The 72,089-nt window shown below is 37.8% G+C and overlaps 3 protein-coding genes, 1 long non-coding RNA gene and 2 pseudogenes across 10 annotated transcripts; 4 read left to right on the top strand and 2 right to left on the bottom strand.

Annotated features, from left to right (window-relative positions):
• The first annotated feature begins 23,516 nt into the window (after nucleotides 1–23,516).
• On the top strand, nucleotides 23,517–26,245 carry LOC142634569 (putative inactive disease susceptibility protein LOV1; annotated as a pseudogene).
• Nucleotides 26,246–26,770: 525 nt separating this feature from the next.
• LOC142635943 (putative inactive disease susceptibility protein LOV1) lies at nucleotides 26,771–34,934 on the top strand (annotated as a pseudogene).
• A 7,805-nt stretch (nucleotides 34,935–42,739) lies between these two features.
• LOC142637088 (uncharacterized) lies at nucleotides 42,740–45,863 on the top strand. 7 transcript variants are annotated; one of them, XR_012844533.1, is made up of 6 exons: nucleotides 42,740–42,924; nucleotides 43,284–43,381; nucleotides 43,598–43,720; nucleotides 44,055–44,386; nucleotides 44,824–44,914; nucleotides 44,998–45,863. It is a non-coding gene; the product is annotated as an uncharacterized LOC142637088 (long non-coding RNA). The 7 variants fall into 7 exon arrangements; XR_012844529.1 differs by having other exon boundaries at nucleotides 44,055–44,914; XR_012844534.1 differs by lacking the exon at nucleotides 44,998–45,863 and having other exon boundaries at nucleotides 44,170–44,221; nucleotides 44,327–44,961.
• Nucleotides 45,864–48,827: 2,964 nt separating this feature from the next.
• LOC142634568 (uncharacterized) lies at nucleotides 48,828–50,569 on the top strand. The gene is made up of 4 exons (XM_075808868.1): nucleotides 48,828–48,933; nucleotides 49,259–49,447; nucleotides 49,537–49,934; nucleotides 50,010–50,569. Exons 1-4 carry the CDS (start codon nucleotides 48,828–48,830, stop codon nucleotides 50,292–50,294), a joined length of 978 nt encoding a protein of 325 aa, XP_075664983.1. The 3' UTR covers nucleotides 50,295–50,569.
• A 1,042-nt stretch (nucleotides 50,570–51,611) lies between these two features.
• Nucleotides 51,612–52,103, bottom strand: LOC142634566 (uncharacterized). Its single transcript, XM_075808867.1, has one exon. The coding sequence runs from the start codon at nucleotides 52,101–52,103 to the stop codon at nucleotides 51,612–51,614; it is 492 nt and encodes a 163-aa protein (XP_075664982.1).
• Nucleotides 52,104–55,309: 3,206 nt separating this feature from the next.
• LOC142634565 (uncharacterized) lies at nucleotides 55,310–56,513 on the bottom strand. Its single transcript, XM_075808866.1, has 2 exons — nucleotides 56,438–56,513; nucleotides 55,310–56,118 (listed from the first exon to the last, which is right to left on the bottom strand). Exons 1-2 carry the CDS (start codon nucleotides 56,511–56,513, stop codon nucleotides 55,310–55,312), a joined length of 885 nt encoding a protein of 294 aa, XP_075664981.1.
• Between the last annotated feature and the right edge of the window lie 15,576 nt (nucleotides 56,514–72,089).

Raw genomic sequence — 72,089 nt, 5'->3', positions numbered from 1 at the left:
TAAGAACCTCTCAAGAATTTGTAATTGGAGATGTAAGAGTAAAGGAAAACTAAGAGAAATTGTGTAGAAGATTGTGGGTTTACAATCTCTAACTCTCAAGTGTATTGCTATGGTTTTCTCTCTAAATGTCTCCTTACAATTTCATGGATAATGTGGGCTTATATAGTGTGTGTAAAGAAATAAGGAGAGCACTCTTTAAAAACATCCAAGCAGAGAGATTCACGAGCCACTCGTGAGTTTTTCACATGGCCTTTCGTGAATTTCACTGTTTTCACAATTCTTCACCAAACTCTCACACTCAACCCTTACATTAAATCCCACAAATTAACATATAGGGAAATGATTGAACAGAATACAATCAAATTTGAAATGGAATTAAAGCCAACAAAAACATAGTTGTAAATCACAACTTTACAATATTTTAAAATCTTTACATGATAATTCATTATGAGTTGTCATTATCTATTGTCAACGTAGGTATGTGTAACCATTTTATTTTGTGAAGTTCGCATAAATTTTTTTATTTTTAGGAAAAATTACACTTTATTACCCTAAACTATGCATTAGAATACACTTTGCATCCTAAACTATTCGACTGCACACTTTGCACCCTAAACTATCACACTTTGAACCCTAGTGTTATTTTTGTGGTTATATTTAACAGAATCTTGCTACATGTGACAAACACATGCTTCTTACTTAGGTGAAATAAAGTTAAAAGATTGAAACACCCTTCTTCAAAATTAATTAAAACAAAACCCAAAATTTTCCACTTCTCTCTCTGTCTCGTGTGGTGCCATCCTCTTCCCTGGATTCAATTTTAAATATTTAAATTTACCTCTCTAATTCCATAGCAGAATTCATTCACAGTACCCCATCCAGTTTCCCCAACTAATTTTTTCTTCTTCTTTATCATTATCTCCTTTGAACGAATTCACAGACAAATGTAAACTTAAAATAAGACTGTACAACTATTAAAACCAAAAGTAACCAAACAAGCCCATTAATTTATATTATCCATAACAAAAAAATAAAAAATCAAACAAAGAGGTAAGAACTAACAAAAACACTTAAACCATTTTATTATAGATTTAAAAAAATTAGAATTTTTAAGCACAAAATTAATCAGAGAAAAATAGAAAAGATTAAAAAAACCTTAAACACAGATCTCCTAGTGGACAAATCACTTCCAACAGGAATGATAACAGCAACTTGAAAACAAACCCCCGTACCAAAAACATTAGTAAAACAAAAGTCAAAAGTTTAAACCAAAAAGTACCCAAAAGACAAAGACCCATGTTTTTGTTTTGAGTAATGAGAGAGAGAGAGAGAGAGAGAAAAAAAAAAAGAGATAGAATGAAAGAAATGGGTAGTGAACTTGAGATGCGGCCAATTGAGCCATTGATGAGATCAATTAGAGAGGTTTGAGAGAAAGCTGAGAACACTTTGAGAAGAGAAGTGTTGTCAATAGTATTATAAGCTAACAACACTTTGAGGTATGACTCTCTGAATGATCCTTTCGATAGTGCTATGAATTCTGCTATGGAATTAGAGAGGCAATTTTAAATATTTTGAAACTAAATCTGGGGAAGAGGATAGCACCATGCGAGAGAGAGGTAGATGTGAAAAATTTTGGGTTTTGTTTTAATTGATTTTGAAGAAATGTGTCTCAATTTTTTAACTTTGTTCCGCTTGAGCAAGAAGAGTGTGCTTGTCACATGCAGCAAGATTCTATTTAATATAATAGCAAAAATAACACCGAGGTGCAAAATATGATAAGTGTAATAGTTTAGGGTGCAAAATGTGCAATCAGATAGTTTAGGATGCAAAGTGTAATCTAATGCATAGTTTAGGGTGGTAAGTGTAATTTCCCCTTATTTTTATACAATTGTCATTTTTTTTATAAATATATTTTAAACTGAATAACAAAACTCAACCCACATACATTGTATTAACTAATAACCCAACCAAAGAGCCACACTTATTCATACATATATAAATAATACACTGTGTCTACTTAACCAATCAAATACTTGAATAATATTTTTAAAAAAAAAAAAAGCTTGAACAATCACTAACTTTACTTTTTTTTTTTTTTTAATTGCTAACTTTTCAACAAAATGTTATTATGACATGATAACACCACACACATGTAACAAACCATTTATACTTCCTAATTATTAAATTATATAAAAGGTATATTATATTTTATACTATATATGCACACATTCACAGAAATAACATTATAACAAAAAATAAATATAAATTACAAACACAATTAGTATCAAACATACAGTCACACAAATAATATATAAATTTATAATGAAAAGAGAACTCAAAAACACTCACTCTTTACTCTTAGAGTTGGAGATACTAATAGTCAGATAGAAAAATGAAATTCATAAGAGAGAGAGAGAGAGAGAGAGAGAGAGAGATTTGTGATCTATATTTTGGTTGGTTTTGGGAAGGGTTGATATGTATTATTGTTTGGTTTTTGGTTAGACAGATTTGTGCTAGAGTGTGCATAATTTTAAGTCTACAAAAACATTTTTAAACATAAATTAAGCTACTAAAAATATATTTTATATATATACATCTATATATATAATTGAAGTCTCTGAAACTCTCACAATTTTCCACATTAGCACAAATTTTTTTTTAAAGTAATTAAAAAACCTTCCTTTCTTCCCCAAAAGTAAGTGCAAACGCAATAAAACTCTTAAAGTTAATTTATATTATTTTTAAACCAAATTTCATTTAAAAATTCCAAAAAAAAACCCTACGTGAACCACACAACCAGCGGCTATATCTCCATCTAAAGCAGCATTATCGCTAAAAGTTTGTCCTCTGATGATCGCTCCACTCATGCGCTTGCACAGACATACAACCTAATTTCTGATATATGAGAGCTTCTTTAAACGCACTCATAGACCAAACTAGATGTGGTAACTCATGATATTGACAGTTATCTTTATATATATCCTTTTGGAGCAACATTATTGACATTATTGGAAACTCATAATACTGATAGTTCTCTTCAAGAAGATAATGGTTTTGATCATAGGGATTTGTTATTAGTGCAGTGAAAGTTGATTTCTATTGAGTAGTCACATATATTTTTTTTTTTGTTTTGTTTTGTTTCAATAAATTCTAGGATTATCATCTTCTGATTCTTTATGCCTATTGGAACTTTCAACGGTCATGGATTATTCTTTTGAGGGTATCTTCACCTACAACCATTGGCTTCACAAATTTACACCTCATTATATATATTTTTTAATTTCTTTAATTAGACTGCGATATTAGGAGTTATTAGAGAGACTCATGTTAGGATTAGGATTTATTAGAGAGACTCAAGTTAGAATTACGATTTATGTTATTTCTGTTACGATTTCTTTTTTTTTTTTTTGGTTTAATAAATTTGAATTTAGGATCTAGATGATGATGATGATGATGATATATACATATATATATATATATATATGTGTGTGTGTGTGTGTGTGTGTGTGTGTGTGTGTGTGTGTGTATTGGTTAGTGTAGCGTTTGGTTTGAATTCAAGGTTTTTTGCTACTGCAATTCACTCGAAATTTTTACTATATTTGAAAAAACAAAGTTTTTTTTAGGGTTTAATCTAATGTAGAATTATAGATTCTCACATTGTTTGGTTAGGGTTACATTGCAGTTGATGATAAGTACATCTGAAATGTATGTATGTATGCTTTGGGCTCCACTATTGCTATGGCTATTTTCCCTAGGGGTAACCAATCTTTTTTGTTATACTTCTCTATTGTGAAGTTATATATTCTTTTTTTTTTTCAACGATTTTTAGGCTTTGAATCATCTAATTTATTATTATTATTTTTAGACTTTTGGAAATTTTAACATCTGATTCTTTGACTTCTCACTTTTTTTTTTTTGCAAGATCTAAAATTGTCTAACAGATTTCAACAACTATATGCACAAATTATTCTTTTGGAGGTAACCCATCTTTCTCTATATTTCTTTGTTGTGTAATTACATAGACATATATATTTTGTTTTGTTTCATTAATTTTTTGGCTAAGAATTTTCAGATTCTTTAATTTTTTTGGCCTTTTGAAAGTTTTAACATTTGAATTTTTGGGTTCATTTTTTGCAATAATTGAATTTGTCAACTATATAGCCATAGATTAGTCTTTTGAGTGCAGCCACATCTTTCTCTTATATTTCTTTGTTGTGTGATCAAATATTTTCATTATGCTTTAATAATTTTAGCTTTGAATCTTATACATGATACATTATACATTTATGCAAAGTTTTCCCATGTATTGCACGGGTTAGTGTGTGTATATGTATATAATTATTCCAGGTAACAAGTACAAGTATAAGTATAAACCTCATTGTTTATACCATAAGTAATAGTTGTTGGTACTACATCTGATAACTTATAAGACTCTGAATTAATTATTCCTAGATCTGTTGGTATCTCTAGGAGGGATGATGGTTGGGAACTTCTACTGCTGGTAGAAGAGTAACTTCTAAACAACCTATTCATAGTTCTGATTTATAAGCTTAAATAAATAATTACAACATAATCACCTTTAACCTCAAACTTCTGGATCTAACCTTTAGATTTGAAACAGGGAATACAACAATGAGATAAACACCTTATCTATGCACCTGATTACCTGGCCACTCTCTTCCAAATGAGGACCACCCTTCAACGCCTTCCCCGGCTTACACGGGCTGACCAAACCAAATCCAGGAAGATTACGAGACTTACAGTCAAAGACAACACAGAGCTCGGTTAACAAGTCTCACAAGTATACTTCTGCAACAAACTCTAGGGCTAAACACAAAAACAAGAAGAAGTAGATAAGTGGGATGCAAAGGCTAATCTGGGCAAATAATCACAGAATATTAAACAAAAAAGTTAAGAAGGAGGCTTAGCCTACCATTTACAGATGTAAAAGAAGATGACGAAATAGTAGCAGACGAAGAAATAAATGAATGGGAATGGAAGAGTTATCATGAAATAGATGTAAAACAATATATGAGGTATGGGAGATATATCCATGAAAATAATTCCAAATAATATAATGCTTAAGTAACTTGGATAACTATGGCGGCAGTGCCGACCAACTTGATTGAATATACAAGTAACTTACAACTTCGATCGGGCCAACTTGGCTCTGATACCAAAAGGGGGTAAGTTACAGGCTAAGGCCGACTGAGGCCATGTGCTGAAAATACAAATAAAGGCCGACTAAGGCCATGGGGTTACAATTGTGAAAACTGGCTAAGGTATTACAAAAGTAAAGGGGAGCCATCTGATTACAAGTATTGGGTTGTAAAAATGATGCAAAGCTAAGTGAGGTATTTTGGAGTTCTTCCTAAAATTAGACCTCTGAGGTGATTGTTGTTATAATTGGACCTGCTTCAGAATGGAGTCTTGGCTGCCTTATATAGACTGGAGGGAGCCTTGGAGTCCTCTGAAGATTACTGGAATCACGGAAGGTGAAATACTTTTACAGGGGTCAAAACCTTTTCCACCGAAAGCAAACAGTGCTTCTAAATGATTGTGTCAGGGAACAGTAACTGTTACTGTTCGTGAATAATGACTTGTCCCCTTGCTTTTCCTGAGTACTGTTCATCTGTAGTGGCTGGTACTGTTGGGTGAATAGTAGTCTGTCGGGGAATTTGTTGAGTGCGGGTACTGTTCATATCAGTGATTAGTACTGATTTTGAATAGTAACCGGATAGGAATCTTATCCTGAAGAGTGACAAGTGCTGGTCAGGATGTTGCTTATCTGAATGCTTTAATCGCTATCCAAATTATAACCACTGTAAGGATCTTGTGAATCCTGGAAGGGATCGATTGGAAAACGATTTACTGAAGCTTCAGAAGAGGCAGGAGAAACCTTTTCTTCTAGATTTTCTGCTGGGCAAGATCTTTTAATTCTTTGCTAGATTCTTCGGCGATCTGGATGTAGTCTAGGCTAGACTGGGATCTTGTTCTATGAGCAAAGGGTTTCTGGACTGGAGGAGGGTAGTCCTTGTAGACTTGGTTGATAATTTGTTCAATCTTAAGATTGTCCCACCATTTTACTGAAAATTCTCTATCCAACAGATTGGTATTAATCTTATAATCCCATTTGCTAATCCAGTGGATCCTGAATCTCTGGGTGAAAAGTAGAATTACTGGAAACTGGGAGTGATGGCTTGAAGTCTTATATCTTGAATCAAAGTATCTTAGGGCATCTTGTAATGGTTCTAGGAAGATCTAAGGGATTAATCCAAACATTTCCCACCACTTGAGGAACCATGAGGGAAGTTGACCAAAGAAATCTTTGTTGAACATTAGAAACTATGATGGTTGTAATTCTGGTTATGGAAGAAAAGGACTTTCTCAAAGGCGTCCATGTAGTCATAATAATTATAATGGAGTTCTGAGCCTGAGGGAGACCTGTAATTCTTGAGAGTTCTTAACAAAGAAGGATGTTGACCCCAATCTTGGTAGCTGACGAAGCCTGTGATGATGAGCTTATGATAGAGGACTACTAAGGGGGTCCTTTTTGTTAAAGATGTTTTCTATTTGAGCAGACTTTTCCTGGCTGAGGATGCTCTTATAGAACTTGATATTTTTCTCTAGGTGTTTGGGTAAGAAATGCCATCCTAGTGGCAGGACTTCCATGGCTAGGGCAAGAGGATATGTTACATGAACTAGGTGGGGTTCAATATAAGAGATATGCTGAATGAAAGATTTCTTAACATAAGAAGATCTTCCTTGCTTGGCTAGATAAGAAGAAGGCTTTTGGGTCTAGATAGTGCCAAAAGGTTCCTCTACAACGTAAGGGTTGATTGCCTTTGGTGCTGGGGTGGCTAAGGCTGAACTGTAACTAGGTTGACCATAAAGTGGCCTTTCATAATTTGGTTTTGGAATTGTCAAAACCAAATAATGAATGGCAATGACTGATGGGGAGGCTGAAGAATGCTAGCTAGGGTTCTTTGTTTGACTAGGGGAGAATGGGACAATTTGGCTGGGAGTGATTGGTACAAGCTTGCCAGGGCTTTGGTTGGTACCAACAAGGTTTTGCTGTCTAGGCAACTTTGGGGGTTGGGGTTGTACGAGTTTCTTCCTGGACATCTTGGTTGTGACTCTGCAAAAATTCACGGGTTAGGAAATCGGGGATACTGTTCTGGCTTCTTTCAATGAATTCTAAATCAAAGTCAAAAACTGAAAGGATGGCTTGCCATCGCGCAAAAATTTGTTTTGATGCAATGTTTTGAACATCTTTTTCTAAAACATGTTTTGTAAATTTACAATCAATCCTGATTAAAAACTTTTGATTCAAAAGATCACTTTGAAATTTTGAAATGCATAGTACTATAGATAATATTTCTTTCTTAATAATGCTGTAATTGATCTGAGTGGGAGTCTATATTCCTGAATGGAAACAGACATAGGAGATTGGAATATCCCTAAAGTAGCCACCAGCCAGATCTATAAGTTCTCATGATCTTGGAAGAAAGCCTTCAAGACAGATTACCATGTCAAGACTATAGAACAAGTTTATGGTATAAACAAGGAGCATGAGATGTGCTACTTGTTATCCCCATCAGCCATTCAAGCACATAGGAAGCAAGGTCATAACTTCCTACATATAGGTTTAGTCCAGGTCGGAGTTAAACCACTCATCAGAAAAGGTTTGAATAACTCAATCCTTATGGCCCTCAGTGATGCCTGTCACATCAGGTTTCATGACAGCCTCTAAGGAGCCATAGAAACCAACCTTAGCAACAGACCAGTACATTTTGACTATTTCCCTAATTTTGCTATCCACATCCATGATATACAGAGTTTACTACAAGTGCATAAGAACGGACATGAACGTCGGAGCACTTGTCAAGAGAAAGAAGGGTGAGACAACCCTCATTCAAACCACTGACCCTAGTACCAAGGTTCAGGTTCCAAGAACCCTGAAATGGACAGAGGTCACTTTCCCAGCCAATTGGATTTTAGAGAATTAGAACCATACTCTACAGATCCAAAACCCAGCCCAGAATCCAGATCTAGATTTTGTCCAACAACTAGCCGACGGCACGGTTAGATTGAGTTTCGATAGATCTTGGCTTAGCACTCCTTTAGATTATGAGTGTAAAACACCTCTGGATGAATCCCGATTTAGATCCCCAATAGATTTACACCAACCCCTTAGGTAGTCACCTATCTACCTTAGAAATAGACCTACATCCCAGTGTAGCTCAACCAGACCTTTAGGATCACCATTCCCAAAGTCTAGAAGAGATCTAGGTGTACAACTCCAGGGAGTTAGAACAAATTCCCAGCTTACTACACCTTGCTACACAGCCAAACAGGATTCGGTTGCCAATGAGGAAGACGACCGAGAGCAATCCCCAACATCCCCATCTGGGACTGATATGGAACAACCATTTTAGCAAGAACCCCAAGATCCCCCCATAGATCACCAGCTCCTGGTTTTAAACAGAGACTTCGTTCCCGACCTTGAAAAATTAGGAAAGGAATTTGATTCTGAGCAAAACAAAGTCAAAAGAGAAGCCTACAGAGCCAATTACAGCAGAGAATAAAAGGTAAAAGTATTAGAAAAATGGAAGGCATTCATAAAGGAGATATCCCGTAATGTCCACTTTTTCATATACTTCGAAAGATATTTTGGCCAACAGAAGCAGTTTTGTGTTCTCACCAAAGTCTGGACCATAGAAGGACCCAATGCATCTAAGGAAATTGTCTGGTCTAGCCATCCACCCCTAGAAAAGCCTCTAGTCAAGTTACCCACAACTAGGCACACAAGCCTTGGTTACCCTAAGGAGAAAATAGCCTTAGAGATAGTCACCCAAAAACTAAGAGAACTAGTGAAGAAGGAACCAACCACCCCTTCATCAGTTTCAACTAGTCAGAATCCCCAGCTTAAGGTCTTAAACATCCGAACAGCCTCTAGTAGTTCCTCCTCTTACACTGAAAAAGAGAAAGAACCTCTAGAAGCCAAATGGAAACGTCTGAAAATGAAAAGACTTGAAACCGTGATAGCAGAGCCCCAAGGTTAAGGATAGCCTCCAAAGCTTATAGTAAGGCTAAGAAACTAGAAAATCATGTTCCACAAAAATTTGGAAAGTGCTTGAAGTGTTGCAAGCGTGACCATCTTAGAAAAGAATGTGGAACCAATTACAAAAGTAAAGGGGAGCCATCTGATTACAAGTATTGGGTTGTAAAAAGGAGGCAAAGCTGAGTGAGGTATTTTGGAGTTCTTCCTAAAATTAGACCTCCGAGGTGATTGTGGTTACAATTGGACCTGCTTCAGAATAGAGACTTGGCTGCCTTATATAGACTGGAGGGAGCCTTGGATTCTTCTGAAGATTGCTGAAATCACGGAAGGTGAAATGCTTTTACTGAGGTGAAAACATTTTCCACCGAAAGCAAATAGTGCTTCTGAATGTGAACAGTAATTGTTACTGTTCATGAATAATGACTTGTCCCCTTTCTTTTCTGGAGTACTGTTCATCTGTAGTGGCTGGTACTGTTGGATAAATAGTAATCTATCAGGGAATCTACTGAGTTCGGGTACTATTCATATCAGTGGCTGATGTTGATTTTTGAATAGTAACTGGATTGGAATCTTATCCTGAGGAGTGGCTGGTGCTAGTCAGGATGCTGCTTATCTGGATGCCTTAATCCATGGAGGCTGCATCAGATGGATATCCATCATAAAAGTCCATGGAGGATCATCACTTTGGTCATGCTCATGGTGGATGGCATAGTGGTTGCATAATCCACAATATATCAATGGCTCATAATCTGGTTCCATTGTGATGAATTGACCGGGATTGATATAACCATTCCTCCTGTGGAGATCTGGGATTGCTGTGGAGTAAGGCTTAGTAGTGAATACATAAATTCTTCCTGTATTTCCTACATGATGATAGTCTTTCCAGAGGCTTTGGACGATATTAAGGATGTCATTGGTGAAGTAATCTCTCTAACAATTTGCAAAAGCCTGTGGATCATCATAGGATAGGTAAGAGTTTCCTTCATACCAAGGACCTTGGTACCCATTGATGAGTACTAGGTGGGTGGAAGGTTGGACTATCATCCAATTGTTTCTGTCCCATTGTGGGATTGTGCTCCAGCATCTGATAGAAACAAAAGGACTTTTGACCTGTTTGACAACCTGTTGGATGATCTGTGGGAATTGGCTAACTTGGTTATGGTCTGATATCTTGACCATTCTGATAAAGCCATATTTGAACATTTTTGACAACTAGGTTGGATCCATTTCTGTCTCATCGGGTTCAACTTCATAGTTGATGAGAAGTCCTGGAAAAGGGTGTCTTTGCTCATGTACTCTAAGACTGCTCCCAAAGTAATCTTCCCATTCTGCTTGGGCGAAGATGTCATCCGTATCACTGGATCTATCACCATAGACTGGGAATGTAGTGGTAACCAATGTTTTGAAATGCTCAAACAATTTGTCAGATGATTCGAACATTGCATTGGATCCTAAAATACTGTTTTGTATTTCAAGAAGCAAGTTGACAACAACACTTCTTAAGGTAGACTGAGTCTTAAGACTAAGTCTAACATAATCAGTACCCATAATAGTCATATTATCCATGAAATGGATATCCTCTTTGCCAAAGAGTTGACTAGGGATGGATTGATTTCCTGCCTCAAGGTTAACTAGGTGAATTTCTAGTGCTTTGAGGGTTTTTTTTGGAAAAGCTTGTTGTAGTTTTGGGTAAGGCCATTTGAAGGTTATCAAGGATGAATTTAATGGAGGTTGATAAATCTGTGTAGGCTCCATTTTTGAATTGATATCTCTTGGGTAAAACTTCCTGTAAAATAATAGCCATATTACTACTGGAATATGTCACCTCTGTTGGGACAAATTCCTGAAGGGATGTTGATCCTCTATGGTTGGTAGAGGCTGTGCCTTCATGCATTACAAAAGCCTGTCCCGCTGGTAGTCTTTTGTCTTGAGGATAGCCCCTTGCTGGTGCTTTCCCCTTGTTCCTCTTCTCTACCGAAGAAGTCATTATCCACTTATTAGTGGTATTAAATATTGCTCTCTCTCTCTATCCTGCCAAGAAAGGTTTGGATCATTTGAGATTTTCAAATAATTATTAAAAAACCTTTTTCCTTTTAAATCGATGGATGCAGAGATGCAATTGCTTTCATGATGAATGCATGATGATAACTGGGACCAATTGGGGTCAAATGAATTATCAGCTGGAATGAATAAATCAAGGTTCTCAGCTTGACTTATACTGGATGGAGTTGTTGGTACAAAAAGATCAAGGTTCAGGGCTTGATTGGTATCATGAGATGGAAAGGTTTGGGTGGTGACAATACTAAGAGTTTTGGAGACAAAAGTTCTCTAGAGGGTGCTGACCTCCTAAGGTTCGGGGCTCCTGATGAACTCAAACTTAACTGACTGACCAAAGGGATAAGTGGTGATTCCTTCACTGTCTGTGGTGAAAGGGTACAACAAACATAAGAAAGGGTTTCCTAGGATGACCCTCTATGTCATGTTTTTAACAAGGACAAATTTTGTCTTGAAGGATATGTCGTCTTGGCAAACCTCGGCTTGAGGGAGATTGAATTCAATTTGCATTCTTCCGCCACTTGCGGATGTCAATCGCTCCGTAGGCTTCTTGAAGTACTTGGAGGGAATGATTCCTTCTTGAATGCAGTTAAGATCAGCATCTGAATCAATTAAGGCTATGACCTCGAATTCAAAATCTTTGCTAATGACAATCCTGACTTTGGAATGCCATTTGTGGAAGTTAATCCTACTAATGGTGTCTAAGAACTTCTCACCGGATGGTTCTTGGATTAGATTAGGTGTAGGGTTAACTGTTTCATTAGCTTCATCATTAGAAGGGTTCTGGAATGAGGGACCTTCCTCATTGCCTTGATGAGAAATATTTTCCAAATGTTGGACTCTTCGATTAAGGAGATCATAATCAACCCTGAGAATGGTTAATTCTTGCTTTAGGGTTCTGACTTCAGACTTGGTCTCCTTAGCTTCTTTTTGAAGGTCGTTGACTGTAACTTCCTTCTTGGACTGGGTAAACCTATTGTAAATTTTTTCTAAATCTACCTTGGGTTGTTGGATCCTTAGTTCAGGTTTACTAGCTTCCTTTACTAAGGTTTGATGGAATTGGGTAAGCTTTTGAGCTTTAATGATTGGATCTTTTATTGCCTCAATAAGGTCTAGAAGGAGCTCGTCTTGCTTGTTGAGGACATTGATGGTTTTTTTCCTACAACAACCATCTTTGCATGGTATGGGTTCATCCGGGCCACTAGAAGTACTAGTTCTAGAGGGTTCAGAGGATGACTGGTATATCTGACGGAGTTCTCTGTCACTAGCACTGCTGAATGACTCACTATCAGAGTGGTCAAGTTCCAGTAACTTAAAGATCTCATTTTTGCTAGGTTGGTCACTAGTGAGGGTATTAATAAGGGATTTGGCCTTAGCTCTACACTCGCTCTTAATATGACCTTTCTTTCCACAATTGAAGCATTTTCCTGATGCTTGTGGAATAGATTCCTTGGATTTTCCTCTCTTATAGAAATCATCAGTCTTGTACTTCTGTTTTCTATAATACTTGGTTGCTGTCTTCTTCCTATGGGATTTCTCAGAGGATTCCTTTCCTTTGTGCTTAGATTTCCTCTTGGAAGGTTTGATTGAGGGTAAGCCATACTGTGTACAAAAATGTCCCATTTCGTACTTGGCTTTGTTCTTGTTGACTTGGCTTTGGATTTTGAGATCTCTACACACCTTCATTCCTTCACTTCGAATGGTGCTAGAGATGTCTTCATAGGTTAGGTTATCATAGTCTATGACACCTAAGGGGCTGGAAAAGGGTTTCCTTGACTTTCTGGCCAAAGAGTGTGGGTAATCCATCAATGAACTTCTCCTTCCAAAACGGAGAGTTACAATCACTCCTATGCATGACTCGGGTAGTAAAGACATCTTCATACCACCGGTAGTCTCCTAGGGTTTTACATCTAAGGTTACTTAGCTACTCGTAAATCATAGATGTGATGTTGCTAGGTTTTCCTCTGAAGTGTTTCATGATCGTATAGATCAAGGTGTTGACTCCATCAAGAACTCCTCTTTCAACATTGTCAAAGATGGGGGTTCCTTCCTCATCTTTTTATACTGCATGCTTGATGTCTTCTTTAGACATGTCAGTTAGGCAGTTGTTCCACCACTGCAGGAGTTTTCCTGTAAATCCTAAAACCATCATTTCTATGACTTCCTTGTGAGGACAGCCTTCGTCTAGGTAGTTATTGGCTGCCATAGTCATATGTTGGATTTTGTTTAGGATTTCTTGTTCTGATAAACCATCTATGTTCCATTCATAGAGTCTGTATGTAGAAATCTAGGGAGAGCATCATAGGTGGAAATACAACTCATTCATAGGTAACAAAGTCATCCAATTTCAAGATGATCGTCCATGACCCAAGGGCATGGACAACCAAAGGACACTTAGTGAATTCTACGAGAAATTTCTCAAAAGGCATCATATAATCAGACCATAATGCACTACTCCTAAAACATGGAGGGGATTTCCCATAATCCACTTCGTGTACCCCATTTTCTCCATTAACCGGACACATCATCCATAATGGTGGTGGATCCGAACAAGTAGATCCACTTCTAACTCTCTATAAAGGGATCAAGTTTCATTAACCTAAGGTAAGTTCTACTATTCAAAGTTTCCCATTCTTGTGTTCTAGAGAGAAAACTAACTTCAACGTCGGAGGGCTCTTGGCCGGGTTACACCGGTCACCCTTGATAGTTCTTTATTTTCTTTTCAGGACCAAAAAGCTATCACCATAGCCCGAAGTACTCTAGCCTACTAATTTTCGTGCATCATCAGTTACAAAACCACAAAAGAGAGAATCCATGGAACAAGTGGTGTGCCTAAAAAAAAAGTTGTTTGGGAACTTATTCAAATTACACAATAGCATGAATGAAATTAACTATCCATTACTTAATTCTTATGTGATCATTTACTAACTCAACAAGTATAGATTAGGTAGGAAAAAAAAAAGTACGACACTAACGAAAGCCACTTGGAACTTATTCAAAGTAAAAATTTTCTTTAGTGAAAAAATAGCATTACTTAGCTCAAAAGCAATCCATTACTAAATCAAGAAGAAAAGAATATATGAATTCATAAAAATTACACTGTTGCTTTAATAGAAAGAAAATTATCATTACATCCTTCAAAAGTGATGATTTTTTAATAAAAAAGAACAAAGTCCTTGAAAAATTGGGACGCCTAACAAAACTATACAAGAATAGAATGTGGTTTTCAAAAATTTTGGGGCCAATATTCAAAACACATTTTTTCAAGAAAGGATTTTGGGGGCTCTAGAGCCCACAAAAAACTTGGGCGTTAGGGTGAAGAGCCATTCATCCACTTGAAGGATTAGCTATTGGGCCTATTTATTTCTTCAAAAACTCTTTGTCTCATCTATTAATTGTGTAACTCCAGCCTAGAATTATGGATCTAATTAATCAGATTAATTTGGGTAATAATTTCGTGAGATCCATTGGGCCTATGAATAGACTCATTCAGACCCAACACAAGTAATAGCGTTACTACACCCAAAAGTTCAGCAATTACAAGTATTTTTATACATTAAAAAATAAAGAGACTCTTGGCAAAGAAGAGTGTTCTAGCCATACGACATTTGTTAGGCTGTTGTATCATGGGAAGACAAGTCAGAAAAGGTTTACACCAGTTACAAAATTTAGCCAACCAAGGACTTAAATCTCTTTAAAGAAAGCGAGTATCGTGCCTCAATCCAAATAGTATTGTGCCTTATTCAGAAGTATTATTCAAAAAAAAAAATTATTATTTCCATTATTATTGTCTTTGCATTAATAAAAAGTGATCTTTACTAAATCCCAAAAGAGAGAATCCATGGAACAAGTGGTGTACCCAAAAAAAGCTGTTTGGGAACTTATTCAAATTACACAATAGCATAAATCAAATTAAATGTCCATTACATAATTCCCAATTGATCATTTACTAACTCAACAAGTACAGAATAGATAGAAAGTACGACAGTAAGGAAAGCCACTTGGAACTTACTGAAAGTAAAAATTTTATTTATTGAAAATGAGCATTACATAGCTCAAAAGCAATCCATTACTGAATCAAGAAGAATAGAATATATGTATTCATTAAAATCACATTGTTGCTTTAATAGAAAGAAAATTATCATTACAAGCTTCAAAAGTGATCATTTTTTAATAAGAAAGGACAAAATCCATGAAAAATTGGTACACCTAACAAAACTATACAAGAATAGAATGTTCTTTTAAAAAAAATTTGCCCAATATTTAAAATACATTTTTTCAAGGAGGGATTTTTGGTGCTCTAGAGCCCACAAAAAAACTTGGACCTTTGGGCAGAATAACTCGGGGATGTTGCTGATTTTTAAAGGACTGGATGGGCTTTGGGCCCATTTTTTAAAAATTTCCTCTGACTGTATCCTCTAGGAACGGTGAGTTGGACACGTGGAATCCATGTTGGAGATTTCTAGCTCAACTTTATCCTATGACATTAAACTCAACTTTATCCTATGACTTTCTGTTCTAGATTTCTAACTTTTCTCAAAGCTCTTCTTTGACTGCATCTTCGTTTTCTTCATTTCACTATGTTTATGTTTTCAATCAAAGGAACACCATTCTAAAGGAAGAATGTCCCTCCTCATTTGGGAGAGAAGTATGGATTGTAGCAAGATACCATATGATGTTACCGTCACCTGATGGATAGATAATGGTAACTTGTCAAATGGAGTTCATAAGCTCTATGTCATCATAGTAACCTTGGTTTCATTGATTACTATGTCAGTATATTCTATTCATGAGATGATGATAATGATGTTTTTGAAACTTTTTAAATGATAAGGACGATTTTGAAACAATGGTCAAAGGTTTTGGATATAATACGCAATTTAATCTCATCTTTTTATTTTTTAACATTTCCTGTAAAAAAACATTTAGACAAAAAAGTATAAATTTACATACTACTTAAGGTATAAATTACAAGCTTTTATATTGCTTGGGACTTTCTCCCAACCAAAGACAAACTCAACAGAAGGTAGCCTTAAGCAGACATGTCCTGTGTCCTATGTAATCAAGCAATGAAATTAGTCAACTACGTCTTTGTCTCATGCCCATATAGAACCATCATTTGGTCTCTCTCTCCATGGCCAATCCTCACTAATTCACTTGTTATGGTGACTGCAAGTGATCTAGTAAAATATGTCATCTTTCCACAATGATATTTGAAGATTCCTACTACTGGAGGTCACAAATTCAATATTTTTGCAACTATTTTGGTTTGACATTATTTGGAGATTCCGTATCCAAACCATCTTTGTTGAGCACATCCCAAATCCTACAAAAGTTGCTAAAAAGATTATTAAAAAAAAAGGATTATCCTGACCCTTATCAGCTTCATCCTTAGTGGTATCATGTATCAACCTTAAATATATGTTGGTGTCATCCACAATCAGGTTGAGTGAAGGTCAATTTTAATGTTACCATCCGACCCCATGCTTCTTTCACTGCTACTGGGCTTCCTTCAATGCTGCTGGGTGCTCGAATAATTTTGACGATATTGTGTTTGCCCACTCAAATCTCTTCCCTGGTTCCCCCTATATATTCGATTAAAGGTGAAGCCCATGTAGCTAGTTTTTCAAACAATAACACTCGTTGTCCACAACCAATTCCAAAATGTTCGAAGGAGATTTAAAAGGATTCATTGAAGTTTTTTTGCAACTGCATTCCTCTCCCCCATGGTTTTTAGTTCCTGTCTTCTCTGATAAAAAAACGGTTTTGGGCTACTTGCCTTACTGGGATTTTATTTTTCTCTAGAAATAATAATTACTTTTTTGTCATATAATGTGTCTCATCAGGCTGTCTCTTGTAATTAGGAAGGGCCATCTCCATCTGCTCTCTTCTTCTTGGATTCTTGCCCCAAATTTAAAGACGGGTTAGGGGCCTCTCGTGTTTCTCTTTAAAATAATATTATTCTTAAAAAAGTTACGAGATTTTATGGTCAAGTGAGCAATTTAAAAATGAACCCAAATTTAAAAAGTGTAAAGTGTATTTAACTTTTATATTTTTTGCTATTATATATGAACGGTAATTTCATGGATATAAGAATCACCATACTTGCTTAAATATATTAAATTGGCTTTAATATATGTCTAACATGAAAATCACCGCTCGTTGGTGTACTCCAAATCCATATACATAAATATTTGCAATAGGGATCCATTCCCTTGTTTAAGGATTTGAAAGTCATTGTACTTGTTTGCTCTTCTTTAACATATTTCATTCTTCCTTATGTTGTAAATAAGAAAATCAATTTAGTACTACACTGACCAATATGGCTGGAATTTGTTGTGCCAGTAGCTAGGCCAATATAGAAATGCTGCTATATCGTGCCGGTTATATGCTAGTTGTACCGAGGTTAATTTGATCATACCAAGATATTTATTGAATTTTGGCCAGAAAGGAAAAAATAACCAAAAAAAATTTTAATTAAAAAAAAAAATCTGCAAAGAATCCCAGAATTAGGCCTTTTAATTATTATTTTTGGGTAAAATACAGTTTACATCCATGAGGTTTGGGCTAATGTTAACCAGGTCCAAGATTTTTAAAACTGACCAGCTTAGTCCTTAAAATGGGTAAACTCAACTTGGACCCTAAACCGTTACTCATTTTTCTCCTATCTCTCACGGTAATTAGGGACCAAGTTGGTCAGTTTTGAAAAGTTTTAAACCTAACTGATATTAGCCAAAACTTTAGGGATGTTAACTGCATTTTACGCTTATTTTTTTTTCCTATAAAGTTTGTTAGGAATCTTGGGAATTGAGTGGGTCAGGATCATTGTAAAGCTTTTAGATCTTCAATTAGGTGCCCCCAAGTTAAAAAGGATGAAGAGAGCAACCACTAATGGTTTGAACTCTCAAGAACAATATCATGAAGTCCCAATTCTTCAAGCACCTGTTGGAAAAGTACTAAAGAAGCAATTCCCCTAGACCTAGTTCATAGCTGTGGAGAGGATAAGATTAAGGTAGACGAGCTCGTTCAATAAAACATGCCGTAGGCGACGATACTGGGATAATGGATGATCAAAACATAAGGAGAAGGTGACGGATTAATGCGCCTGATGGAGAATATATAAGACGGATTAATCCTCCATAATGGACGGATTCTAGCTAAACTGACACAAGGGGGATAGATATCAAGGCCACGTGGCATCTATAGGGCTTAAGTGGTCTCCAAGGAACCCTAAATTGAAATTTCTTGCACCTTATGATTAACCCTAGTCAATGGAATCCCAAATATGGGAAGAATCCCTCAAAATACGTACATTTATAAGGATTTTCCCCACAAGGAAACATCTTCTTCACCAAGAAACAAATGTTGGTTTTACACTACTACAAAAACCCAAAACCCTTAGGAATCAAGGTACGCATAATTCCCCCCCAGCTCTGGCACTCTAGAGTTTTGAAAGTTCTCTAACTTAATCTTCAGAGGGTATTTGGCCGGTATCACACCGGTACTCTCTGTAGGGTCTTCTTCTTCTTCTTCTTCTTCTTCTTTTTTGTTGTGCAGGTCTTGCCTAAGAGCATGAGAGGATTATGTAGCTTACTGACAATTTTTGGCGTCATCATATGTGTTTATTTCCAAGGAAATCAAACTAGAAAAATGAGAAAGTGCAAAGAGAAAAATGAGATAAAAGGAATTTGTTTTCACATGAATATGTTTTTATTTTATTTTTATATATTACTTTTATTATTATTATTTTAGTTTAGGCCACATGGCAGTTAACATTGCATTCTGGGTGGAATAATATTTTATTTTAGCTTTTAGTCACATTAGAAAATTTCATTTATCACTATTTTGACACAATATTAATTTTTTTTTAGGGAAAAGACATGGAACTTTTATTAAGAAATAGCAACTAAATCAACCTGAAATACAGTGTTTAATTGTTGAGGAACAAACTCCGTCCACACAGCATAGTGAGAGACATTTATTGTATGTCTAGCTGAATTATGGGCTAACTTATAACCTTCTCTCCTAGTATGAGAGTAAAGTAATTTGAGAAAGGACCTAGAATAGAACTTAGCTTCTTCAATGAGTAAACTATGGGAAGCCAAAAACGAACTCTCATCCCCAATACGCCATCTTGCCCCCCTTTGGATAACATCTTGGCCATGTAAAATACTCCTCTATGCATAAGATCCAGATCTAGAATCCTTTTCTTCCATTATAGTGCAATAAGGGAAAAGGGATGTATCATTGTGCAAAATCCTGGAAGAGAATCATTAAACAAAGCCAAGTCCTGAAAGTCTATTCCACCTACCATCTTGGACTTGGTCATCTTATCCCATTTAAGTGAATGAATTTTCCGACCATCTCCCTATTGTCCCCACCAAAACTTTTCAATTAGGCCCTCAATGTCCTGGCATAACCCTAGAGCAATTATAAAATATCCTATAGCAAATGTAGGGATAGCTTGAAGTACAGATTTGATCAAAACCTCACATCCTACTTGAGAAAGTAACTTTCTTTTCCAATCCTGTAATTTTTGCCATACTCTTGCCTTGATATAGTTGAAACTAGCATTTTCCCCCTCCCTGCCAATGAAGGGAGACCCATATATTTTTCATACTGATGAACCTCTTGTACCCCCAAGATACTTTTGATGAGATCTCTAGTATCTCTTGGAGTATATTTGCTAAAGAAGAGGGTTATTTTATATTTATTCACTTTTTGGCTCGAGGCATATTTATAGATAGCCAACAAACTCATCAATTTATTACATTCATCTAAGGTAGCCCTGTAAAAAAAGAAAGCTATCATCTACAAACAACAAATGAGTTAGTTTTGGTCCTCGTTTGCACAAGGAAAAAACTCTAATCTCCCCCACACTGGATGCATGTCTAATGAGATCCTGTAGCCCTTCCATAAACAATAAGAATAGAAAAGGTGATAGAGGATCTCCTTGCCATATGCCTATGGTAGGCTGAATCGTACCCTTAGAATCCCCATTAACTAGAATTGAGTAGGTGACTGATTTAACACAGATCATGATAAGAGAAATCCTCCTTTCAATAAAGCCCATTTGTCTCATCAATGATTCTAGAAAAAATCACTCAACATAATTGTACGCCTTGCTCATGTCCAATTTGAGAGCCATAAAATTCGACTTACTGGACTTATTATTCTTCATGCAATGCAAGGTCTCAAAAGCCACCAAAATATTATCAGAAATAAGGTAATCCTCGGGAAAAGCTGATTGGTGTTTAGTGATATTATTGGAAGAAATTTCTTCAATCTATTAACAAAAACTTTGGAAAAAAATCTTTTACAATACATTGCATAAACTAATGGGGCGATATTCTTGGACATGTTTTGGGTTTTTTATTTTGGGAACGAGGGTGATAAAAGTATGGTTAACTGGAGAAGAAAGAGTACCTATATTCAACCAGGACAGGACTAAGCTAGTAACATCATGATCTACCGTATTCCAAAAATGTTGGTGGAAGACTGGTAGCAAACCATCTTGGCTAGGAGCTTTAAGGGAAGTGATCTACTTTAGAGCCTTAGTGATCTCACATTCATGGAATTCCCTAGAAAGCTTATCGTTCATATCATGGGTAATAACCTGAGTTATATGTGTCAGAGCATTAGAAATAGAAATCGAATTGGAGGAGGAAAACAAATCCCGATAATAGTTGGTTAGAATAGCAGCTATTTCCTCCGAATTTTCATGCCACTAATTGAAATCATCCCAAATGCCCCTGATTGAATTCTTCCTCTGTATTTTCATGGCCCTACTATGATAAAACAAAGTATTCCTATCACCCATTCTCAACCACAAAACACGTGACCGTTGATTCCACATGTGAGCTTCCCTATCTAGGAGTACGTTCACTTTGACCTTCAATTCTATAACCAATCATTGTACCCACTATGGATAGCCTCCCCCTTAGCCTAAATCAAGGACCTTTTCTTTTTTTCCAGCTCCTTTTAGACACTACCGAAGCAATTCAGATTACACCACGCAAGGTCCTTGTCACATTTATCAATCTTCTTTCAAATTGTGTTATTAGGTTCATGGCTACCTAATGACCTCGAAGATGTCTCCACCGTTTCCCCACATCAACTATCAAATAGCCACATCTCCTTAAAACGAAGAAAAAAAAAATCCATGGAGGGAGGGCTCTAGGCCTGAGAGATTAGGTAAAAGAGGTGCATGGTCCGAGGAATCATAGTGGAGATGATTAATTCTAAGGACTGGGAATTTCATATTGAACTCAGTGGTAGTAAGTCCCCTATCAATTCTTTCCCAAATTGAACACTTGTCCGCAAAGTGCCTACTCCAAGTCAAACGAGGGCCAACAAACCCCATGTCCATAAACCCACATTCATTTATCACTTCTCAAAATAGCTGCATTTGCTTGTTATTCCATGGGGCTCCCCCTAATTTCTAGTTATGTTTTGTAATCTCATTAAAATCTCGTATATAGATCCAAGGGTGATTAGGGTGGTGATTAAGATTAGGAAGCTTTTTCCAAGCCTTGAACCTCCGTGTTGCTTCTGGTTGGCCATATAAACCAGTAAAACACCATGCATGTTCAGTGTTCTTGTCAATGCAAGTGTCTATGGAATGCTTTGATGAATCTTCCACAGTGAGATTGACTTTTTCCTTCCAAAAAAGAACCAATCCACCCCCTCTATTACCATTGGAAACCACCCATCTATGCTCAAAATCAATGTTTCGTTGTACAAGGTCTAGCCTAGCTTCATCTGTCCATGTTTTAGCTATAAACACAATAGAGGGATCTTTCGCCCATATAATTTCTACAAGCTCCTTCCCCGTACGTGGGTTTCCAAGTGTTGAGTTAAGATAGCTTGACTCTAGTTGATTAATTCAATTACCCAAGTTGATTAATTAAATTCAATTTCATGCAAATCATGGAGGCACCCAAAAATACTAAATGCAGCAAAAAATAAATTAGACACAGTGATTTGTTGACAAATGGGGAAAACCTCGTAAGGAAAAAGCCTCATTAGGTGATTTTAAAGTTATCACTCTCAAGAATCCACTAATCAACAATCAAGTGGTTACAAGTATAAGGAATCTTACCAACTACCCTTGACCTAACTCGAAATACCAACTTACAGTTGAACCTTTACTCCAATACCCAATTGGGTTTGATCTTATAGTAGTCTTCTTTCTCTTGATGCGCAAACCTCCAATTTGTGACTAATCCTTTTGCACGAATCCCAAGTACATGATTAACTCCAACAACTTGAATAGATGTTGTTGGCTGCAAAGTTCTTCACTTTATCAACAATGAAGGTCTGGAAGCACTTGGTTTCAAAACCCTATGACACACAAATGCGGTAACTTCACATAGAAAAATAAGTCTCTTGGATTTTGTATCTGTATGTGACGGCCTTTAAAATAAGTCTTATATGTGTCTAGGGTTGTGAGAAAAGAAACCCCAAACAAATATGCAAGACTAGGCCGAATTTCAGATTTGGAAATTCTAAAATCTTATTTCTTGATATATCGAGCCACTGTCGAGCTATCTATTGAGCTTTACATTAAGTCTCGATAGCAGGCATCTGTGAGCTATCTGTTGAGACTTAATGAACAGCTTTTCTTCACTTGTTTCTTGAACCAAATTTCATGTCTTTAATACATGACTTGGACAACATGTTTCTTGAAATACTAAACCCATCTTAGATCTACCCAATTACAAGTAAAGTGCATTTTGTCAAAGGATTAGTCAATTACACAAAATATGAACCTAATACCAAGCTCCCAATAGTTCCATGCTAAGCAATTCATTGTTGTTAGCGGGGCCGATGATCAGCCTCCACCAATACAAGGGTTGTTACTTCTTCACTCATCAAAATCTGTTGTCATTTCTGAGATAATTCTAAGTGATCTACATCCTGTTCCAGTCTTCGTTTCAAACTACCCCGAGTAGCTTTAGTGTTTGGGGTGTTTTTGGCAATGTTGGACTTAGTCTTACGTGTCCAATTAGGCATAACTTGTAGTTAACTTGGAAAGTCGGAAGCCCTTGCTGTCTCACTAATAGCATGTGCATTCATCTTTTCGGCTGGTTGGAGCTGAATAAAAGTGTCAGACTTATTTTGCAGAGCGGGGCCAAATCAAGGAGGATTCTGGGGGTCGTATTGAGTGAGATATTAATCAATATCTCTGAGTTGTGTTTCGAAATTGAATAGAGAAAAATCAAGGCCACTATTTTTGGGATTAATTCCTTCCACAGATTCTGGAGAAGTAACTGCATAGTGTGATTTGTCATTCCAAGATTCATGCAAATTATTAGATTTTGCCAAATTTGTCACCTCTTCCCTAAGTTGGCTTGTACTCCCTAATGACACTTCTTGGACTAATTCCGAGAAGTACATGATTGATTTTAGCTTTATCAAAAGAGTTCCATCAAAATCTGTCGGTCCGTCCCCAGAAAAGAAAACCCAGGCCACAACTGATGACAAGGAAATTTTAGATCTTCTAGATGAGTTTCACAAGCAGCTCAATCTTGAGCAATCCAAGGTGTCTTCTCGGCTCAAACAGTTACTGGATGATTTCAAGCAAGTGCACCGACTTCTCAAAGATGCAAAAGCAGTTGAAGGCTTAAACAATTCAAGGATGGCTTGGAAGGATCAAATAAAGATCAATGTTAAAGATGCAATTAGTTCTTTGTCATCCTCCCAACCCCAAAGGAGCCACACCAGTACTCAAAAGGAGATAGATCCTTGGCCAAAGTCCTCTACAGAAATTGAGCGATTCGAGCAAGCTATGGAATTTCTTGCCATGAGCATGGAAGTTTGCCGCACTAAACTAAGGGAAGAGACAAACTCGGTGGTCGGCTTGGAAGATAACATACATGAAGTGGTCTCACTACTGACCACCAACGTCACTACTGAGAATTGCTCCACACTTTCCATTGTGGGGATGATGGAAATAGGGAAGACAACTCTAGCAAAGATGGTTTTTAACCATGCAGCTATTCAGAAACATTTTGAATTCAGATACTGGGTGTCTCTATCTGATATGGTGGACGATAAGCATGAAATCCTGAAAACAGTGGGCAAAAATGTCCTGGCAAATCATGGGGAACGAACAGAAAAAGGTTACTCATTCAAAGAGGTGAATGATTTCTTGAAGGGTAGGAAGTACCTTGTAGTTCTGGACAAAATCTCAAGTAAGGAAACTTGGGATACTCTGAAAGAAGCATTCCGAGATAAGATAAGCGAGAGCAGAATTTTGATCACCACACGAGACGAGAGTGTAGCTTCACATGTTGACCTAACAAGCATCATGTACCCACTTAAACTACGAACACAAGAAGAGAGCTGGGATTTGTTTAAACAGATGGTGCGCTTTCAGGCTGAACCTTCTAAGCCTGATCATGGACTCTCACCAGAATTAAAAAAAACTTGCAGAAAAGGTTGTAGGCAGATGTGGAGGCTTGCCATCTTCCATCTTAAATCATGGGTATCTATTGTCCGGGAAGGAAGTGACGTCTAAGGACTTGTCAAGGGTACTTGAGCATGTCACTCCTAACCAAACACCCTGGTCGGAAAACTTGGAAACAAATGCAAAAGACTTCCCTCCGCATCTAAGTCAATGCCTTTCTTACTTTGGACAATTCCCCAGAGACACTAAAATTTCTTCAAGAAGATTAGTCGTTTTGTGGGTTGCTGAAGGGCTTGTAAAATAAAGTGGTGAAAAGCAAGAGCCTCTTAAATCTGTTGCGGAGAAATATTTGTCACTTGTCAGAGTTGATAATACGCAACTTGGTACAAGAAGTGGAAAGAAAGCTTAATGGGAGGGTCAAGACATGCAGCTTCCCCAGTGTTCTGCGAGAACTCTGGTTGCGAGAAAATCCAAGTTCAGGCTTTGATCAGCACGTACTTTATTATTCCATTGAAAAAGATTCCAGTTTTGGTGGCAACATAAATTCATCAACACCAAATATATTGCAAAGCTATAGAAATCCCCTCTCCTTGCTCTGCTTTGATACTCGTGAAGGAGATAAACCTGGAGTAGCTTTTGGTCACTACCTTAAGAAGGGCATTGCAAGTGGGCATCTGTTATATTTAAAGGTGCTTGATCTTGAACACGTATTCAGACCTCATTTGCCTAAAAGTATAGGAAAATTAATCCAGTTAACGTATCTGGGATTAAGGTGGACATATCTAGAGACTATTCCATCATCAATTGGCAACTTAGTGAACCTCGAAACATTGGATGTGAAGCGTACTTATATCCGCACTTTCCCTAGTTCAATATGGAAACTGAAGAAACTTCAAAACCTATACATGAGTGAGATTTCTCGAAGCAAAATTGAGCATCAACCTGAAAGTCAATGTAAAGGTAATCAGCGTAACAAGAAATTTTTACAAAATCGCCAAATACTGCGTGGTGCATTTGTGGATAAGGAAAGTCCTCTGAAGGATGCATTTAACATGATGAAAAATCTTCAAATATTGGATTTGTCATTCCAGTTGGCGTGGTCACAGCAAAAAGCATTGGCAGAGAGTCTTGTGGAATTGAAGCGCCTTCAAAAATTGACATTGAAATCATTTGATGAAACGGGTCAACCCCAAGATCTTCATGTGACTCAATTGTCTGGCCTCGTAGATCTCTACTACCTATCTTTGTATGGAAAATTGAAGAATCCATCCATCTTCATAAATATTAATGGACTTCCTCAAAGCCTGACTGATCTTACCTTATCAGCCTCTAGACTTTCAAATGATCCAATGCCAGAGTTAGAGAAGCTTCACAACCTTAAATCCCTCTGTTTGTACTCAGCTTCTTATACTGGGAAACACATGGTTTGCTCCACTGGAGGCTTTCCCCAGCTTAAAATTCTGAAACTCTGGATGCTTCAGGAATTGAAAGAATGGAAGATGAAGGAACAAGCAATGCCGAGCCTCAAGCAGGTGGAGATTCGGTCATGCAAGAAATTGAAGGTCCCTAACACCACAGAGTTGAGGCATCTAAAGACTCTTCGTGAATTGAAGTTGAAAGATATGCCAGTGGATTTCACAAAAACAATTGAGAACAACAAGGACCGAATTTGGGGCCATATTGCTGTCTTTCCAGTCATAATTATTGATCGGTAGTGGTCAATGAAGAATGGAATTCAAGCTTCCACCTATGTGAGGTTTTCTTTTGTTTTCTTTCTATGTTCCTTTTTTATTTTTCCTCAAAAAAAAAAAAATTACTGACTTATGATTATGACACTGCAACTTGTAATTACAGACTTGTGCTTCCTTAGGAATGACGCGAGCGTTGGATAAAGAAGAGTTGGCCAAATTTTTTTGTATTATAAACTAATAATTGCCCAGATGTATATAGTGAAATCCGTGAAGGGTGGTTGTTCCTCAAGCCAAATTTGCCTTGCCTCCTAGTTTTGGGATTGGTCATGGTTCACGTATTCTATTATGAATCTAGGACTTGGTAATTCCTCAAACCATATCTGCCTTCCCTAGTTTTGGGATTGTTTATGGTTCACGAATTCTATTATTCCAAGTCATTAATGATCACTTTTGGACCATGTAATGGGGCCTTTCTTTTTATTACAGGAAGTGTGTAATTTCATTAAGCTTTGTTTGTTATAAAAAACAAGAACAGAGCACCCAGCACCCATGGAAACTTCACCTGTAATATCCATAATTTCTAATGCCTATGTTCTTGATTTGTTCATTTTCCTCATAATCATCGGGTGTGGGTACATTCTCATCATTTTTCTTAGTTATTTATTTCTTCGATGGGTGGAAAATCGTTACCGGCGTCGTAGAAAGAATCTCAATCTCTTGGAAGCTATCATAAAAGATGTAGAAGAGGTTTTGGAATCCGGGAGAAAAATAGATGAGAAACCCAATCAACTTCGGGATTCTCAACTGAAACCAGGAACCATTGTACAACTAAGTGATGCTGATAGAGATTGGGTGGAAGAAACCAAAGCCGTGGTTCACAAGGTACAGGGTTACGAGGAATCCTACCGAACACTGACTGAAACAAGAGAATCGCAGAAATCGATTTACTCTGTTGTCAGGAATTTCATAAGCACTTGCGCCCACCAGGCTGAGTTGGGTTCGTGCAACGCTGAAATAAATGATCAAATTCGTAAGACACGACCCTGAATTTGTAAATCATTAGAGCGGTCAAGGTTTATTGTTAGAAGCTTGCAGGACAGACCAATAGAGGAAGACAACTCTTCTCTTTATCTTCCGGGGCCAAAACCAGGTGTCTCTATTGCAAGGAAATTAAAATTTCTGATGGCTAAGAATCCAAACTTAGTGACTGACAAGCGAAAGGAAATAGACTACTCCAGCAAGTTGCCACAGCAGCTACTGCATGCTTTCCTGCAAGATTTAGCAGGGATTCCAAAGGAAAGTGAAACGGCAAAGGCTTGGGTGGATGAAGCCGTGGATATCATCAGCGACCTGCATAACGCAATTGATAGCACACAGAAAACAGCAGATCGAATGAGATGGTTTTCGTATATTGGTAATTGGTGGGCGAGGCGTCAGTTCAAGAAGAGCTTTAGCAACATCAAGAAACGGCTCTGGGACCTCTTTTATAAAAAGGTTCTATTTGATTTCACATTCATCAGAAGAGTTGCACAGAAATCTGTCGATCGCTCCCCAAAACAGAAAACTCAGGCCACAACCGATGACAAGGAAATTTTAAATCTTCTGGACAAGTTTCGCAAGCAGATCAATCAGGAACAACTCATGGTAGCTTCTCAATTAGAAGAGCTACCTGATTATTTTGATGATGTGGACCAAGTTCTCATAGATGCAAAAGCAGTCCAAGAAGGCATGCCCAATTCAATAAAGGGATGGAATAATCAAATGAAGATCATTGTGAAAGATGCAATGAGTTGTGTCTCTTTATCAGCCTCACAAAGGAGAAACCGTAGTTCTCAAAAGGAGACAGATCTTTGGCGAAACTTCACCGCAGAAAATGACCTATTCGTGGAAGCTCTTAGACTTCTTTCCATACGCATAAGGGTATGTCGCATTGAATTGAGGGTGGACACAATCTCGGTGGTCGGCTTGGAAGATGATGTACACGAAATGGTCTCGCAGCTAACCACTGAAACTGAGCCATTCTCCACACTTCCCATTGTGGGGATGGAAGGCATAGGTAAGACAACTCTGGCAAAGGTGGTTTATAACCATAAAGCTATTCAGAAACATTTTCCTTTCAGAAATGGGGTAGCTCTACCTGATACGGTGGACTGTAATAAGGATGTACTCCTAAAAAGATTAGGAAAAAATGTCCTGCCGAATCATAGGACAGGGAAGGAAAAAGAGTACTCATTCAAGGAGGTGAATGATTTCTTGAAGCCCAAAAGGTACCTTCTAGTTCTAGACAAAGTCTCTAACAAGGAAATTTGGGATACTCTAAAAGAAGCATTCCAGGATTGTGGAAATGGGAGAAGAATTTTGCTCATCACAAGAGACAATAGTGTAGCTTCAAATGCTGACCGAAGCAGCACCCCATACCGACTTCAACTACGAACCAATGATGAGAGCTGGGATTTGTTTACCCAGATGGTGCGCTTTCAACCTGAACCTTCTCTGCCTGATCAAATCTTATCAAAATGGAAAAAACAGGCAAATGAAGTTGTAAAAAGATGTGGAGGCTTGCCACTTACCATCTTAAGCTATGGGTATCTATTGTCTGGGAAAAAAGTGATGATTAAGGACTTGACAAGGGTGTTGGACCATGTCAGTGCTTACCAAACACCATGGTTGGAAAACTTTGAAAGACATGAAAAAGACTTGTTTTTGGATCCACGACTACCTAAATGTTATTCTTACTTGGCACAGTTCCCAAGAGACTCTGAAATTGCTTCGAGGAGATTAGTCGCCTTCTGGGTTGCAGAAGGGTTGGTACAACAAAAGGATGATAAGCAAGAGCCTCTTGAATCTGTTGCCATTGCAAAGAAGTTTCTGCAAGAGTTGATAAGGCGTAACTTGGTTCAAGCAGGGCAAAGAAAGCAGAATGGGAAGGTCAAGACATGTATCTTCCCTGATACTCTACGGGAACTCTGGTTGCGAGAGAAAAAAATTTTGGACTTTGATGTGTATGTAATTGATTCAATGAATTCTAGAATGCAAGCCTACAAAAATCCCAGGTCCATCCTCTGCTTTGATACTCAAGAAGGAACTGGAGAAGATGTAGGTACTATTAAGGATCCTCTGCCATAATCTAAGGCTTAATTATAGGAGCTTGTTTATAGGAGCTTGTTTAGCCAATTATTTCCATTTATTTTGTCATCAACATTTATGTGTAATTATGCTGTACAATCTGTAAATGACTATATATATGCACAGCCCTCACCACTCTCAGTGTGTGGTGATTTTCTTAAATATTCTCATGGTATCAGAGCCTTACCTGGATTATCATCCCACGATCCACAATGGCCTCTGATTCTTCTTCCACCCTTCTTCCCTTCAACACCATGATTCACATGGTTACCATCAAGCTCTCCTCCTCCAACTATCTTCTATGGAAGAGTCAACTTCTTCCCCTCCTTGAGAGTCAAGGTTTGCTGGGTCATGTGGATGGAACCTTTGTGCTGCCACCCCTATTCGACCCCCTACCTCTCAGACACCAAACAACAAACACCTGGCGTGGAAAGCAGTTGACCAACACCTTCTTAGCCTTCTCCTCTCCTCCCTCACAGAAGAAGCAATGGCTGAAGCCGTTGGCCTCTCCACATCTAGTGAGGTATGGACCGCCCTCGAAAAAACCTTCAGCCACCGCTCCAAGGCTCATGAAATCCGTCTCAAAGATGACCTCCAATTGATGAAACGTGGGACCCGTCCAGTCACTACCTATGTCCGTGCTTTCAAGGCCTTATGTGATCAGCTTCACGCCATTGGTCACCTTGTTGATGGAACCGACAAAGTCCATTGGTTTCTCCGTGGTCTTGGGCCTGATTTCTCCAGTTTCTCTACTGCTCAAATGGCTCAAACCCCCCTCCCTTCCTTCTCTGACCTTGTGTCTAAAGCTGAGAGTTTTGAACTCTTTCAAAAATCTCTAGAGCCTCCGGCGCACTCAGCTGCAGCATTCACTGCTACCCGGAACTCTTCTCATCGTGGAGGTGGCTTCTCTCGCCACAAACAAGGCCGCGGAAATGGTTTCGGCGGTGACTCTTCCAGTCACGAACAGGGCCGTGCCAACACCAACCCAGGTCGCCATCCGCCTCGCTGTCAGATTTGTCGCTTGGAAGGACATTATGCAGACCCGTGCAGGCAGCGCTATGACAAGCATGAACCCACGGCGCACCTAGCAGAAGCCTTCACCTCTTCATGCTCTCTGTCTGGGAATGACGCCTCTGATTTGTGTTTGGACACGGGGCCTTCGGCCCACATGACTCCAGCCCACTCCAATTTGGATCACTCCACCACCTACACGGGTAAGGATTGTGTAATTGTAGGGAATGGTGCGTCTCTACCCATAACCCACACTGGTAAACATTCCCCTTCCCCAAATCTTCAATTGCTAGATGTCTTGGTTGTTCCCCACCTCACTAAAAATCTTTTGTCCATTAGCAAATTAACAAATGATTTTCCTTTATCCGTTACCTTTACTAATAATTTTTTCACTATTCAGAATCATCAAACGGGAAAGGTGGTGGAAACCGGTCAACGTGATGGAGGCTTATATGTGCTAGAGTGCGGAAATTCCGCCTTTATTTCTGTCCTTAAAAATAAATCTCTTCATGCTTCGTATGATTTATGGCATGCTCGCCTTGGCCATGTAAATCATTCTGTTATTTCTTTATTAAATAAAAAAGGACAGCTTTTTCTTACCTCCTTATTGCTATCTCCTACATTATGTGATACATGTCAACTTGCGAAAAGTCATCGTTTGCCTTATTCTCTCAATGAACATAGGCCATCTAATGTTTTAGATCTTATTCATTGCGATATATGGGGTCCCTCACCTGTAAAATCAAATTTGGGTTTTGCCTACTATGTTTTGTTTATTGATGATTATTCTCGCTTTAGTTGGCTTTATCCCTTAAAATTGAAATCTGACTTCTATGATATCTTTGTTCAATTTCAAAAATGTGTAGAAAATCAATTTTCTTCTCATATCAAAATTTTTCAAAGTGATGGTGGTGCAGAATTTACTAGCAATAGCTTTAAAACTCATCTTCGTACCTCTGGCATTCATCATCAACTGTCTTGTCCATATACTCCCGCCCAAAATGGTCGTGTTGAAAGAAAACATCTTCATGTGACTAAGACTGGTTTGGCCTTGCTTTTCCATTCACACACTTCTCCTCGTTTTTGGGTTGACGCCTTTAGCACTACAGCTTACATCATCAACCGCTTGCCCACACCACTTCTCGGAGGTAAGTCCCCTTTTGAGCTTCTCTATGGTTCTCCTCCAAATTATGAAAATTTTCATCCTTTTGGTTGTCGTGTTTATCCTTGTTTACGTGACTATATGCTTAATAAATTTTCCCCCTGTAGTATTCCTTGCATTTTTATGGGATACAGCCCCTCTTATAAAGGGTTCCATTGTCTTGACCCCACTACCTCTAGGCTATATATCACCCGACATGCTCAATTTGATGAAAATTATTTTCCCTCCCTCGATACCTCCCACGCTCAACCCATATCCTCCCTCCACTTTTCAAATTTTTTGGAACCAAGTCTTCCCCATTCAGACATGCCCCCATCCTCTCCTGTGCCCCATTCCCCGCACATTACTCAATCTGAATCTAGCCCTTGTGTTCTTTGTACTGATCCCGTGGATGAGTCTTTGCAAGTCGATGATTCTCTTGCAGGTCCCTCTTTGTCACACTCGGATCCTAGCCCAGCTTCTCTTGTACCCACTGAGCTGCCCCCTGCTGCTCTTGCTGCTGCCCTTCCAGTGAGTTCTAATCCTATGCTCACACGAGCCAAAGCTGGTATTTTCAAAACTCGACACCCGGTAAATCTTGCTTTCTTGGGATCCTCTGGTCTTCTCTCTGCTCTCTTGGCTTCCACTGAGCCCAAAGGGTTTAAAACTACTAAGAATCCTGCTTGGCTTGTTGCCATGGATGAAGAGGTTCAAGCCTTGCAAAATAATCATACCTGGATTTTGGTTCCTCGACCGGCCAACACCAACATTGTGGGTTCTAAATGGGTGTTTCGGACCAAGTATTTGCCCGATGGATCTATCGAGCGTCTCAAAGCCCGCCTTGTTGCCAAAGGCTATACACAGGTACCTGGACTTGACTACACTGACACTTTCAGCCCTATCATCAAGGCTACCACTATCCGTGTTGTCCTTTCACTTGCTGTGACCAACCACTGGCCTCTCCGCCAACTTGACGTCAAAAATGCATTCCTCAATGGCCATCTTACTGAACAAGTCTATATGGAACAGCCTCCTGGGTATATTGATCCTCGCTTTCCTAATCATGTTTGTCTGTTGAAGAAAGCTCTTTATGGCCTCAAACAAGCACCTCGTGCCTGGTTTCAGCGATTCAGCTCTTTCCTCATTCACCTTGGTTTTTATTGCAGTCGTGCAGACACATCACTTTTTGTCTTTCACAGGCAGTCTGACATTATTTATTTGCTTCTTTATGTTGATGACATCATTCTTACAGGAAACAACTCCTCTCTTCTTGACCGCTTCACTTGTAAGCTTCATTCTGAGTTTGCTACTAAGGATTTGGGTTCTCTCAGTTACTTCCTTGGTCTTGAAGCTACACCAACCACTGATGGTCTTTTTCTCAATCAGCTGAAATATGCGCGTGACATTCTCACTCACGCTCAGTTACTTGATAGCAAGCCTGTTCACACCCCTATGGTTGTTTCTCAGCACCTGTCTTCTGATGGTCCTCTGTTTTCGGATCCCACTCTTTACAGATCTCTTGTAGGTGCCCTTCAGTATTTGACTATCACGCGTCCCGATATTGCTCATGCAGTCAACTCTGTCAATCAGTTCCTCCACTCTCCGACTGAAGACCACTTTCTTGTTGTAAAGCGCATTCTTCGCTATGTCAAAGGTACACTGCATTTTGGCCTCACTTTTCGTTCATCCATTGCTCCTGGTGCTTTAGTTGCTTACTCAGATGCCGACTGGGCCGGATGTCCAGACACTCGTCGCTCCACCTCTGGTTATTCCATTTACCTTGGCAACAATTTGGTTTCTTGGAGTGCCAACAAGCAACCTACAGTTTCTCGTTCAAGCTGTGAGTCTGAGTATCGTGCCCTTGCTCTCACTGCTGCTGAACTTCTTTGGCTCATGCATCTCCTTTGTGATCTCAAAGTTTCTCTTTCACAACAGCCTCTTCTATTATGCGACAACAAAAGTGCCATTTTTTTGAGCTCCAACCCTGTTTCTCACAAGTGGGCCAAGCATGTTGAGTTAGACTACGACTTTCTTCGCGAACTTGTTGTCGTTGGCAAACTTCGCACCCAATATGTGCCTTCTCACTTACAAGTTGCCGATCTTTTCACTAAAAGTTTGCCTCGGCCTCTCTTTCAATTTCTTCGCTCCAAGCTTCACGTTTGTCCTAATCCAACGCTTAGCTTGCGGGGGGGGTGTTGAGGATCCTCTGCCATAATCTAAGGCTTACCATATGTGCAACCTTTGACCCTCAATTATAGGAGCTTGTTTAGCCAATTATTTCCATTTATTTTGTCATCAAAATTTATGTGTAATTATGCTGTACAATCTGTAAATGACTATATAGGCACAGCCCTCACCACTCTCAGTGTGGTGATTTTTTTAAATATTCTCAGGTACCACCCTTCGTAACGGCATTGCAAGTGGGCATTTCTTACAATTAAAGGTACTTGATCTTGAACAAGTATGTAGACATCAATTGCCTGACACTATAGGGAAATTAATTCAGTTAACATATCTAGGGTTAAGGTGGACTTACCTAGAGAACATTCCATCATCAATTGGCAACTTAGTGAACCTTGAAACTTTGGATGTCAATCATACTTATATCCGCAATCTCCCCAGTACAATAGGGAAATTGCAGAAGCTTCAAAACTTGTACATGAGTGAGATTTGTCGAGGCAAAATTGGGCAAGGACGAAATGAGAAATTTCCGCCAAATCTCCAAATACTGCGGGGTGCATTTGTAGATAAGGAGTCCTTCGGGTCGGGCGGGTATATGCTCACTCCTCATAAGGACAGCCCTATGAAGCATTTCCTCATCGGGTTGAAAAACCTTAGGAGATTGGAATTGGCGTTCCAGTTAGACTTGTCACAGCAAAAACAATTGACAGATAGTTTTGCTGTGGAACTGAAGGGCCTTCGAACATTGATGTTGAAATCAATTGATTAAATGGGCCGACCTCAAGATCTACATGTGAATCACTTGTCAGGACTCGTCAATCTCTCAAGTATTTACTTATTTGGTAAATTAAAAAATCCATCCATCATCATAAACGTTGCCGGACTCCCTCAAAGCTTGACTGAACTTACCTTATCAGCCTCTGGAATTTCAGATGATCCAATGCCAGAGTTAGAGAAGCTTTCCAAGCTTAAATCCCTCTATTTCTACTCAGGTTCTTATACTGGGAAAACCATGGTTTGCTCTATAGGAGGCTTTACCAGGCTTGAAGTTCTGAAATTCTGGATGCTTCATGAACTGGAAGAATGGATTGTGGAGGGACAAGCAATGCGGAGACTCAAGAAGTTGGAGATTCGGTCCTGCAAGAATTTGAAGGTCTCCACTGGGTTAAAGCATCTAAAGACTATTCGTGAATTGAAGGTAAAAGATATGCCAGTGGAATTCACAAAAGGTATAATGAAATCATCCCATTTTAATTGTGGATAATCACAAGTCAATGCTTCATGGAACTCAAGATTTACCGACCTGAGGTTGTCTTTCTTAATCTTTCTCTGTTCGACTGTTCCTTTTGGTTTTTTAGTTCTTCAAACTAATCAATGAATCATCAAGATCTTGACACTGCAACTTGCAACTACAGATTTATCATTCCTTTCATAACTCATCTGTTTGGAGATGATGTCTTAATCAACTCTTTGGGTCACCATCCATAAGGTACTCTTTACTATTATTTTTTATGTTTCTCTTGTTTCTAAGGTATTTGATCAATAAAGTCATATACTTGCCATGCAAATGACTCAAATAAATCGTACACTTTGTTACAAACAAAGTGCTACTATCTCTTTGCTAGAAAAAAAGAAAAAAGAAAAAAAAAAAAGTGCTACTATCTCTGTTGTTTCTATGGTATCTGATCAATAATATGTAATAGTCATATGCTTGCCATGCAAATGACTAAGAATAACATTTTATCCTTTGTCGCAAACGAAATGCTACTGTCTGTCTGTATATTCTTTTATTGGGTGTGGGGTTATTATATGTTCTTTCTGGACAGATATATCTGTTTGTGACTAATGTACTTCGATGATTCTTCTTGTATAATTATTCGGTTTGTTGTGCTAATTGTCCCTTTCCCTAAACAAGACAAGTAGTTAGGTTATTCATTTGTTATTTCCAATCACAAAACGGCTTTTGATTTACAAACTGAGATGAAACAACAATTATTCTTGTTCTTCTTGTGCTCCAATTTACAAATTAAAAGATGAAATTTTTTTTTTTGAATTGGATCATCATATTGTAATGTTAACATTGTGTAGTAGATTGAGATTGGAATCATATGATGAGGTGAGCAATTCAAATAGACAAGACTTTAAAACAGACCTTGAAGTTCATGACAAAGATAGCATGGCTGATAGTGCATTTTGAAAGTTTAAGGAGTTACAAGGGTAATTGAGGTGATAATTAAGGATGAAAATTTCTAATTTGCCCTAAATTCGAACCCATAATTATATTGAGTCATTGACCAATTGACTGGGCAATTATTATTACAAAAATTAAATTTAATAGAGTGATGTGTTTGAATTTAATTGGGTAACGTACTATGTTATATTGTACAACCTACTATAGTGCATCTTCGGAACGGACAGCTACTCAAAAAAAAAAAAAAAAAAATCGTAATGATTTGTAGAATTCAGTCCTTACAAACCCACATTTTCTGGAATTGTGAATACATCAGGTCTTCAAGAAGCTCATGGAAAATTTTTATTTATATATATATATATATATATATATATATATATATATATTTTTTTTTTTTTTTTTTATGAAACATGAAAGTTTCTCTAAGTATTGTGAATCAGCATACCAGTTTAGGGATGGCCATGGACCAGGTTTGGGTCAGGTATACCTAAACCCAACCCTAAAATTTTACTCGTGGATGCTCGATCCCAATACCCAATTAGCACCCATACGTGTTTGTTACTCTAATTTTTTTTTTCCCTATTGATATTTGCACCCAAACCGAACACGATTTTTAGGGCCTTCAATTTTTTTTTCAATACTATTACTATTATTATTATTATTATTATTATTATTATTATTATTTTCAATGATGGAATTTTAAATTGACAAAAAGGGAAAGAAAAATACTTCTCTATTGGCATTTCTTTTATGATTATGTGCTAAATTACAGGGTTGTGACTAAAGCCTCTATTTCTTTTCCCAATAAATGAAAGCAATGAGATTATTTGCAGAGTGGTATTGTACTTCTTAATCAAGTGTAGTCTTTTGATAAATGTATAGGGTCTGTTTGGATAAGTTGTTTTAAAAAGTGCGTTTTTAAAAATAAGCATTTTTAAAATGTGCGTTTTTAAAACACAATTTTTAAAACCATTTTTAAGCATTTGGCAAAACTTATGAAAATATTGAGAAATAAATTTTTTATTGTCAATTAAGCATTTGATCTATATTTGTCTAAAAATATTATTTGAGTGTAAATTACAAAAATAGGACACAACTCTATCACCAAAGTACACTCATAAAATAATTTTAGTCAGACACCCCAGCTGTTCACCAATACAGTCACCTCACGTCCTCACCACTATAGTTGTTCACCACTCAATAATAATAAATTACTTTCCCAAGTCAGGCCTACCATCTATTCTAAACCACAAAAACAAAATAGAGTTGAAAAGTTGAAACCCAAATCACAAAGTAACGTAGTGAAAAGCTAACGGGAGAGGGAGAAAGAAAGAGCCTGCAGCAATGGCATTCTCTATTTGTGGTGATTGAGTTTGCAGATGGTGCAATTAAGGCTCTACCAGTGCGTCTTCTTTTTACTTCCAATATATGATGCTACATGCGATTTGGGTACACTAGGACTAGAAGCCTCTACTCAGTGTGTCTTAGCTACCATTGGAGCTTTGCTGTGATGTTGCTCTACAACTTGCATAGAGAACAACGAGAAGTAGCGGGTACAAGTTGTCATTAAACAATAATTTCGTCATTAAGCAAAATTTTGAGGATATTTTAGGTATTGACACCCTTCAAATTCGGATTGTGATGAGTTTTTAGAATTGCGGTTTCCAAAAAGTTCGACTGTATTTCATTTTCAAAATGCCAAATTTGGCATTTTTGAAAACGCAATCGCTAAAAAATTGCAATGCCAAACGATGGAAATTTTGCGTTTTGATTCAAAAACGTGCGTTTGTATGGTGCAAACGCTTATCCAAACGGGCTCATAATCTTGCTACAACAGTTTAATGGAGAAAAAAAGGGTATTTGTTACGTGTGTGTTGAGGAGTAATTTTAGGAGTACACTGGTTTGTGGTTAGTCATTGAGTATTAGTAGGGAAGTGGATTTTATAATATAATTGTGCTTAATATTTATCCAAAACTGGCAGTGGTATTCAAATAAAAGTATCATAATATTTATCCAAAATATTATATTTGCATTTAATAAATTGGCTGTTGTCTCCGCTGAAGAAGCAACGACCAACCATGAGAATTTCTAGCCAAAATAAATGCACTACAGATCACTGCAGTAGCGCAAGTCCAGCCCAAAATCAAGGACAAAGTTTTTTTTTTTTTTTTTATGGGAAACTTTCAACTTCATTAATACCTCAAACCAACAATAACATCATGGAGAAGAGCTTGTTCAAGAAAACAAGGAGTCTCTTCGATCCATACAGAGAAATCAACAATGCAAGAAGCATGTTTGGCTAATAAATGAGCAGGCCTATTTCCTTGCCTCCCTACATGTGAGAAAACTACCTTCCTAATCTCATGTGATGCAGACAGAGAGCCATACACCAAAGCAGCCACTACCGTGGGTGGGGGGGATAACTCCTTCAGGGCATTAACAAGGATTAGGGAATCAGATTCAAGCACAAAGTCTTGGATGAACATATCTTTGGCAAACTGAAGACCACATTCTATGGCCTTAGCTTCAGCTTCAATAGCAGCAAGGGGGGAGCTAAGCTTCTTACTGCAAGCCCCAACCAACCTCCCAACCTCATCACAGATCAGAAGGCCCACACCAGCCGATTTATTAGCTGCAAAGACATCTCCATCCACGTTGATCTTGTAAGAATTTGGAGGTGGGGGGGTCCATGAGGCAGGGGCTTTCAATGACTACATTAACTTGACAGTTTGGCTGGACTGATACTCCCCTAAATAATTTAAGGCGCTTAGAATTACTGCCTGCCCAGGTTTCTTCACTCCACCATTCCTTACTTCATTCCTGTTAATCCACAGCATCCAAGAGATCGTGATGATTCTCTCTACCAATTCTTGATCCCATTTAGCTATCATGATTGCATACCACAGTAGGTCCAGGAAAGAATTGAAAGTAAGATTCATACTCCCAGGAATCAAATTTGCTAGTGCCCAAATGTCACGAGTCCTTGGGCAAGCCCAAAACAAATGACCCGAAGATTCCATCTCTGCCTTGCACTCATCACAGCTGCCATCTGATAAAACCTTCCTTCTCGCTAAGTTATCTTTTGTGGGCAGAATGTTCTCGCATGCTCTCCACATGAAATGACGGATTTTATGGGGAACATTTACCTTTGAAATGTACTTCCAAAATTTCCTGAGATTACTATCATCAGAAACCGTCCCATAGGTAGCCCTGCGGTTCATCTCTACAGCCAACTTGTACGCAATTTTCACACTGAAATGTCCATTTGCTGTTGGGGCCCAAACCTGTCTATCATCTGGTAGCCTGGAGCTCAATGCAATTCCTTGTATCACCTCGGCTTCATGAGGAAGAAAAAGACTTTGGACAACCTCCTGCTTCCAGACTCCTTCTTCAGCATCAATCAGAGAGGCCACCCTGGCCTCAGGTGGGAGGATAGATGGAGGGGAAACAACTTTGTGAGAGGGAGAAGTAGGCAACCACTTATCTTTCCAAATCTGAATACTATGCCCATTACACACTTGCCATCTCATGCCCTTTTTTACAACGTCTTGGGCAGCCAAAATGCTCCTCCAAGCATAGAAGGGATTAGACCCTATCAGGGCTTGAACAAAGTCGCAATTAGGACAGTATCTAGCCTTGAAAACTTTGTAAACTAGAGAATCGCGACACAACTGTAACCTCCAACCTTGTTTTGCCAATAATGCCAGATTAAAAATTTTAAGTTGTTTAAAACCCATACCCCTGATTGATTTAGGGGCACACAACTTATCCCAACTGATCCAAGCCATTTTACGCTCCCCACAACATTGACCCCACCAAAAATTCCTTATTAAGCTAGTCATCTCATCACAAAGCGAGTCGGGAATTTTGAAGCAACTCATTGAGTAAGTAGGAATGGCCTGTGCCACAACTTTTATCAGTACTTCCTTACCGGCCTTAGACAAAAGCTTCTCCTTCCAACCCGCTAGCTTTTTTACCAACTTCTCCTTTATTTCTCGGAATGTGTTCTTCTTATTTCTCCCAACCAGAGATGGGAGACCCAAATACTTCTCAAGTTGTTTAATCACATGAGCCCCAAATCTGGCTTTGATCTCTTCTTGCAAGCCTTCAATTGTGTTAGGACTGAAAAAGAGCGAGGTTTTTGCTCTGTTGAGTTGCTGACCCGATGCTTGTTCATAGGTGTTCAAGACTTGCTGTAGGGCATCACACTCCTCAGGGGTAGCTTTGCAAAAGATAATGCTATCATCTGCAAAGAATAGGTGGGAGATAGTAGGACCACCCTGACAAATAGAAACACCCTCCATATTTCCCACAGCCACCTCTTTCTTAATCAAGGCTGACAAACCTTTAGCAAACAGCAGGAATAAGTAGGGGGAGAGAGGGTCACCTTGGCGGAGGCCCCGCGAAGGGGTAATAGGATCACTCGGCTTGCCATTAACTCTGATGGCATAAGAGACTAATGATATACATTGCATCATTAAGCCTATCCATCTTGGGTGAAAACCCAACTTTTCCATGATTTTTTCCTAAACACGTCCACTCCACCCTATCGTATGCCTTACTCATGTCAAGTTTCAACGCCATCTCACCTTTCATACCCCCTTTTCTCTGATTAATGTGATGCATTGTTTCAAAGGCAACTAAAACATTGTCAGTGATTAACCTCCCATTCACAAAAGCCTTTGGGACTCACTGATGATAGAAGGCAGAAATCTTTTAAGCCTATTTGCCAAAGTTTTAGATGCCAATTTGTAAATCACATTACATAGACTAATTGGTCTGAACTCCGTCACTCTAGTAGGATTTTTAGTTTTAGGAATCAGTCAAATGTGGGTTTCATTGAACTTAGGAAGGGTCACACCAAAATTCAAGAAATCCAAAACTGTTTTAGTGACAATATTACCCACCATAGACCAAAAATGTTGAAAGAAAAGAGAAGGCATACCATCGAGGCCAGGGGCTTTCAGTGGGTACATCTGCTTCACTGCTCTGTGCACCTCCTCGGCTTGGAACTCCTTAGTCAGTCTGGCATTCATGGCATCTGTGACCTTGGGCTGAATGGCATCCACAATATCCATAAAATTTGAGGGGTTTGAGGAAGTGAATAAATCCTTATAATAGTCCACGAACACCCTCTCGATTTCCTTCTCCTCTTCCTGCCAAACACCGTTACAGTTGAACACCCCTTCAATCAAATTCTTTTGGAAGCAGGCAGAAGCTTTGGCATGGAAAAATTGAGTATTTCAGTCTCTATCTCTAAACCAGTTTAGTCGAGACCTCTACTTCCACATATCATTTTCTTTTTCGAGCCAGCAATTAAGCTCCACTTGGATATCTTTGAGTTTTCTGTTCACATCAGGGGAAGTTGACTGCAGTTCCAACCACTCTAGTTGCTTTTGAAGATGGGCGATTTTCACCCCCACATGCCCAAAATCAGACTTATTCCAAGCTTCCAGCCTTGATCTACACTCATCTAAACATCGTACAAATCGGGAAATTGGAAGAAGAAGATAGACCTTCACTCCACGCCTCTGAGATCACCTGTTCACATCTCGCATCACCCAACCACATAGACTCGAAACGGAACAACTTCTTTTTCTTCCCCTGCTTTGGTTTGTACAGAAACTGTAAGAGAAGTGGACTGTGATCAGAAACAGAGGAGGACTTGTGGAACAACCTTGCTACAGGAAACAACAAAAACCACTCTTGGGACGCTAGAGCCCTATCTAGTCTTTCACGAATTTGGGTTCCATCCCTCCTCTGGTACAGCCACATGAACTTAGGCCAAATAAAGCCCACATCTCTTAAGCCACAAAAGTTTATAGCATAGTTGAAACGGGCCATCTTATGGTTGGGCCGTAGAGCACCTCCTTCCTTTTCCATAGAGCAAGTTATCTCATTGAAATCACCCATCACCATCCAAGGGAGCTGAGAAGCAGTGCTTAATTCCTTAAGTAAATTCCATGAATTTATTCGTAGAGAAGTATCTGGATTTCTGTAAAAACCCGTAAGGTGCCAAGGACCAAATCTATCACCCCCCTTAACCACCGCATCAATATGAGACAAGGAGGATTTATGCACCTCAATTTTGATATCACTCTTCCAAAATAAGGCCAAACCACCACTGAGGCCCACACTAGGGACTGTAAAACTCTTTTTAAAGCCACACTGATTACGAACTAATTTCATCCACTCCACGTCCGACTTCATTTCCATTAAGAAAACTATAGTGGGATCTTCCATCCTAATAGCCCTTTTTAAGGCATTTACTGTCTGAGAGTTCCCAAGCCCTCGACAGTTCCAACTAAGAAGACTCATTGCTCCCGGCAGGGTTGCTTAGCAACCTCCACCGATCCCAATTGTGTAGCAAACAGAACGCTTAACATTTTTGTTTCCTCCACCACCTTTAGTTTTTTCTCCCTAGCTGTGTCTACATCCCCATGGGCTAAGTTCTCACATGCCTTCGTTTCCATTAAGGTTAAAGTTGTATACTGACAGATTTAAACTTGTAATTGACTCTTGTATTCAAAAACCTTCCTATTGTAAACTGTCTTGTACAAATCTATATCTATATAACAACTAATAGACGAAACGTTTGACTTTTTGTTGACCATGTGGCAACATAAATTTATGACACATTCACATTTTAAAATTCCAAACAATTGTGTCTTTTCATTATTTAATAAACACCTTTTCAGTTAATAGCACTCTACAATTTTTGAAAAAACCGAAAAGTTATGTCTTTTATTGAATTAACCGAACCGTTTCACTACAATATTTGTTACAATTGGTGGCTTGATTCGGTTTATTTAAAAAACCGAACAGTCATGTGTATAAATGAGTCTTACAGGAGTAGTAATAAATTTTGCAGTGTCAAATTCCCTCCCCAAAAAAGCAAACACTTCTTCCATCTCTCTATACGCTCTTATTTCTCTCTCACCCTTTTGCTGTACTTCGCTCCATATAACTTTTGTCCTATTTGCAGAAGCACTCAAAGCAAGACTTCACCATTTTTGACCAGCAAAGTTCCAAAGCAAGTCTAAAGGTTCACCGTAAGTCCAAAACTTTTTATTTTTATTTTGCAATTTTCTTATGATTGTATTTGTTTGGTGAGAAATTGAGGGAAAAGAGAAAGGAAAAATGGGTTTTGGATCTTGGGAAAGAATGAGAAATTTGAGGGCACTACCGTTAAGATATGATAAAAACCTAAATAGTCGAAGGCTACACCCCAGCCAATTCAGAAAATTGTATCAGTCATCCTCTAGAGAAGGAGTAGAAGAAGAAGATGAGAGACTGTCTCACCACCATGTTACCTTGCGATTCAAAAAACCTGTTAAGCAGTCTTCTTTTTGTCTTTACTTTTTCACTGATTTTTTTTTTTTTTTTTTTTTTTTTTTGCCATTGATTTCAGGATCAGGTACTAAGATTTTGCCCTCTGATTGATTTCTCATAGTTCCAAAAATCCCCCTACAAAATTCTCTAAGCAGAAACCAATGGCTGTCTAAGTGGGTATGTATTTCTTATTTGAATTGTGATTGTGGGAATTATTGTTAATTGAAGAGATTGGCAGTAAAGATTGGGTTTCTATGGTCATTTTTGAGAAATTTCAAATAAAATTTTTGGTGTGTTTTGTTTGATTTGTTTCATGTGTTAACTATTAATGCTTTGGGATGTCATGTAAACTTCAAACTGATTTTTTTTTTTGGTTTATGAATATTGATATAGGGGAAAAAATGTTTGACAATGAATAAGGGAGAGCAAGGCAAAGTGACGTAGTAAGAGTTGAGGCATTGCAACTTGCAAAGTCAGTTTGTGGATCATAAACTCATGGAGTGGCTAATGTAACAGGTATAATCTGAAAACATGGAATAATTTACTATATTAAAATAGTGAGATCTATAAGTGGAAGAAAATTACAGCATTATGAAATAAAATAATATCAAATGGGAACAAACTACTCATTAGAATTAGGAATATTAGAAGGCACAGATTAATGCTTTGTGAGATCGTGGCATATCATTTGTGAAAATATGACATTCATAAGTGCCATAGCTACTTCTATGTTGCATTGTAAAGTTATCATCATTAGTTTTGAGTTTGAACAATTTGTTTTTACTGTGTTTTAACTCAGTTGTATTTTCAGATAATATTCATCTCATATATTTATTTTTTTATTGTTCAGGACTGTGTTTGGTTCTAAAGTGATGGTTTCACTCTCTACTATTCAATTACAGTCAAATTTCAATCTGAATAATTGCAATTGTTAACTTATTTTATGCAATTTTTATCTATTCAAGATAATTACATCAAACTTAGGCATCTACATCCCATTGTGGATTTCCATAGCAGGTATGTAAGTGATTATGCTGCTGACTTCGAGCTTTAATATTTTTGGACTTCAATGGGGACTGCTAGATGGAATCTAACATAAGTTTTCATTTTTAATGTTTTGAGGCATGAGGAGTACTTTTAGAAACGTGATCATGCACTTGAATTTTTTGTCTATATGAAGAGGTAATTTACCCAATTCAATTTCTTAATGCTTTAGAATTTATGAAAAAAAAAATCTGAATGCTTTAATACGTTTGCCTTTTGTTGGGTTCACAAAATCCTATTGATCACAGGCTTTGAATTTTTGTGTGTAAGGTTTTCGTTGTAATTGATTTCTTGGCTTAGTTGGTTTGCAGCAGTTTTGTTGCTTTTGGGATTTATGCAAAACCAATCTTTTCTGTCCCGGTTTTCACAGCTTCATTAAAATATGTATTGTCATTATATGTCATTCTATTTATTTGTTTCTGCTAATCTAGGCAGCAGCAACAGAAGGGAAGGAGGTGAATGTTGTGACAGTTTACATTCTAAAGTTAATAACAGCAAATTGTTGAATTGATTATGAAATTGTTTAGAAATTATCAATATAGTTCACTTTTATTCCTTTTCCACATTGTTTTCAGGTTTTGGGATTGGAAGTCTGTGCAGATACCTTAGTTAGGAATCAAATGTTAAGGGGAATATCTGGAGGGCAAAGGAAACGAGTTACAACTGGTAAAGTCAAATTTGTAGTACATATATACAAAATTTTATTCTCTCTACATCTGTATCAATAATATCTAATACTAAAATTGTAGGTTAGATGTTGGTTGGACCATCTAAATTGTTATTCATGGATGAAATATCTACTGGTTTGGATAGCTCAACAACTTTTCAGATTGTGAATTCAATCAAGCAATATGTTCACATTTTCGATGGAATTGCTGTCATCTCCCTCACTTTAAAACACTAAACAATTGTATCTTTTCGGTGGTTTGCTTATTTAGCTTCAGTGGGTAACTACTTATTAAAACACTAAACAAATGTATATTTTCGGTGGTTTGTTTATTTAGTTTTAGTGGGTAACTACTTATTATTATTTATGTACGCTGTTTGCTTTTTGTTTTCTTCTTTCCGTTTTTCTGTTTTCTATTTTTTTCCCCTCTGCGAGAACAAACCCAGCGAAGGTTGTGGACAAAAAACAGAGTACCCTTGACGCGACTGCTTTTGGTAATTTTTTTCTTCACAATCATGCTATTGTTTTCTGTTTCTAATTTTTATAATAACAAACATTTATAACTAAGGCATTGAAATATTTTGTGCACTCCATGGGTTTGAGAAAATGCCTTGCTTACTCTTGCATTAGTTTGTAGCCACTTTATGGTTTGTGCATCTTGGTTTTAATTGCTACTGGTTATTGACTACTTTTTGTTATGTATCAATCATAAGTTATTGGCCAAGTCATTGCTGTCTATATTAAAGGATGAAGACACTCTTAGACACTCTTTGTATTAGCGACTATAATAAAAGCCTTATGGTCAAAGCACAGTTTGTCAACGTTACTTTCAACTTTCAAGCATTCAAATTTAGATAGGTGCTTGGTAGAACTTTGTTTCTAAGGTATTTAATTCAATGTATTGAACAGTCTTTTTTCTTCTTTTCTTTTTTCAAATAATGCAGTAGCCTGGTATTCATACTGATATTTTCAATGCTTCGTTCTTTGCTCTCTTTTTATTTTGAAAAAGTTTTTCCTGGGCTGAATGAGTTATCTACTCTATTAAGGTTACAACTGAGAAATTATATAGCACTTACATCCATTCAAACGCCTACATAAAGCTTTACATGAATTATTCTTCTTTTTTCCTTGCTTTAGCCTCTTTTTCTATTTGCTACGATTGAGTAAATTTGTGGTTTGGTAAGAGTACTTGCAGCATTCAATGAGAATTGCTATAGTTCACAATCAAATGAGTTTTACTATAGTTCACAAATGAGTTTCTTTTGGAACATGTAACTCCTGCCAACGGTTTGAAGCCATGTCATATCTGTGATGCATTAAAGATAGAAAGCAAATGGCTGTTCCTAAGCAGATCAAATGAACATGAATGGATTTGGGTGAACATGGCTTATTACAACCATGATTCCAACCGTTGCCATTGCATAATTTTGATTTTATTAATCAATCAGATGCAAGAACCTAATTGATAGTTGAAATTTTAAAATTAAAAAGCTTAAAAAAAACTTATTTTGCGGGTCCTCTCATTTTTGATAAAGAGCTGCATACTTTTTGAGGGAAAGAGCTGCATACTTAACCGTGTCAACTCCAGGTTTGTTAACAATTACTCTAATTTTTTTTTTTAAAAAGTTTATGTTGCATTTCTTTTCCACATATTCGGAAAAATTATTAGTGTCATCTTCAACAAAAATTTACAGCATAAAAAATTATTACTAAAAGCAATTAAATTCCACATAACTCTATTTTTAAATTTCCAAAAAATGCTAATTAACAATAAATATATGCTTGAAAGAATATTCCATTTTTTTAACGCCTATTTGCTATCTTGGATTTATACAATAATAGGTATGATTTGATCTTCTATAAATACTTTGTTTTTAATTATATTTTCAAAGTATGGAGTTTGTTTTATTTTCAAGAGCGAGAAGAAAAATGATTCTATCACAAAAAAGTAACAAAAATATACTTACAAATTTACAAATTCTTCATTAAAGGGATTTTTGAGACTGGAATCAAATGTACGTGAGGAAGAAACAAAGAATTGTTTAAATTATCGTACAATATAACTTTCCCGTGCATCGCATGGGTTAGCGACTAGTATGAATATAAAACCAATCACTCCTAGTACTGTGGAGAATTCATTCCAAATATTTGTTCTCTGATTGATTGTTTTTATCTACCAGTTCTCCTTTTGCATTATTCTTTAGATATGATCACAAATTCACAAGGAGGCACAAAAACTGGTCTGGGTAAAAAGACTAAAGGGGCTAAGATAGGCTAAATAAAATGTATAATTGTGCTTATCCTCTTCTTTTTTCTTTATAAAATGGATTGGACTTGGTAGAACACCTTTATAAACCTGAACAGCACTTCCCCTTCCCTGCTATACCTTGTCATTGCCAAAATTTATGGCAACTAAACGCTGTATTTTTAAATAACATATGATGAAGTACAAATTCGTCAGTCCAAGTAAATGCATCCAGATGGAACCAAACTTTTTTTACTACGGTTATGGAAAGGATAAGGAAGCTTCCTTAGGATGGTCATCGGTGTAGTGCCTGCCACAACGCCTCTGATGCCAAAGTCAGTATAAAGGAGGTCTTTGGAAAGATAAAACAATGTGGTAAAAATAATAAGTATTTTTGTGTGTGTTTTCGTACCTTCTGCTCGTGCTTGTGAGGGCTTTATATATGTTCCTACAGCCCCTACCTGTTGTGGCAGTTATTGTGGATTTAATGCCTCTTTTGGTAACGCCTCGTGGCCAATGTGAGCTTTAATGGGCTTCCAATGGTCTATAAAGTTGTCCCTATAACCGTCTGAGGCATTTATTTAGACTGCATTGAATGAGTTCCTTTTCCTTTGTCAGTAATGGGGCTTATATCGTCAATGGCACCTGGTTTCTTCGTCTATCAATGCTACTTTGCTGGCTTTAATGACTTCGTCCAGATAAGTTAAATTCGTCAATCCCATCAGCTACCCCCGGATTCTGTGGTCGTCATGACGTGTCAATGCCGGTCACAGGATTTGAAAGGTCCGTGGACTGTATATGACTCTTGGGATTTCGCTCCGCATTAACTGGATAGTGACGAAACTACACATGTTGTGGCCACGTGGCTTATTCTAATTAGTGGAGTTAATGTTCCAGTTGCATGACCCTTGGGTTTCTCGCTGAATTTCAGTTTTTTGGGCTTTGGTTTTTAAACTTCTCCTCTCCCCATCTTTCCATTTTACCTTTTCAAGTTCCCAATTATTGCTCTAAGTGTTTTTCTCCTCCAATATCTCTCTGTGATTTTTCTCCAAGCTAGTGCGTGGCAGAGCTTCTACATTTTCCGTTTGAGGTATGTCTTTCTTCTCTTCTTTTGATTCTGGGGTTTTAGGATTTATCTTTTTCCTTGGTTTTTTGGTTTTTCCATGGTTAGTGGCTCCGATGTTAGGATAGCTTGCCCCTTGATTTCGTTTCATTTTGCACGTTTAGGGGGGTCTTTAGGGGTTTTCCCACACCTTGAGAATTTCGTTTTTGAGGGCAACAACCTGAGTGTTGCCTTGGCCGATCTGTTGCCTTTGCTTCGTCAATCGATTGATTGGTTCGAGAATCTGGTGAGAAAGCGGGAGATAATGTCTGAGGTTAGGTCTAGCAAACTCGAAACTGGGCTATCGTCTAACGGTGACCCAGCGGAGGAAGATACAGTCGTCTCTTCCCTTCGAGAAGTTAAGGCTTTTCACGCTCTCGAGGAAATGTGCGGGTTGGACACTGATACATTGAGTAGATTTAAGAATAGACTCCAGTTCCCAAAGTGAGTTAGGGTTCATCTACCCACTAAAAAGGATCGGGCCTGTCACTTTTTCCTTGGGGAGGTATGCTTTTATGAGTCTGCCTTCGTCTGTGGGTTGAGATTTCCTGTCCACCCATTCGTCATGGAGCTGTTAGATCGTCTTGGTATTGCTCTTGGGCAACTTATGCCCAATTCATGGAGGATAATGGTCAGCTGTATGGGGATATGGCTGGCTGCTACGGACAGAGGCATGCTTAAAGTAGACGAGCTCGTCTAATTGTACCACTTGAAAGAGTCCAAGGAATACGGGTATTATGAATTGGTGCCCTGGGAGAGGAGGACCAAGATTGTTAGAGGTCTACCTTCGTCTTTTAGGTATTGGAAGTCTAGGTTTTTCTTTGTGTCTAGGGATGACTTTGAGACTCCCTCTGGCGGGGTTTGGGGTGATCTTCTAAGGTTACTTCATCATGGAGAACCCCAACCTTAGGTGCGTCATTATTTCCTCTCGTCATTTGAGCTTTGCTGCGTTTACTTTTACAACCGCTAACTTTTTTTATTCCTTGTTTTGCGCAGTTAAGAGACGACCTAAGCTTAAGAGTAGGTACAAAGAGCGGGTGGAGAAGGCGATCGAATACGCGAAGACGATTGAAGATTGGGATGATCGGGTGGACCCAAGGACTCTCTCCTTCTATTGTTTTAGCCTAGAGCCCCCCGCCTCTGTCCTGCACAACCTTGATATTGAGGGAAAAAAGAGAAAAAAGAGTAAATGTTAGGTTCGTCAGTACTGGTTCTTTCATATATACCCTCCTTTTTTTTCTTTATTCTTTTTACAAGTGTTTTCCTCTTTGCAGAGATGACAACCAAGTTTGACAAGGATTTGTATGCGAAAATGAGGTCAAAGAAGGACGAGCCATTGTCTAGCCTTGGGAAGAGGACGGTGCGCGTCACAAGGAAGGGCCCTTCCGTTACTCCAACTGTCTCCGGTACTCCTATTGTGTCTGGCACTGAAACAACGAGGACAGCCTCCCCTGCCACTTCGATTGAAGAGATCCCTACTCCAGCTTCAAAAAGGCCGCGCTTATCTGACAAAGGGAAGGAGAAGGCTGATTTTGGCTCGTCTACCGTCTGGGATAATGAGAGGCTGGCGGTGGAAAGGGCACACAGGGTCGTAACTACTGAGGACTTTAAGGTCTTCTTTGGCGTGCCTTTCAACGAGGTTGCAACTCACCACGTCCATAAACTTGTTCAGGTAAAAAGCTCGTGCAACTTTTAGTTTCTTTCTTTTTCTTTTTCAATGTGTTGATGGCTTCAATTTTCTTTGCAGGTGTTAGGGGAGAGTATTCATATTACTTTTGAGTATCTCACTCAGGGGGCTATGGTGGCGTCTCTAGTATCTAGGATGGAGGCTTTGGAGGCGGAGAATTCGACGCTGAAGAAGAAACTCATCGACTCTATGGGCGAGTCCACCACTTTAAAGGAAAAAATCAAGACCTTGAGTGACAACCTCAGAGCTGAGTGTCAATTGACCCTAGAAAAAGATGAACAACTTTTGGGTGCCAGGGAGAGGATCAAAACCATTGCTACTAATGTTGTTGAGGCTTTCCAGTAGACTGGCGAGTTCAACACTGTCCTCTTCAGCTAGTATTTCAAGGGTTTTGAGCTTCTGAGGTGGTACCTCATCAAGCATCCCACCGGAGTGAATTTGGAGAATTTAGATTTGGAAGAGGTGGATAAAGAGATGGCGGTTGACGAAGTTGCTCAATCCTCGGCTCCAGAAGTTGATGTTCCTGAGAGTGCCCCTACTGGAGACACCGCTGCCAATTCCTGAACTTTGTCTCTTGCTAAAAATTCCTTTCCCTTTTTTTTTTTGGGTGCCCGTTATGTTTTGGGCCTTTTGTAAGCCTATTTTGAGAACAATATCTTCGTCCTAGTGTTTATGGGCCTTGATTGAAAAAAAACAATGGTATCTGCCCGCTGTTTTTTTTTTTTTTTTTTTTGGCTTAAATTAAATGGGCAATCGCATACTTCCTTGCTTGTGCTTTTCCTTTTTGTGTTAATGCTTTAGCAGAGAATTTTTAGTTATGATCTTTCCTTTAGTTGATTTCCTGTGCTTGATATCTTCTCGAGGGTTTTGGCGAACTAGCTAAGAGCTCAAATTCAGCTTGAGCCTTTTTCAAAAGATACTTTCTTTTGAACATGTTTGTTGCATGGTTCTTGTATTTTTGTTTTATCAGTAACTTATATCCATCTAGGCGAAATCTTGTTACTTAGCCATTTTTGTGACTTACACCCCTTTTGGGATCTTGACAAAATTTTTTTTTTTTTGGCTTCGTCAGTAACTTACATCCGTCTAGGCGGAATCTTGTTACTTAGCCATTTTTTTTTACTTACACCCTTTTAGGAATCTTGTCAATATATTTAGCTTCGTCAGTAACTTACATCCGTCTAGGCGGAATCTTGTTACTTAGTCATTTTTGTGACATACACCCTTTTAGGAATTTTGTCAATATTTTTAGCTTTGTCAGTAACTTACATCCGTCTAGGCGGAATTTTGTTACTTAGCCATTTTTGTGACTTACACCCTTTTAGGGATCTTGTCAAATTTTTTTTTTGGCTTCATTAGTAGCTTACATCCGTCTAGGCGGAATCTTATTACTTAGCCATTTTTTAGGCGACGTTCATATTACAAAATTTGCAATCATCAAAACTTTGGTTGAATAGTCCATTTTATTGCTTTCGAGAACAAGTACAATCGTCTGTTACATCTATTGGTGATATATCTTCAAGTGCTCAATATTCCATGGTCGTAAGAGTCTCTATCCGTCTATGGTCTCTAGGTGGTAGTTGCCTTGTCTGGAGTAATGGGAAACCCGGTAGGGTCCTTCCCATGTGGGGCCGAGCTTTCCTTGGGCAAAGTCTCGAGTTACTAGGGTGACCTTGCGCAGACGAGGTCTCCTATGTCAAGTCGTCTGAGCTTCACCCTCTTGTGGTAGTACTCGGCCATCTTTCGCTGGTACTTCGTCATCTTGTCAGAGACCACCTCTCTCACTTCATCTAGGCAATCTAGGTTGACCCGTAGCTGGTTGTCATTACTCTCCTTGTGGAACATTTCCCACTTGATGTTGGTTATTCCTACTTCGATCGAGATTACCACCTCGATACTGTAGGTGAGTCTGAAGGGGGTTTCTTCTGTTGGGGTTCTTGTCATAGTCTTGTAAGCCCACAAAATGTTTGGCAATTCTTCCAGCCAGGCGCCCTTTGCGTCGTCCAATCTGGCTTTGATAATCCTGAGTAGTGTCCGATTTGTCACCTCCTGTCTGTCCGTTTGCCTGTGGATGTCTCGGGGATGAGAACTGGTTCTTGATCCCCAAGCCTGAACAAAAGTCCTTAAAGCTCTGACTTTTAAACTACAGCCCATTATCTGTTATGATCGTCTGTGGAATCCCGAACCTGCAAATAATGTTCTTCTAGATGAAGTTCTAGATTCTAGCCTCAGTGATGGTTGCTAATGTCTCTGCTTTGACCCACTTCGTGAAGTAATCAATGGCGACTAGTAGGAATTTTACTTGTCCTTTACTTTGGGATAACGAGCCGACGATGTCAATCCCCCATTGTGCAAAAGGTCTGGGGGAGGATATCGTCGTCAGTCTCTTTGCTGGAAGGCGTTGAACATTGCCAAATCTTTGACACTAGTCACACTTCTTGACGAGCTCCCTTGAATCTACCTGCATTGTAGGCCAAAAATAACATGTTCTAATAACTTTACTTACCAGTGATCTGGGGCCTGTGTGGTCTCCACAAATTCCTTATAGATCTCCTCCAAAATATATTTGGCTTCTTCTTCATCCACGCACGTTAAGTAAGGCATGGAAAAACATCTCTTGTACAGAGCGTCGTTCAAGATTGTGAACCTGGCTGCTTTCTTCCTGACCTTCCTAGCCTCTTCGATGTCTTGAGGGAGGTGCCCATCTTGGAGAAAGGATATGATTGGTGTCATTTAGCTACCTGTGCTTTGGATTACGAATATAGGGATTTCCTCAATGTTGGGGTGATTTTGGATTTCCATCTTCAAGCCTGTATTCGCTGCTCCTTCTTCCTACAATGCCATCCACACGACTTCGTCTGCTAAGACGTTCTGGCTTCTGGGGATCTGCACAAACTCAACCTTATCAAATTCCTGAATTAAATGCTTCGTCAGCCTGAGGTATTTCTGCATTCTTTCCTCTTTTGCTTCATAGTCTTCCTTAATCTGCCCTATCACCAGCTTTGAATCACTTTGGACTAGCAGGTTCTTAGCTTCAAGTGCCTTTCCAAGTCTCAACCCCGTCAGTATCCCTTCGCACTCAGCCTCGTTATTGGTGGCTGAGAATTTCAGTTGAACTCCGTATTTGAGTATTTCTCTATCAGAGGCGTTTATGGTGACCCCTACTCCCCCCCTTTTTTGGGTTGACAAACCGTCAGTCTGTACTGTCCACCATTCTGTCTCTTTGGTGAGTTTGTCCTCGTTTAGGAAGGTGAACTTGACGATGAAGTCCGCCAGGGCTTATGCCTTAATGGCTGTCCTGGGTTGGTACCTAATGTCGAACTAACTGAGTTCGATTGCCCATTGGACCATTCTCCCTGCTGCTTCAGGCTTGTTCATGGATTTCCTAATGGGTTGATTCGTCATCACGAGAATAGGGTTCGCCTGAAAATAAGGTTGTAGTTTGCATGAGGCTACTATTAATGTGAATGCAATCTTTTCAATCCTTGGGTACTTTGCTTTAGCACTTTGGAAAGCTTGACTGACGTAGTAAACTGGGAGCTGCTTCTTGTCCTCTTCTCGAATTAGGGTTGCGCTCACGACCGAGGTTGATACTGCCAAATACAAATATAAGTTTTCCCTTTCCTTGGATGGGCTCAAGAGGGGTGGATTACTCAAGTAACGTTTGAGTTCCTGAAACGCTGCCTCACATTCGTCAGTCCAGGCAAACTCCTGCTTCAACGTCTTAAATAAGGGCAAGCATTTGTCAGTCGCTTTAGAGACGAACCTATTAAGTGCAGCAATCCTTCCTGTGAGCTTCTGGACTTCTTTAACAATCTTGGGCGATGTCATGTTGAGTATGGCCTGCGCCTTCTCCAGGTTTACTTCTATTCCTCTTTGGAACACCATGAATCCCAAGAATTTCCCTGAGGCTACACCAAAGGCACACTTATTGGGATTCAACTTCATCTGGTATTGCCTGAGGGTGGTGAATGTCTCCTTCAAGTTGTCCAGATGGGAAATTTCTTCTTTACTTTTGATGAGCATGTCATCCACATACACCTCCATGTTCCTGCCAATCTGCTTGCTGAACATTTTGTTTACTAACCTCTGGTAAGTTGCTCCTGCATTCTTTAGTCCAAAGGGCATTACCTTATAGTAATAGAGCCCTTGACTTGTGATGAAAGCAGTTTTCTCTTGATCTTCTTCAGCCATCTTTATCTGATTGTATCTTGAGAAAGCATCCATGAACGTCAATAACTTATGTCCAGCTGTAGAATCCACTAGCTAGTCTATCCTAGGTAGAGGGAAACTATCTTTTGGGCAAGCCTTATTCAGATCCGTGAAGTTCACGCACATTCTCCACTTCTCATTCGCTTTCTTCACTAGGATGACATTTGCAAGCCAATCGGGATAGTAGACTTCCCAGATAAAGCCTACCGACAACAGTTTGTTAACTTCATCTGTAATTGCTTTGTTTCATTCTGGGACGAAGACCCGTCATTTTTGCTGCACAGGCTTTCCTTTCGGGTCCACGTTTAGCTTATGCTGAATGACTTTTGGAGATATGCCTGGCATGTCCTCGTGACTCCACGCGAAGACATCCAAGTTTTCTTTAAGGAATTGGACGAGCCTTGCTCTCATCTCTAGACTCAGTGTCGTCCCTATTCTTGTTGTCTTGGTTGTCTCTCCTTCGACCAATTCCACTGTCTCTAGGTTCTCTATTTTATCTTCTTCCTTCTCCTCGATCGTCCAAGTATGGTTCTCCCTTGCTACCAACACGGCATGGTAGCACTCTTTGGCCAGGACTTGATCTCCTTTCACCTTGCCAACACCGTTTTCCGTTGGGAATTTTACTTTTAGGCAGTAGGTGGACATGGCTAACTTCCATCAATTGAGCGTGGGCCTCCCAATAATCACATTGTAAGACGAGGGGCAGTATACCACCAAGAAGTCTAATTGACGGGTCAATTGCTTCGGGTAGGTCCCCACTGTTACTGTCAATGTCACTATGCCCTTGGGATACACTTTTTTTTCCACTGAAATTGATAAAGGGGAGTCAAATGGACGTAGTCTTCTTGGATCTAGCTTCAGCTATTGAAAAGCAGGAAGGTAGATGATGTTTGCAGAGCTACCGTTGTCCACGAGGATCCTCTTGGTATTGAATCCTTCTATCGTGAGTATTATGACTAAGGGATCGTTATGAGGCTGCTTCAGTCTTCTTGCATCTTCCTTGTTGAAAGACATGTATTGGTCCGTCCGTCTCTACTTAAATGAGGGTATCATGTGGACACTGTTCACCTGCCTCTGGTATACTTTCCTGAGGGATTTGAATGATCCACTTGGGAATGGTCCCCCTGCGATCGTCTTTATCTACCCAATCACATTCTGTGGGGGTTGGGACATGTTATCTTCATCTCTGAGCGAGGACTCGCACTGGTTTTCATTACCGTCCCTGAATTTTCTAGACCCCCTTTCTTCTGATACTTTTGCAGTTTTCCTTTCCGTATAAACTCCTCCATCGGCTCTTTTAGATCTCGACAGTCTTCTGTGTAGTGGCCATGGTTCTTGTGAAACCGGCAGTACTTCTTCTTGTCTCGGACGTTAGGGGATGAATGTAGTGGTCTTGGCCACTTGAGGTAGTGCTCATCCTTAATCTGCGTCAAAATTTTGTCAATAGACATAATTACATGGGTGAATTTTACCGTTTGAGGAGTTTTTTCGTCCTTCTGTTTGTCACTGTCACTATTTCGACGACCTAGAAGTTCCCTTTTTGGTCCCCTACAATCGTCTTCTTTCCTTCCCTCTTTTCTCGACTTTTCTTCGTCCATTATGGCTGCTAATGCATCTTTAGCATTCATATACTTTTGTGCCTTCACGAGCATCTCTGCCATCATCTTAGGAGGATTCTTTGCAAGCGAAACCATAAACTTTCTAGACTTCAGTCTTGCCTTAAAGGTCGTCAACTGCACTTTGTCATCAGCATCATCTACCTCCAAGGTTTCTCGAGTAAAGCATTTCACATATGACCACAGGGTTTCCTTCTCCCCTTGTCTAATAGTAAGTAGATGGTCCGCTGGCCTCTTAGGACGTTGTCCTCCGATGAAGTGAAGTAAAAAGGCGCTCCTCAACTGCTGGAAGCTATCGATAGACAAAGTTGGCAGCTTAATGAACCATTCCCTTACAGCTCCTTTAAGAGTGATAGGGAAGGAACGACACAGTATTTCGTCAAAATGCTATTAGAGGCCTAGTGTTGTCTTGAAGGTGTTGAGGCGGTCCTGGGTCCTTTAGTCCGTCAAACGGCTCAAGTTGAGGCAACCGAAATTTTAAAAACACCGGGCATTCTAGGACCGCCGTAGTGAAGGGAGAGTCTATTGCCCTAACCATTCTATCTAGGCTCCGGTCCGTTTTCTCCTTAATGGGGTTCCTCAGCTCGTCCATCTTCTTCCTCATTTCTCGAAGAAGATCTGTGTTCTATTCATCTGGAGTAGTAGGCCTTCGGCGGTCACTTCTTCCAAGGCTATCTCCCTCATCCTCCTGGCTAGCTTTGGACCAGTTCTCCTCCTGTTGAAGCCGTAGCCTCATTTCCTGATTCTACCTGGTGAGCTCTTCAACGGTGGCCGCAAGAGCTTGGACTTGCTGAGCTAAGGCTATTGAATCCTGGTTATCTGAATATTGAAGTGGGTAGAAATTACGTTTTCAAATTTGAGTATGAAAATATGTTCCCATAGATGGCGCCAAACTAATGAAGTACAATTTCGTCAGTCCAAGTAAATACGTCCAGATGGAACCGAACCTTCTTTACTACGGCCATGGAAATAATAAGGAAGTTTCCTTAGGATGGTCACCAGTGTGGTGCCTGCCACAACGTCTTCGATGCCAAAGTCTGTATAAAGGAGGTCTTTGGAAAGATAGAACAATGTGGTAAAAATAATAAGTATTTTCTGTGTGTGTTTTTGTACCTTTTGCTCGTGCTTATGAGGGCTTTATATATGTTCCTACAGCCCCTAGTCGTTGTGACAGTTATTGTGGCTTTAATGCCTCTTTTGGTAATGCCTCGTGGCCAATGATGTGAGCTTTAATGGGGTTCCAACGGTCCATACAATTGTCCCTGTAACCGTCCGAGGCATTTATTTAGACCGCATTGAATGACTTCTTTTCTTTCGTCATTAATGGGACTTACATCGTCAATGGCACCTGGTTTCTTTGTCTGTCAATGCTACTTCGCTGGCTTTGATGACTTTGTCCAGATAAGTTAAATTCGTCAATCCCGTCAACATACATAGCATTTTCAACAAAACTAGAGGAGAAAACTCTCTGGCCTCCATTTAGCAGAAATTTTATCCTTAAATAGATTTTTTTTTTTTTTTAATTTTTATGGAACAGTCCAACCCAAAAATTTGGATTTTTACCCAAACCCCCATTCTCTTTACCCTGACATTTCAGGTAATATCTAAATGTTTCATGTAGGGTCGGGTACTCATTACTCACTAAATTTGGCCGTCCCTAGCGCATTCATGCATAAGCAGTTAAGCACGGAGTAGACATGATGCAATGAAGAATGTTTTAACTCGGTGAATAAAAAATGAGTTAACTAGGATTATTGTAAGAAATGAACATTTGGAGGTGCGGTCTTTCTTTGAAATAAAATTATTGTACAGAAATGCTACGTACAGAACATTTTTACAATATTTTTACAACAAATTACAGGTGGTTAGTTGTTATTGGTTCAAATTTGAACCTAACACGAAGATTACATTTTTGCCTCAACAATAACAACTAGTAACAACCTGCCACTTAGAATTTGTTGTAAAAATATTGTAAAAATGTTGTGGACATATCATTTCTCAATTAGTGTAAGTATTATAAAATAAAATAAAATAAAACAAAAATTACCGTGTCACTGTCAATGGAGTACTTACTGTCCCCTATCGTAGAATGTGTGATTGAATCTCATAAAGAATTTCATGATCTGATCTTGCTGTATCTATGCACTATCTAACAAGTTGACGTTAATTAGGTCATCGCAAAGTTATTTCAGCTTTGTAAAAAAGGTAGCAACAGGTCGCTACTCTTGGTAAAGATTTTAAATTTCAAGATATTAGTTCTGAAAAAGCCTATGTGAATTCGTTGGGGAAAAATGTACTTTGAAATCTTCCCAAAGTTTGTTGAACGGATTTGAATAGATGACACTATGCGCAATATCCTTGGAAATAGATATGAAAAAGAGCTTTGAAAAATCATGGTAATATTACACGATGAGCCAGTCAATGAATCCACAATCTTGTTATTGGCTGTGTCTTGTGAGCCCCATTAGGCCCATTACAATGAATCAACTTCTTGTGTAGTAATTAATTGAGAAACAAGAAGGGTTCGGATGAACCTTCATTAGTAGCCATTAACTAAATCTGGTTATCATTCCATTGATGATGCAGTTCCTTAAGCCCAAAATATTATGTTAACTTTTCCTAGAGATCATGAGACTTGGTTTGGGTCTAGGCGTCTAGCACTCTAGTGCACTAGTCTTACAAAATTGTGATCAAAAGTGGACACAGATTATAATCTTGATGGGTCTAGTCATAATACACAGGAACACAAGACCCAATCTTTTCTTGAGATAGCAATGCTCTACTACTATGCAAGAATGAGAAAATTGAATGTTTTGTGTTACAATTCAACATATGAACATATGGTTTAAACAAAATAAGTTACCATGAGTCTAGGTGAAGATGACTTGATTCTGGGCAATTGCTAAACTAAAAGGAATAATAGAAGAAAATTACTACAGTATCATTACATGAGGTATACCATTTGAACTTTGAAAGCTTAGATTTATGTTAAAATACAAGAGTTTTTTAGACTCCAAATTAAAAATTACGGCTCAATTGATTTTACTCTAGCTTATACTAAGTGCGGGACAGAGTAAATGCGAGCGAACAACCAATAGCCTACTCTAAGTCATATTCAACAATACATAGCAGTAAAATGAAAGCTAAAAGAGTAGGGAAGAGAGATACAAACATAAGATAACACGCCGATGTGTTATTGAAGAGGAAACCGAAGAACTCGGCGAAATACTTGTCCGCCGCCCTTTAAGCGGTAATCGATCCACTAGAGAATAAAGTTGGAGTACATGAATAACAAAAGACCCTCCAAGCCTAGTCTACCTAATGTACTTGAGCCCTCCAAGTTTCTACTACCAACGGACTTCACGGAGTCATGTCTTCTCTAACTTTCCGGATCCCGCAATGCGCCTGATTGCATCCGCCAAAACTTGGCTTCTTCCAATACTTCCCAGCAGCACCAAAACTCACTGGACACTCAGTATGGGTGTGGTAAGTGTTTAGGCTGTTAATCTCTCAAGGATTTAGAAATGGAGAGGTAAGAGTAGAGGAAAACCACAATGGATTGTATGAAGAGTTTTGGGTATGACAATCTCTCACTCTCAAGGGTTGAGGCTAGGGTTTTCTCTGAAAAGCTATCTACTCAATATGTGGGTAATAATGGTATATATAGTGTGGTTGAGAATGTAGTGGAGCAGATAGGACAAAATAACATAACATACTGTTTTGCGGGTGTCTCACGAGAAGGCCTTACTTATGAGACACTTGTGAAAACCAGCTGTCACCATCTGTTATGACTCTTCGCATTCTAGTCATGTGCAAGGCACATGCATCACTTCGCAGGATGCTTAGTCACGAGATACCCGCGAGAAATCTTCTACCTTCAAAAGCTTGAGTCTTCACATTCTCTCTCTCTAACACACAACCCTTACAATAAAATCCCACATAAAGTACAGGGTATAAAAGATTGAATAAAATTACAATTAAATTTGGCATGGAATTAAAGCCAATACAAAACAGTTGTAAATCACAACTTTACAAACTTGAATAACCAAAAATAATAGATACACCAAATAATATGTGTTATTCTACTCTCCAACATAATCTACCATTTTGAAAATTACAAATTTTATGTTGCAATCAAATTTATAATGACTTTTGAATGTTCAAATAGTGTGTAAAACATCTATGAATGTTTAGACCCCCAAATTACAAATTACCAACACAAGCTTATTATCAAACAATGTATATGCTGAATATGAAAATAAGTTAAAACAGAATTGGTAAAAAAATCTAAACAGAAATTAATCATAACTATAACAGTAATTAAAAGGTAAAGATTAAGGGAAGAGAGATGCAAATACAAAGACAACACAACGATGTATTATCGAAGAGGAAACCGAAGTTCTAGGCAAAAAACCTCTCCACCGCTCTCCAAGCGGTCAATAATCCACTAGAGAATAAAGTTTGGATACATGAATAGCAAAAGACCCTCCAAGCCTAATTTACCCAGTGCACCTAAGCCTTCCAAGCTTCTTGCTCCAACAGGATTACGCCGAACCTTGTCTTCTCTAACTTACCGGATCCCGCAATAAGCCCATTGCATCAATTAAAATTAATTGGTCCCTTCACAACTACTTTCCAAGTACCAAAATGCCTCCTCACAAATTTGGGTATGGTGATATAAGGATGTAACAATGGAGAGGATGAGAGTAGAGGAATTTGGAGAATCAAATGATGAAGATTGTAAATGAGTCAATCTTATTTTTCTCTACAGTTTGTCTCTCAAAATTCTCTCTGGAAGCTCTCTACATTTCGTGGGTATAAGGGTATTTATAGTAGGATGTGTATGGAATGCAAAGAATCAGTTACAGCCAAACAGGGCATTCTGGCGACTCGAGCTTATGACTAGAATGAGTCGTGAGTTTGAGTCGTAAGCTAACTATCTGGTCAGCTATTGCAATAGCTAGCATGACCCTTCAGCTCCCCCTACATGCTTCACACGTGTGCCACCTTTGGCGACTTGCCAGTCACAAGATCCAATCGCGAGGCTTTTCTTGAATGCACAATCTTGAGCTTTTTTTCATACTCTCTCACACACCACCCTTACATGATTTCCACCTACATACAGGGTTTCTAAATGCTGAATTACAAGCAAATTTGACATGGAATAAAACCAACAAAATGATTGAATAAATTCAACCTTACAACTTTATTTATTCATTTATTTTTATCTTTTATCTTTTCTTTGAGATGAAAGAAGAAAATGATGAGAGAAAACGCAAAATATACTATAGTTCTTAAAGTTTTCCCTTTTAGTGCTATTAAATTCTTATGTATCAAAAAAAAATTCTAATGTTTAAAATGATTGACTTTAGTCATTAATTTCAAAATGAGCTCTTTTTATCCTTTCATAATTTTGTTCCGTTAATTTTCTTGGCCATAGCTAATATAACAATGAGGTGGCTTGATGTTGCCATATATCTCACACACGCACAAACACACCTGGTGCTAAAATGCATCTTTTTCTTTTTCTTTTTTTCTTTTGCCTTAAAAATCGAAAGAAAGAAAAATGGTACTCTTGTGTCCTACTGATCAGAAAAATGCTGATTTGTGTAGAGAAGGTTTTTCAAAGAAATAAAGTTTGGGCATTATTGGGGAGAAAATGTGGCTAGTTTGTTTTATTAAAAATTTATAGGATTTTGTTAATGTGGGTCCTAAGGGTACACAATAATTTTCATTTTTGGAAAAGAGTTTCTCGAAAATTGAAAAAGTATTGACAGCTTTTTCAATTTCCGAGAAAATGATTTAAAAAATGGATAGTTTAATGTGTGCCCTTAGGGCACACGTTAATCGGACCCAAATTTATAATAGAGAATGTTTTGATAATAAAAAGCAAGCTATCTCATTGCTCGATTATTCACATATACAAGCTGTATGGTTGAATTCATTCAATCATGTGTTGGCTTTATTCCATACCAAATTTGCTTGTATTTTAGTAATTAGATACCCTATATTTTAGGTGAGAATTATGTAAAGGTAGTATGTGAAAGAGTGTAAAGAAACCTCAAATGTGTGCACTCAAGAAGAGCCTCGCGATTGGATCTCACGACTGGCGAGTCGCCAAAGGTGGCAGACGTGTGAAGCATGCAGGGAAGTTGAAGGGTCATGACAGTTGGAGCACTACAGGACAAAACTTTTAGTCTGGCCAAGCAGTTAGCTCGCGACTCGTTCCAGTCACAAGGTCGAGTCGCCAGAATGCCCTGTTTGGATAAAACCTGACATTTCATATTCCTCATACACTCTACTATAAAGACTTTTATACTCACGAAATGTAGAAAGCTTCTAGAAAGAATTTTGAGAGAGAAACCCTAGAGGAAAACAAGATTGATTCATCCACAATCTTCATCTTTTGATTCTCCGAATTCCTCTACTCTCACCCTCTCCATTAATATATCCTTAAGAGGTACATTTAGCCAAATCCTCATCTCACCATACCCATATTAGTGAGGAGGTATTTTGGTGCTTGGGAAGCAGTTTAGAAGTGATCAATTCATTTTGGTTGATGCAATGGGTGATTGCAGGATTCGATAAGCTAGAGAAGACAAGGTTCGACGTAACCCTGTTGGAGCAAGAAGCTTGGAGGGCTTAGGTGCACTGGGTAGATTAGACTTGGAGGGTCTTTTGCTATTCATGTATCCCAACTTCATTCTTTAGTGGATTATTAACTACTTGGAGGGTGGCGGAGAGGTTTTTCGCTGAGTTCTATGGTTTCTTTTTCGATAACACATCGCTGTCTTATCTTTGTGTTTGCATCCTTCTTCCCTTTCTCTTTACCTTTTAATTATTGTTGTGTTTGTGATTAAATATGGTTTAGAGTGTGTTACCAATTTGGTTATAGCTCTTTTTTTTTTTGAAGGGGAATTTGGCTATAGCTTATATTTCATTTTCCGCAAATATATTGTTTGATTATAAGCTTGTGTTGGTTATTTTGTATTTGGGGATCTAAACGTTTATAGGTGTTTTAAACACTATTTGAACTTTCAAAAGCAAATTAAAAAAAAATATGATGGAAGGAAAAAAGTGCTTATTCTTGAAATTTCAGAAACTAAATAATGTATTTCGTGGGAGGGATTAGTAAGCTTAATGAGTCAACTTTATGAGCTCACATTTCAAAAATTAAAAAAAAAAAAAACAAACAAACAAACCATTATTACGAAACAATTGATCATTGTGGAATTTTTTTTTTTTTTTGATGATTAAACATTGGGGATTGATTGCTTAGAGCATCCACAACCAAAAATTCCATCCTATTCTATTTTACCATCCCAAAAATCTACTTTATCAATTATACAATACCATTTTACAATATACTTAGCATCCCAACTTTTATTTTTACCTACAATATATTAACATAATATAAATTACAAAATAAAATAATAAAAAAATCTCTCTCTTCTCTCTTCTCTCTTCATCTTTGTTCTTCGTCTCTTTGTTTTTCTTTCTTTCTCATCCACCCACCACCAACCCAAACCCAGAACAACCACCCAACAATACACGCTAGACCCATGAATTACGCTAGAAAAATTTTGCCACCATCGCAATAAAATCTCATCAATAAACCCTAAACAAAAAACTAACAATAAAATCTCAACAATAAACCCCAAAAAAAAAAAAAAACTAGCAACCATAAAAATTCAAAGATAAAAAAACCCAGCCACCACAAATTTAGCCACCCATAGCCTTTGCATGCTCAAAAAAAAACCCCAATCATTTTGTGGATCTTGACGCTCTGGCCATGGAGGCCGTGGAGCTCGAAGCTCTGGCTATGGAGCTTCAACTCAATGAGTTGGGTGAGTTGGGTTTGGGTTCAAAGGGAGGGATCACTGTGATGAAGCTGAGAAAATTGACCCAGTTGACCCATTGGGTGAGAAAGAGTGCTTGGCAGAGGTATGGGAGACCCACAACGCCGAACCCAGAAACCCACCACCGCTGATCTAGAAACCCACCACGTCGATCTCCAATTCAACTGCGCCACCATGCCAATTAGAGAGACAAAGAGGATGATGATTGCTTGCGTTGCGTTTCCATTGGGTTGATGAGAGTTTAGCGTAGAGTGAAGGTAATGAAATAATGAGAGAAAAGGAAGAGAGAGCAAGAAGAAGAGAGAGCAGAAAGAAAGAGAGAAAAGGAAGAGAGAGAAGAATCAGAGATAATATCTATGTTTTAAAAACCGGACCGGACCGGCCGGTCCGACCGGTTCAACCGGAAAAACCGGTGCAGTCCGGTCCGGTTATATGTATCAAAACCGGAAAACCGGTCAAAAACCGGGAAAAACCGGTCAAAAACCGGAAATTTTGAAAAAAACGGTTTTATTCTCGGTTCGGTTTTTTAAAACCATGGATAATATAATAATAATTTTTAATTATACAATCTTGCTACAGTACTATCCTAGAAATAGGATGGTACTATAGCAATATTGTAAATTTTTTTACAATTGACACATTTTGCAAGTTGGGCTGGAGCAACATTTGAAGGCTGTAATGGTAAAATATATGAACATATTGCAGATGCTCTTACAAAGTTACAAACATTTGCTAGTGTCTGAAATACAGAGAGGTCTTTTATAACGGTGCGGTGTAGCCACACATTTAGGCCCGGTCCAACAATGCCTTTTAATGATAGTTATACCGATTCCCTTGGGCCCCAGGTTTAATCAAAAGGAACTGTAAATTTCACAAATATTGTAGTCCATAGGGCCCATACACGACTGAACTAGAGCTCCGTGATTATTGGAATATAAACTCATCCACTACAATATTTTGAAGATGATCTGTATGTACTAATGCCGATACTGCAATACCAAGTTACCAACTAAAATGACAAACCTCATAAAAGATAAAATAAAACAAAATAAACCAAACTAAGCTAAAGTGACAAACAAATTGATCCATAAATTTTTTCTACTCTACGTGCCTTTGCCATGTTTCCTTCTCTAATTAAGCAAATAGAAAAAAAAAAAAATATATACATATATATATATATATATATATATATATATATATATATCCAAAAGTCCAGACTAGCAGATTTGCTTGTTAGGAGACAGATCCCCCAAATCCTATTCAGTGTAACATGATTAGTTTCTTCTTCTTCTTCTTCTTCTTCTTCTTCTCTCTCTCTCTCTCTCTCTCTCTCTCTTTTTAAAATAAAAAACTGTAGCTTTTGGTTATGGTCTGTTGTTGTAACTTTTTTCATTATATATACCACATATTTTTCATAAATAATAATACAAGGATAGAGTTTTCTTATAAACTAATTTGAAGGAATATTTTTATAGACCACTGCGTACTGATTCAGATAAATTTTTACAAATATGTTTAGTAACATAACCTATTTAAAAAAATCACATAATTTGCATAAATAGCTCATTAAATCATTTAAATAAACTAAGGTGTATATATGATTCTATGGTGATTTGGAATGCTAGACGATAAAATTAAAGGTATTATTTCAACTCGATTTGGTAAAGAACTTTATTCATAAAACAATTATTCATTTAGCATGTATAGTTGAGACTAGCATGCGTAACGAAGAAGAATGATATTTGAGAGAAGCTTGGAAAGATAAGAGAGTGTGGATTTAGTGACACAAGAGGTCAATAACCTAGTCCCAATCTAATTAATTTTCTTTAATCTTCAGAAGAATCAGTACACTATTGTATGGATTTCAGGAATCTTATCCATACTGCTAACTTTATGAATAATACTTGACATAGAAGAAACTATTTTATATAAAATGATATTACATAATTTATATCAAAATTTAATAAATAAAAGACGTATATGTAAAAATAATTATTTATTAACACATTTTTTATTTGTTAATATTTCACACTTTTATTAAATTTTAATACTACTGACATAGTATTGCGTTATACTAAATACCTTTTCTCTCCAGAAGACAATAACTAATTATGGTTGTAAGATGTTTCGTCAGAATATAGCTGTTAACATTTAATGCTCAATCAATCAAGTAGTGAAAAGTGGAAGTGTTCGATTCATAAATAATAATAAAAAAAAGTAGTTGAGTGTTCCAGCTTGCCTTGCCTTTTTATGACGAAGCTTTAATTAGTTGCATTTATTTTGTTTTGATACACCGGATTGGCTGCATTTTGAAAGTTTGACGTAGTTATGGTAGCATCATCAATGATGACCTAGGAATTTCAGTTTTGTCAAATTTCATGTAAAGGAGGGTGCACGACTCCCGAACTACCCAATAGATTTATAAAAATTAAAGTTGCATGTGCGCCAGCTATCAGTTTGGTATTGTAGGAGGAAATGACTTTATCATGCAAAGTTTCCTGTAGTTTAATTGTCACATTCACAAAGTACTTGACATTTATGGGAGAGGAGATTCTAGCTATAGGTTAGCATCATATTATTGTATATATTTCTAGAATTAGTTATTATCACCAACTAGTGGAGAATTGTTATAAATAGCTTGGTGTATTTAACTTTGTCATAATTAAATTAGCTATTTTTACGGCTGGTTGGGTTTGTTTTCAAAATTTTCAATTTCATGAAGTTGGGCTTGATTGGAAAAACCTTAAATCTAATCCAATTTAACTTGATCCATGCACACCTCCAAGTCTTTTATTGAATAAAAATACTTCTAAATATTATTTAGTTGGGAGAGATACACAAAACAATTTGGACGGAGGCGCGACATTCATTCTCTTTAAAGAGATTCAAGCCCTCAGTAGGCCAATCTTTGTAACCGGTCTGACTTATCTCCCTTAAGATATAACAAAGCCTAACAAATGTCATATGAATAGAACACCCTCTGCACAAGGAATTGAAGCCCAAAGCTCCATTAGAAAGAACACACTTTCTTGCCAAAAACCTCTCTATTATTTAAAGTCCATTAAGTCAGTGAATAGATCTTCATTTCTGTAATAAAAAGCGAATTACTCACCAATGAATAGACTATTTACTCTGAAAGTATCTTGTCCAATATTTATAGAAGGTTTTCAAAAAAAATAAAAAATAAAAAGTTTTAGACAGAAAATTGGGGGGGGGGGGGGGGGGGAATTGGGAAATAAAAATTTGTAGGTTTTTTTTTTATTTGGTATAGAAAATTGATGTCATGACATTAATATGATGTTAGGTGACCTGACTTTTACTTTTCTATATGTAATGCGACTTTTTTTTTTATCTTAAAAAATGAAAAGAGAGAAAAATGGTACTTATTCAACCTTACTGATTTGTCTACAAAATGTTGATTTGTATAGAAGGTTTTCCTCAAAAAAAAAAAAAAAAAAAAGAAACAACAAAAAACACAAAATTGGGGTGAAATATATAAATATATATATATATATATATATATATATATATATATATATATATATATATATATATATACACGCACAAAATAGTAAAAGTCAGATCACCTAACATCATTTTATTGTGCTAAAATATAATAAAATAAAATAAAAAAATGAGAAAAGAAGAAGAAGAAAAAGAATCATTATTGTGAAACAATTGATCTTTGGGGATTCATTCCTTACAAACCCACCTACATTTTCTAGCGTCGTTAATGCAGAGACAAGTTCTTAATGTTATTGACCCCATTCAGAACTCTGCCATTGCACCTCATTGGGCGATATCAAATATCGTCAATGACATTAATGTTATTAGATCTTCCAACAGTTTAGCCCATTTCCTTGCTACTTGAGCCCCGATCTCTTATAATTGTCCTGGTGCAATCGTCATCTCCTCTCTCCCTGCTGTTGTTTTGCAGGTAGGGGATGTGGCCTCGGGTCTTTTCCTCAATAATTTTCGTATTACTTAGCCAAAAAAAAAAAAGGTCTCTAAGAAGGCCATGAAAGTTTTTCTAACGATATATGGTGAAGCCACACATTTAAGCCCGGTCTTGGAAGGCCTTTTAATGATTGTTAAACTGGTTCCCTGAAGCTTATTAGAAAGTTACTGTAAATTTCACTCATTTTGTAGAGAACGAGCCCATGGATGAATGAACTAGAGTTCCATGATTATTGGAATGCAAATTCATCCATTTTACAAAATTTTGAAGATGATCAGTACTAATGCCAATAGGCCAATACCAACTAATGTAACAAACAAATTGGTCCATAAATTCCATTTTGTCTTTGTGCTTGTGCTATGTCCTACGTTTCCTTTTGTAATTAAGCAAATTGGAAATTTTATCTAGATCAGCAGTATTTTCTTGTTCGTTTCTGCTCTTTTTCTTAAAAAATGTAGCTTTTGGTGATGGTCTGTTGTTTTTAGTCTGGTTCACATTATGTATACGTTTGAAATGTTAGATAATAAAATTAAAAATATTATATCAACCTGATATACGGAGGAAAACTTTATTTATGAGGTTACCAAAAAAAAAAAACTTCATTTATGAAACAATTTGTCATTTAACATGTATAGCATAGACTATCAGCCATTTTAGGTTGTAACAAACCAGATGCTGTTCGATTTAGACTTTGGTTTAACAACAGAAAATCACTTTGCATATGCAGTTAAAAATTAACTTTCTGGGATTACCGAATTTGTTGAATATATATACTTGATTGCAAATACCTGTGAAGTTGTGCCATGAGCTCGTAACACAGATTTGCTTAAAGTTTTCCTACTAATTAATTAAGTCATGACTAGAATTAGATGCAATTCCTCAATAGAATTTGAGGTTGATTCACATGCATATTAACCCACACAGGCTCAAGCCAAATCCTACTTTGTGTACAAGTCAAGTTTACTATTTGCATTCGAAGTCTATTAACCATAATGTTTAGCTTACTATATATACTTATGTTAGGTTCATTATAACAAAATATTTGTACTATACTCTCATATAATAAAAAATGTAGCCCCTAATAAATTCTCTATGGACTCTCATGTGTAACTCTCGTGTTCTTATAGCTTACTATCAATGTTTTTCTGGAATTACTTTTAAAACACATACCCAACTATAGTCTAAACCCACCTCTATTTATTTGATGCAATTCTGAACTACCACCGAAAAAAAGTGGCAGATCTAAATCATATAAAAGTCATGTTAACGAGTGCCCTTAAACCACCGCACACCCTTGGTCCGTTGGTCACTCCACAAGTATAAGTGCTTGTGGGGTGTGGGGGGCAAGGGCTTGGGTTCAAGTCTCTAGGAAGGAGTTTTACATACATATACATTTAGATTAGCCTAGAGTAAAAATTTTATCTTGTACAAAAAAAAAAAAAAAAATGAGTGCCCTTAAGACAAAAATTAATGAACTATTTTAAGAAAGTTTGACATCACTTTTATGAAAAATATAAAAAGCTGTAAAAAATTAATTATTTTATCTTTTTCCCATAGAATGTTTTTAAAAATAGTTTCTAAACTAATGCTCTTAGGACTTTTATTATCTTTTCACATCATTATAATTGCAAGAGAAGCACAACTTTAGAATTAGGAACAAAATTCTAGTCTACCATAATGTATTTTGACAAAAGAGCTCTCTTCTTTGCAAAAGTTAGTAAAAGGGCTACTATCCTAGCATCATGGCTGGTTGAGGCCCTTTTTCCCCCCCAAATTTTAGGATTACAAATTGAACCACAGTTTTTGTCACAATTGTCTACATGTAAACTGTGAGTGGATGAGAAAAAATGGCGACTTCATATAAAGTAACAAGCAATCAATTACAGTTATCAAGTAAAATAGTTGTGATAAAAATTATGACATTTTATGTGATACTGTAATTACTCTTCTTTTTCCTAGTATTTAAGGGAGGTTTCCAAAAATAAGAAATTATGAATTGAGATTAGGTGCAATACCTAACTAAGAATATTGAAGGTTGAGAAAAACAACTTACAATCATAACAATTAAATTAAATATATTAAAAGAAGATAAAAATGTGAAAATTTTTGTTGGAAAAAAGTAGGTTAATTGTATCAATAGTATTGCACCTCATCTTTTTTTTTTTTTTGAGAGTCAATATTGAGTATTATTATTAAGTTGCTGGAAAATCAAAAATAACAACATGACTAATGTCTGTTGGAACATGCTCCATCTAGACTGGTAAAGGAAAAGAAACAATTGCTTTCTTGGCTAAAGCATGGGCTGCACAATTGCCCTGCCACCTAGTATAAGAGAAAAAAAAAAGTTCTAAGCGAACCTACAATAGAGATTGTGTCTTTGATAATTTCCCCCAATGGATGAATGAGCCCCATCCGCTATCCTCAAATCCTTCCAACCCCAATTCCACAACAAATTTTGCTGCCCTTCTTGCAACTAATGCTTCCAGCACCTCCACAAAACTCGGGTAAGGAATTTCTCAACTAAGGTAGCAATCACAGGCCCCTTAACATCTCTAATTATAACTCCTATCCCTGCTTCCTCCGACTCGGCAAAGACTGCGCCATCATAATTTGTTTTATACATTCCATCCCCTGGAGGTCACCATTTTATACTTCCCTTTGGTTGTTGCACTTTGGTCATCTGGAATTTTGATTGAAAGTCCGAGAGGTACACTCTAGTTGCTTCAAAAAAACTTTCATTCGGCAAGCCTTTCTCATTTAGTTTCAACTTGTTTCTTTGGTTCCAAATAAACCAAACCACCACCCGAAACAACTCTAAACTCTTTGCCCTCTGTCTGACCAAGTTAATTAGTTCTTGCATGTCTTGAAGGTGCTGTTCGAACCCAGCTAAAACAGGGGGCCCCAATGTTGTTAAGTATCTTGCAACTCCAGATGGCCTGAAGCGTTGTTTCCTAGTCCAGGAGGTAGGCACTACACTTCGTATCATCAAGAAATATTCTTTTCCTCAGATTAACCTTTATAGGTAAAACATTGGAGCAAACTCTCCAAAGAAAAAAATTGATTTTATTTGGAATGTTGAGCTTCCAAATACATTTCCAGAAAGCCGATTGGTGCGATGACTCTGAACTTGATGCAGCACTGGAGATGGCTTCCTGACACAACTTCTGGTACCCTGCCTTAAGCGTATACTCCCCATTGTGACTGTCTGGCCAAATGAAGTGGTCTCTCTGGTCTGTCCAGCACAATGGTATTGCTTTGATTCGGTTTGCCTCAAAGCTCAAAAAATGCTGGTTTAGTAGATTAATATTCAAGTACAAGTGTTTGGATTTATGAGTGCAGTAACCTGAGCTCCTTTTAATGCCATTACATGTGGAGAAACAACCCTGGCAAACCCCTTCCCTAGTAGCCAATTGTCCTTGTATATATCTATACTCTTCCCATCTCCTATTCTCCACCTCATACCCATCAAAATCACCTTCCTCGACTTGTGAATACTCTACCAAGCATAAGAACCAGTAGCTGTTGAGGCTTCAAAAATGGACCCCTTAGGAAAGTACTTCGCTTTAAAGACCCAAAAAAGAGAGAGGATTGGTCCTTCAATAGTATCCACACTTGTTTTGCCAACATTGCATCATTGAATATTTCCAAGTCCTTGAAACCTAACCCACCTTCTAATTTAGGCTTACAAAGAACCACCCATTTTTTCCAATGAATTTTTCATTGCTCACCCTTTTTCCTCCAAAATAATTTTTGGATTAAAGCCTCAATTTCATGACAAAGGCCCACCGGTAATTTGAAGCAACTCATTACAAATGCAGGAATTGCTTGCACCACCGCTTTGAGTAGGATCTCTCTACCCACTTGGGACAATAGCTTCTCTTTCCAACCTTGAAGTTTGCTCCAACTCTTTCTTTAATGTAATTGAGACTTGCTTTCCTATTCCTTCCCACCACCACTGGCAAGCCAAGGTAATTCTCATACTCTTTCACCTTAGTACTTGTAAAAAATTTGAGATTAAGGGTTTGTTTGGATACAGCTAAAAATTGAAAACTGAAAAAAAATGTAGCAAAATAATTTTTAGATGTGTAAAAAATTACTGTTCACTCTTTTTTTACTGTGCATATGCCTTGGTGCACTGGTCTTAAAAAAAAAAAAAAAAAAAAAAAAAAAAGCGCAAACCATACAAACGTGAACATGAACGTGCTATCCAAACCTGGCCTAAGACCTTTGTGTCTTCATTCACTGCCTTGCTAAAAAAGATGGTTGTCTTCTCATGATTTAGCTTTTGACTTAAAGTTTGTACATACAAAGACAGAATATCTTGGATTGCTTGTAAATCTGTCATAGATGCTCTACAAAATGAAAGGCTGTTATCTACAAAAAATAAGTGTGAGATTTTTGGTCCCCTTTTGCATAAGGAGAATCCCATTATATTGTCATTGGAGGCTGCCTGCTGCAACATCCAATTTAAACCTTTTGAGCACAATAAAAAAGG

This window comes from Castanea sativa, chromosome 5 (genome assembly GCF_040712315.1).
Source record: "Castanea sativa cultivar Marrone di Chiusa Pesio chromosome 5, ASM4071231v1".
NCBI lineage: Eukaryota > Viridiplantae > Streptophyta > Magnoliopsida > Fagales > Fagaceae > Castanea > Castanea sativa.
This window is presented reverse-complemented; position numbering and strand designations above follow the sequence as displayed.

Bases quoted from the DNA above. Each gene is read 5' to 3' on its own strand.
- LOC142634565 (XM_075808866.1), bottom strand. From the start codon at position 56,513: ATGAGGCTACGGCTTCAACAGGAGGAGAACTGGTCCAAAGCTAGCCAG. The intron at 56,119-56,437 runs GTGACCGCCGAA...TCACTCTTAAAG, and splicing joins GGGAGATAGCCTTGGAAGAA to GAGCTGTAAGGGAATGGTTC.
- LOC142634568 (XM_075808868.1), top strand. From the start codon at position 48,828: ATGGAGCTGTTAGATCGTCTTGGTATTGCTCTTGGGCAACTTATGCCC. The intron at 48,934-49,258 runs GCATGCTTAAAG...TGTTTTGCGCAG, and splicing joins GCTGGCTGCTACGGACAGAG to TTAAGAGACGACCTAAGCTT. The intron at 49,448-49,536 runs GTAAATGTTAGG...TCCTCTTTGCAG, and splicing joins GGGAAAAAAGAGAAAAAAGA to AGATGACAACCAAGTTTGAC.
- LOC142634566 (XM_075808867.1), bottom strand. From the start codon at position 52,103: ATGGGCTGTAGTTTAAAAGTCAGAGCTTTAAGGACTTTTGTTCAGGCT.